This window comes from Gadus morhua, chromosome 8 (genome assembly GCF_902167405.1).
Source record: "Gadus morhua chromosome 8, gadMor3.0, whole genome shotgun sequence".
Taxonomy (NCBI): Eukaryota; Metazoa; Chordata; class Actinopteri; order Gadiformes; family Gadidae; genus Gadus; species Gadus morhua.
Window position 1 is genome coordinate 15,527,775 of NC_044055.1, and position 70,112 is coordinate 15,597,886.

At 45.5% G+C, this 70,112-nt stretch overlaps 6 protein-coding genes across 12 annotated transcripts in view; 1 reads left to right on the forward strand and 5 right to left on the reverse strand.

Moving 5' to 3' along the window:
• Window positions 1-8,495: 8,495 nt before the first annotated feature.
• Window positions 8,496-17,616, reverse strand: pigr (polymeric immunoglobulin receptor). 5 transcript variants are annotated; one of them, XM_030363782.1, is made up of 8 exons: window positions 17,487-17,616; window positions 15,011-15,343; window positions 14,101-14,182; window positions 12,109-12,335; window positions 10,689-10,767; window positions 9,237-9,325; window positions 9,001-9,141; window positions 8,496-8,680 (listed from the first exon to the last, which is right to left on the reverse strand). In XM_030363782.1, the coding sequence occupies exons 1-8, from the start codon at window positions 17,533-17,535 to the stop codon at window positions 8,616-8,618; spliced, it is 1,065 nt and encodes a 354-aa protein (XP_030219642.1). In that variant the 5' UTR covers window positions 17,536-17,616; the 3' UTR covers window positions 8,496-8,615. The 5 variants fall into 5 exon arrangements, with proteins under 5 accessions (XP_030219642.1, XP_030219645.1, XP_030219644.1 ...); XM_030363785.1 differs by having other exon boundaries at window positions 9,001-9,050; window positions 17,487-17,615; XM_030363784.1 differs by having other exon boundaries at window positions 8,496-8,727; window positions 9,001-9,050; window positions 17,487-17,615.
• Window positions 17,617-18,443: 827 nt separating this feature from the next.
• On the reverse strand, window positions 18,444-21,394 carry dad1 (defender against cell death 1). The gene is made up of 3 exons (XM_030363787.1): window positions 21,037-21,394; window positions 20,187-20,356; window positions 18,444-18,645 (listed from the first exon to the last, which is right to left on the reverse strand). Exons 1-2 carry the CDS (start codon window positions 21,245-21,247, stop codon window positions 20,226-20,228), a joined length of 342 nt encoding a protein of 113 aa, XP_030219647.1. The 5' UTR covers window positions 21,248-21,394; the 3' UTR covers window positions 18,444-18,645; window positions 20,187-20,225.
• Window positions 21,395-21,417: 23 nt separating this feature from the next.
• abhd4 (abhydrolase domain containing 4, N-acyl phospholipase B) lies at window positions 21,418-25,244 on the forward strand. The gene is made up of 8 exons (XM_030363781.1): window positions 21,418-21,640; window positions 22,112-22,197; window positions 22,275-22,379; window positions 22,781-23,072; window positions 23,368-23,549; window positions 23,869-23,980; window positions 24,362-24,548; window positions 24,684-25,244. Exons 1-8 carry the CDS (start codon window positions 21,597-21,599, stop codon window positions 24,771-24,773), a joined length of 1,098 nt encoding a protein of 365 aa, XP_030219641.1. The 5' UTR covers window positions 21,418-21,596; the 3' UTR covers window positions 24,774-25,244.
• Window positions 25,245-29,085: 3,841 nt separating this feature from the next.
• tgm1l1 (transglutaminase 1 like 1) lies at window positions 29,086-48,285 on the reverse strand. Of its 2 annotated transcripts, none has more exons than XM_030363870.1 (14): window positions 48,268-48,285; window positions 44,210-44,505; window positions 43,555-43,746; window positions 40,912-41,163; window positions 37,539-37,657; window positions 36,226-36,333; window positions 35,882-36,059; window positions 34,821-34,959; window positions 33,182-33,374; window positions 32,633-32,786; window positions 31,908-32,192; window positions 31,534-31,694; window positions 31,110-31,246; window positions 29,086-30,578 (listed from the first exon to the last, which is right to left on the reverse strand). In XM_030363870.1, the coding sequence occupies exons 2-14, from the start codon at window positions 44,502-44,504 to the stop codon at window positions 30,434-30,436; spliced, it is 2,358 nt and encodes a 785-aa protein (XP_030219730.1). In that variant the 5' UTR covers window position 44,505; window positions 48,268-48,285; the 3' UTR covers window positions 29,086-30,433. The 2 variants fall into 2 exon arrangements, with proteins under 2 accessions (XP_030219730.1, XP_030219729.1); XM_030363869.1 differs by lacking the exon at window positions 48,268-48,285 and adding an exon at window positions 48,051-48,246.
• Window positions 48,286-52,326: 4,041 nt separating this feature from the next.
• nop9 (NOP9 nucleolar protein) lies at window positions 52,327-62,574 on the reverse strand. 2 transcript variants are annotated; one of them, XM_030364408.1, is made up of 12 exons: window positions 62,500-62,574; window positions 61,872-62,131; window positions 61,070-61,315; window positions 60,421-60,597; window positions 59,707-59,814; window positions 59,269-59,410; window positions 58,713-58,905; window positions 58,379-58,519; window positions 58,058-58,177; window positions 55,981-56,193; window positions 53,504-53,609; window positions 52,327-52,560 (listed from the first exon to the last, which is right to left on the reverse strand). In XM_030364408.1, the coding sequence occupies exons 2-12, from the start codon at window positions 62,122-62,124 to the stop codon at window positions 52,406-52,408; spliced, it is 1,854 nt and encodes a 617-aa protein (XP_030220268.1). In that variant the 5' UTR covers window positions 62,125-62,131; window positions 62,500-62,574; the 3' UTR covers window positions 52,327-52,405. The 2 variants fall into 2 exon arrangements, with proteins under 2 accessions (XP_030220268.1, XP_030220269.1); XM_030364409.1 differs by having other exon boundaries at window positions 61,872-62,160; window positions 62,500-62,557.
• Window positions 62,575-68,090: 5,516 nt separating this feature from the next.
• Window positions 68,091-70,112, reverse strand: part of rem2 (RAS (RAD and GEM)-like GTP binding 2) — a 31,702-nt gene continuing 29,680 nt past the window's right edge. The window contains exon 5 of the mRNA XM_030364114.1: window positions 68,091-68,437. Coding sequence (XP_030219974.1) covers window positions 68,115-68,437 — 323 coding nt within the window. The 3' untranslated portion in view covers window positions 68,091-68,114. The remainder of the gene's footprint in view (window positions 68,438-70,112) is intronic.

Below are 70,112 nucleotides of genomic sequence, written 5' to 3' on the forward strand. Positions count from 1 at the left end.
GTTTTTTGGGAATATTGTGTTTGGGTGGGGGCAGAAGAAATGTATTGATAATACACAGGTTAAGGAAAAGTAGCCACTAAAGGACCGCGTGGCGTTCAGGCCCCTCACTCACCGCTAACGCAATAGCATTCTCCAACAGCACCCGACAGAAGAGACATTTGCTTGTTGCAATATAAAACGTAAACGGCTTAATGGGATAACTCCAGTAGCACAATAAAATTTAATTTCCTCTGCTCATTACTTAAACATTTCCGTCATGGCATGTCCGTTCCAATAATCGACAGCAGAATAGACACTTTGTTGTTCCAGTGAACATTACGGTTTAATAGAATAACTTGAGTTACAATTAAATTGCTAATGTAGTCCGCTCATTATTTAAACATTTCAATTAAGAGTTGTCCTTTTCAATCACCGACTGAACAACAGACATTTTGTTGGCGTCATAAACGTCATTAACAGAAGGTTGAACGGGATAGCTTTAGTGAAAGTGAGGCTCCTTAATGCCGCCGTGATTCAATCGGCTCAACCACTAATTGTGCTTTCCAATTCCGTTAATGTCAGGTTACCGTTAAATCATGCGGGTATTACATTGGGGTCCGAGGGGTTACGACTCCCAGACAAAAAGATACGCAGCTTCAAGCCCCAATGTTACACAGCCTTCCTCTAGTCGTCTTTTTGAGCGTCTACCTACTCGTTACATCACCTGTATCTATATTCCCTCCAAATCCCTTTGGACGGAGCGAATTTAGGACGTACTATCCGCGTGAATATAAAAGATTCACAACGGGAATCAATATGGCCTTGTTAAAAATCCTATTGTTTTTATTGCATTGTCTGAATGTGGAACACGCTCGCACGCATGCACGCACGCACACACACATGCACACAAGCATGCACATGTACTGTTCTCATCTGGGGTGTTTGGGTGTAAAGTAAGGAGCCAGTGGGGGCCTGATGATAGTAGAGCGTTGACAGCAGGTATGAACATGTAGACCTGGCTCACGGACTGAGCCGTCTGCACTCCAGAAGGTGTGAGGGCCGTCTCGGTTTATTTAGGCAACATTGACTTTCTTTTGGGGCCGATCCGTTGTCCCCGGCAACTCGCGGGCTCAGGAGCTCGGAGGCCCCAGAGTACATTCCAGTGCAGTGCCAGTTTGCCCTGCTGTTGCCTAGCAATAACATCATAAAGCCTACCTGTTGGCTGGAATTTTAATTGGGGAGTGATGGATACACATGGAACAGATGTGCTAATGAATACTAATGAATAAGCCTTAATTTGAACATCTATATACATATCTATCTTTATATAGATCACACGACTGATTAAAAATGCACTCAATGGCTGCAAGGTTATTCTCCTTTCTTTTTGTCTATTTGTACTGCTTTATTTTTACCGGCTTATTAATAAAGGATGGGATAGAGATTCTCTTCCTCCTTGTGCTCTTGTCGAACTTACAGTGTGCTCTCAATACAGTCGGCTACACTGTTGTTTTGGTTTCAAGTTGTTTTGAGGCTTACGGTTAGGGTTACTGTACTGCTGCCTGCACACATCGTCCTCCTGTTCCTCCATCTGAAGGCGGTGCCCACAGACAAACCCAGCCCAGGGTACGTAAACAAGGTCTGGAGTACTGAGCGAGATAACTTTGTTTCATTTCCACTGTGCGGTAACCACTCTTCCGAAACAAAGATGATTGTTTTTCCATTTCAACCTCTGACCCTCAAAAAGAAAACAAAAAACAAAAAAACATAAAACGTAAAACAATTTTGTCTGGTTTTGCTGCTGTGAATTTGCAATAGGCAGCTCTTTGCTACAATACATCGGCTATCTTCCTGCAGTGCATCGTTCAGAAAGTCTGGATAAGTGGTTTCACACTGGCAGCTTATGCTAATTAGGTGATGAAGACAATCCTATTAATATAAACTTTTTGGTCATGAATTCGTATGAAATGGATAATTCCACAAAAAGTGGCTCTCATGAATCTCCACGAATGGTTTTCTGTCTCAGAAACGGATTCACAGATTTAAAGCCACAGACAGGCCTAACTTGAGTCCTTGAAGCAGAAAAAAGGTTGTTTCACAAGTTTCATTGAATAAAATAACGTGTATTTACAATAACGTAAAAAAACAGGGCAAGGAACCACAAAGGGGCACAAGTCCGACCTTCATGGCAAAATAACTTATTATGCAGGGGCAGACAAAAAATCCATTCAGAAAGCGTGGCACGGTGTAACAAATGGCTACGCCTTACACCAGACCTTGGCTTTCCCCTTCTGTTTACCAAGGTTAACTATAGAGAGAGATGAGTGGGAATACAGCCGGCGTCTCCGCTGCCTTCCCTGCCAAGGCGTTCGCTTGCTTCCAGGACATCTTGAGCACTGGTCGGCCGTCATGCTTCATTCAAACTGTAATGGTCTCCATTCTTCTGCATCGCAGTCCGCGGGAAGTCTTTCTGAGCGGAAGGCTTTGAACTTTTGAAGCACAGAACTGTTTTGCTGATTGGATATATGATGTGGACATACTTCATATCCATGTAATTAGGTTGCCCGCAATGCTATACGACAGAAAGATAACGAAAGAATAACAGAAATAGCAGAATAACAGAAAGATAATAAATTGAATACAAAGAATAAAATTAAAAAAGATGTGAATGGATCTAGCTTTTTAAACACCCCAAGATGAACCATGCTTAATAACATAAACACATGCTTGATACCCCAACATGCTCGGAACCCACAACTTTAATGTCATGTAACCAGAGTTCTCTAGCCAAGTATCCAGAAAGAGTACATGATATCGTGCTTGGATACCGTATATGGAAGTCTGTGGTGGTACAGGAGCAAACCAAGACGCTAGAATGAAACATGGCAAGAACTGTATTTACCCTGCAGAGAAAGGCCCCAGTCAGCAAACCAACAGAACAAATTTCTTCCGTGTAATAGAGTGAACACTGTTGAGTGTAAAACCTACCGGATGGCCCTTTTTCATGAATGAAAAAACAACATTGTGTTGTATATGGGAAACTCAAATTATTCCAGGGTAACTGCTGCTAAAGCTGCAGGACTCCTAGATCACAGCTCAGACGTTGGTATGCATTTCCTGAGAAATATCCGTCAACTATTTTCGTGCAGAGGAAACAACCAAGAAAAGCCATCGCCATGGCAGCATCACCAGGCCCACTGTTTGGCTGGGAGTCCCCAGTGCAGCGTTCGTTAGGTGCACAACGGGTCTTTAGTGAGTCAACCTGCTTCCTGCGCCAGAAATACATTTACATACAAATAGCTAATACCCCGGCCTCATATATAATTTATAAAAGGTTTCTGGGAAATCAAATTTGATTCGTGAAAACCGGGGACAGGATAGCCTGAGACAGAACAAATCAGTCGGACATCTGTTGGTCCTTAGATAAGTTAATAAAGATGCAGAATAGTGTGCTTCCAGGGTATATTACAATCATATCCGTTCTGTTATTTACTGAAGTGGAACTGCGCTCGCTGTCCGTATACACAGTAGAATTGTATACTCTGTACCATGTTCTCGTTGTAGTCCTTCTTGTTCCTATGGACAATGGCTGCCCAAATAACTGTTGAGATTTTAATGGAATTTGGCACTCATAACCAGAGCACGGTCCAGAAATCACTTCTCCAATTCTTGAGGTTAGGGCCTTTATCCTCTGTAGCGAGACCCGCAGAGCAAAGTTGGACTCTTTGTGATTGGATTCTCCTTGCCACTACTTGCTTGGGTCACCCTTGAGTTCAACGCACCCAGTCCAATTTTAACTGTATTGCATTGTTCATTTTTTTTGGGAAACAAAACCAATTGCGCACCAATTTATTCCACCCACATATATCCTCACAGACGGAGCACTAGGGCCCAAATGTCCATGTCCGTTTTTATGAAAATGTTAAAATCCCAATTCCCGGTTCTATGCTTGCCTGAAGACGGCAAACAGGACGTGAGGTCATTAGATCGGCGGTACGTTGTCAGTGTGTATTGACCCCCCTTGTCCCGTACATCCATCATGAATTGGGGTGCTGGCTTCTAGTGGCTTTTTTGTTGATTTAGGTTAACCCGCATCATATTAACCTCTCGGTTTCTCCCTGCCCTATTGAATAATTCTGAAAATATGCCTCTAAATTTTCCATATTGTTCGCCCCTGATTATGCAATGTTTGAAGACCCGAAGACATAAAATCAATGCATACATCTAACAAGAGTTTTGATTTTAGAATGTACAGGTTTGTTAAGGGAAGAATAACCATGTTTCCTGAATTGCGTTAAGAAGCTTTGTTTTATGTGAATGAAACCCCGGCCTGGATACTGATGAATGCCTTGCTCATAGGCGCCATGGGTCGGAGAAGCGCTAAGCACTGCACCCAGCTACATTGTTAGGTGTGAGTCATTCCACTTTTAATTGGTTACTTGTTTCCCTGTCCGTCTGCAACCACATGGCAACGTGGGAGGAAGTCGAAAATGCATCCAACATTTAATTCAAAACGTTTTGCTAGGTCGGCCAGCTGACCCTCCAGAGAGCAACCTCAACCTAACACCAGTAAAGAGAAGTAAAGATATCGTTGCAGCATTTGGCTCAGGATAATAAGCTACACCATGCTCTGTGTGAGGAATAAACCACCGCGGGGTGTCCTGTTACTGGAGGATGTCACCATGGAGGGGTTGAATCCCCTTATTACACTGTGACCAACCCGGGTTGGATATTAGTAACATTGATCTATAAAGTTATGGTGTTTTTATAGACCCAATCGGCTGCAATTGGTAATTTCGTTTTTTTTTGCGTTAGTTAATGACAAACTAACCCTACCCATTAAAATGTTGGATTTGTAGCGCATGAATTCAAGACTGTCGAAAGGCAGAGGGGAAAGATAATGCACACCAATGGACTGTCATTGACCCCAATCAGGGTCAAGTATCAACACAGCGGTGGTATGTATAAATATAAAGAGTTCCAGGTTCAAACCGGGGAGAAACTAACTTCAGCCAATGTAGCTTCATAAGGCTCATCTTTTAATGTGGATGCCGAAGTCGAATCGTCAAAAAAGGTCCTCTGATTGAGACATTTTTTCAAGTAGTTTGTAGTTCGACTCCTCATCCTGTGCCAAACAAGGACCCCACCCGTGCCGCGGCTCCAGCCAATGATTGCCTCCAGATTGAATAAGAGGCCCCTGCTCACCGCCTGCACTCCCTCACCACTCACCGGGGATGTTTGACTGACAGGGAAGTCGGAAGGAGGCGGAGGATGTGCGAAAGAGGAGCAGCAGTTTAATTTGAAAACCATCGGTGGGGACAGAGTTTCACTCCAGGCCCCTTTCAGGCGGACTGACGGAATATACGCCGGCCTCGGCACATGAAAGTTGAATTTAGACCCAGTATAATTGACCTGTTTGAATGCAGAATATATATATATATATATATATATATATATATATATATATATATATATATATATATATATATATATACATGAATTAGATGTAAAGCCATACATGTATGGAATCACATTTCCGAATTAATGAAACGGACTAACCTTTATCCATGACATTAGAATATGAAATGACAACAGCGTAAGCATGGGTAATTTAAAATATTAATTCCAATCCGATGTGGTGGGTGCAAATTATGTTTTATTTAGACGCACTGGAGGGCTCATTCCAGCTCCTTCTCCTTTGTGGTTCTCGCGGATAATCGGGCTTCCTGCATGGTGAGGTGAATCAAGGTTTAAAGGTAATGACGACGGCTGCGAGAAACGGAACAGAAATGGAGCAGGGGAAGAACTACAGAGGGGCAATTTATTTTAAAAAGTGGCTTGCGATAGCTCCTTTTTTTTGTTGGGGGGGGAGGATGTTAACGTTTTCTTTGCGATTAGTGATGAAATTGGCCACACGCCACTATGCTACGACGGAGAGTCAATTAGCCTCACTTATGTATTGTTTTCCTGTGTGCAGTACAGTAGGCCAACGAGGATGAATTGCTGTGGGATCAGGTATACAGTATGAGCAGCAGTGGAGTCCTTGTTGCGTCGCTCTGCAGAAGAACAATTTAAGGTCTGTCGAAAGCCTCGCTCAAAACATCGGCCGCTCTCACAAACAACAATTTGTGACGCAGTTGACCAATGTAGTGATTGTTTCAATTTCGAAAAACCACTCGTGCTCAGGCCCGCACGCCCGCACACAAATACACACGTACACCCTCGCGTGCACGCACACACACACGCGGACAGACACGCACACAGCTTGTCCGATTAATAGCCAGCGGTTGGAATTCTAGGCACGCCGAGTTACCCAGTTATCCGGCTTCAAAAGACCAAAACAAGTAATATATGTGGAGGGAAAAATAAATTCCCCCCAGGAAAACTCCCAGACAACTTTTGCCTCTACCTCTTTTTCTTTTTTCAAAGTGCATCATAAAGACCAATCCGCTCGTAGGGCAGGCTGTTCCAATCCCATCCGCCGTTCAGTGGGCTCTTCTCCAGCGCCTTTTCGATGCATTAAGAGAGACAGCGGTTTGATGGTGTCTGTGTGCGGGTTTAATGAGAGGAGGAAGGCCTCTTTGCAATGCCACCAGGAAGATAATTACCCCCCCACACACACACACACACACACACACACACACACACACACACACACACACACACACACACACACAACCCTGCACCCGCCCGTTCCACGGCCATTGTGACCGCCAACAATTGGTTCCCGCCATTACGCCGCCTTCCAGCTGATGTCACGGTGGATCCTACAGTGGTGGGCGAACATCACAGCGCCATATGGACCCTCGTTTCATCTCACTGTGGAGGAGCCCACTGTACCGCGCACGGACCAAGCTGCCTTCACACCCTCTGAATTAATCTGGCTCCGTCCCCCGCCCTTGACCACTGCATCTGGGCCCGCATGGAGCGGGCGTCTGAGGATGTTTTATTCATGGTGCCAGACACAGTGGCAGCCATGGCGTTACCGAAGTTGTTTCTGTTCCTGATGGTCCCCATCTGGGATCAATAATGTATTATCTTGTCGTCTCTACTGTCGGGGGGTGGGGGGGTTACTTTAGTTTGGATTGGAATGCACATTGTCGCGTCTTGTTTTATGATATCAGTGCTGCTGTGGTTCCAGTAGAAGCATACGCATCGTCATCTCTGGCCCTAATGCACCCATTCTCCTCAGCCTTCACTCGCCCCTCTCAACCTCTTTTCCTCACCTATTGCTTTATCCACCCATTTCTTTGCAGACAACAAGGCCTTCTCATGATTGTGTCGCGGCCATTAGCCGAAGTGGGTCATTTTGCCTTTCTTTGGCTGTCCTTCACTCTCCTCACTGAGGCAGGCATATTTATTTGTATTTACTGACTATCCCCTCATCCAAAATGATTAATGTAGGCTCTATTATTACCCAAAAAAAAGTAGCTGCAGCACGGACAAAATGTAATCAAAATGTGTAATTGCAATCGAATTCAAGCAGCGCAGAGCCTCCGACACAACGGTTTATCCTCCACGGCTTCCGTCTGGAGATTAAGTGACTCGAGAACGTCTGTATCTCACTTCTGCTCATTTTCTCCTTTTAATTAATTTGCCTGCAGTTGGCGACCTGCATAGAAATAGGCCTATGAACTTTATCAATCTGCTTTAATGCGATGCAACACTGCACATGTACATGTGGGCTGAATTGTGAGATTAAAAACAAAGCTTGTTTCGTGTGGTGTACCACACTTGGGTACGTTTACACACTTAAACTTGTACACAACATTGGCGTACAAACGCACACACATGCACGAACACACCAGGATCAGAAGCGGCAGCGTGCCCACTGCAGTCTACAATAATAGACATCAGACTAGTAGACGTCAACAAAAAGTGTTGGTCTCCACCTAGTGGCCACTTTAAATTACTTCTCAAAAGAGACGCAAATAGAAACCCACCTTGCTACCTTTAGGTTAACCCGCATCATATTAACCTATCTGTTTCTCCCTGCCCTATTGTTCCATTAGATGTTGTTGAAATCTCCTTTCTAAGAAATACACACCCGGGTCTCCTTACTGGCAAACGTAAGAGGTATAGAGTTGGAGACCAAAATCAGATATTCTATTTGCGTTCAAATATCTTGTGTAGTTCGACGACGTTACTTTAGTTATTTTTTTTATATGAAGACAATCTACTCAATATTACTGACATCATGGTAAAGCAAACTCGCAAATCAATTCGCAAAAAAATCTTTCATTTTCTATGAAACGTTTGTGTGGCATTGGATTTCCCCTTGTTAATTTGGTTTGTGTGTGGAAACTTGACGTCACACTTTAGTACTCTAGGGTTCCTGCGTCATACATATAATTGCAGAAGAAGAACATAATTGAGGGAAGGCAATTACACTGAGAGGAAGTGAGGCAGCATGGGGGAAGACACCGTGCGGTGTGAATCACCAACGAAGAAGTTTTGGAATTATGAAATTGTACTTCGAAAAGTAAGTATGAGAAGAAAGGCGTGACGGAGATAACTGAATTTAGATGTTTTTAATGAAAGCAAAAAATTACATTGGTATCAAGGAAATTAACACAAATAAACAATACACAATAATATGTTAAATAGATTCCGCTAAAAAAATTATTACTTGAAAATTATGAAAAATAAAGGCCTCTTATTTTATTATTCTGCACCGAAGATATCCATCTTCTGTGAATCCCTGTTGAGGAAGATTATAGAAGCTTCATCTATGTCCTCATGACACAACTAAGGGAAACATAAGGGTAAAGGAATAGCTGTTAGTCAAAAACACAAATGTTAGAATATATAACTATTCAAGGACAACAACTGTTCAGAAAAAATCACCATTGCCAAAGAAAGCTGTACAATATCGCAAAAATCGTATCTAGCAAAACAAATCATTACCATAACTCAAAAAAATTACAAAAATCAAAACTGCAGTGAAACAAATCACTACTGTTGCTCAAAAATCTGAATCGCTACAAAAAATCACTGAGGTTGCAAAATCAAATAACTTACACTGAGTCTTGCTTTCAGCTCCTCGCCCTGTCTCCGTCGTTGCTCTCTCTCTAGAATAGACAGGGAACATTCCTGCGTCAGCGTTTCTACGCGAGCACTGCTGCAACAACACGTGCAACGATGGACACGTTTGGGTCCATTCTGTTGAATGTTGCCAGACTACAATATTAGATTAGGTGTACGGCGGGAGAGAACAGAACAACAGACTTGTGTGTTTAAATTGCATGATGTCTTACTGTGCCGTTGCCAGATCTTTCTGGCCGATAAGACCATGCCAACGATGAGCGTGAAGGACGCAAACACCACTACTGCCCCCAAGACATGCCTGGAACACGCACACAGACACACACACACACACACACACAATAACACACAACCAACATACACACACAGAAACAGATAATAAATCACAACTGACATTACAGTTTTCTATACCACAATCAACATTTATTTATTTATTTACACACAAGCACACCACAAAATGCAACTACTACACACTGCGAAAAGCTGTTGCTCTCTGTAACATTGGAGTGAACTTCGGTGTGTGTGTGTGTACATATGCGTGCGTGTGCTGGCGCGTGCGTGCGCGTGTGGACTCTGTGATTAGAAGTGCTGCATCAGAGGGTCACGGTGCCGCGGCTGGAGGACACCACCTGAGCTCGTTGACATCGGCTTCTGTCTGCCAACAGTTACAACAACAGTCCTGCTCTCCAGTCCCAAGCCCTCAGAATCCCCTAGAGACACGTGTTTCAGCACACCACAGCCTGGCCGGCCGGCGAGAAATTGCTCTCGGCAGTTAAGGGCTCTCAAGAGCGAGAGGTAGGAGATGTGTGAAGGACCTCTGAAATTGCGGGACGAGACACTTAGAAAAAGAAGGGGAAGAGGAAGAACCCACTCATTATGTGGCATGCGAAGTTCAGCGGGCGAAACCACTAGTGCTACTGCTACTGCTAGTGCTAGTGCAGAAGCTCTCGCTGCAAGGCAGAGCGTCAAGACCTTCACAACCCTTACAGAACATTTAAAGCCTCAATGTACAGACAGGCAGACAGGAATGTAGATATTGTAGCACTTGAAGCAGTATGCTTATTTGAATCATGTGATTTATTTGAATTATTCTTGCACTTTTTGGGTTATGGCTTCATTGTGGAACACACTTACTGTAAATCAGCTAAATAAATATAATGTTATTAATTTATATATGTTACCTGCAGTGTTGGTGAGTAACGGAATACATGTACCGGCGTTACGTACCGGTATTCAGAATACAAATTATAGCTAACTGTATTCCGTTAGTTTACAATTTGTAAATAAAAAATAGTTGGTATTTAGAATACGGTTACAGTTACAGTTACTCTCTCTCTCTCTCTCTCGGCAATTTTATAATGCACTTAGCTCAGTGAAAAACATGTTAGATGTAATAGCAAATATCTTTGGCATGAACATAGGCCTACCCTTATAGTCTTTGTTCCACTACAGCAAATTATATAAAATAGTTCACTTTCAGGGAGACTTGGGCCTAACACATTCAGCCAGTCAGAACAGAAGAACACACCAGAATAGGCCTGTTAAGTATTCAGAATACAATGCTCAGATTGAGTGATGAAACGGAATACGTTACATATTACATTTTTGGGCATGTATTCTGTAACTGGATACATTTTAAAAGTAACCTTCCCAACACTGGTTACCTGTGAGCCAGCTGGGACTCCAAGGAGATGTGCTCCGGGGAACGAGCCCCAGCCGGGGTCGAGGTCACCGGAACTGCTGCTGCAGACGGTGAAGTAGTGGCAGAAATCTCAGTCAAGTGGCTAGAAGGGAGGTGTTTCAATCCGCTTTTCTAAAACCGCAGTCATATAAGCACAGTCATGAAAACATTTGTTTCATTCGCCAATTACCTTCCCTTTATTGCGTGTTCTAGGTTTGTTATAGTTTTTACGATGTTTGTTTGGAGATGAGGCAGCATGTGATGTTATTGTTCCACTTGCACTTGATTGTGATGTAAAAAGACCCGAAACCAAAGTCTCAAATAAATAAATGAAAGAAAAACTCCAAAATCAATTGACTTTAAAAAAGGGAATATTAGTGTGAAATGTAATGAAACGAAACACTTATATTCAAACTCCCTGTGTGTTTATGCATGCATTATGTTAGTGTCTGGCAGTGTTTGTAATAATGCCGTTTAAAAGAACGGAGTTTGTTTAGGTAACGCCGTTATTTTTTCAGTAACGGGGTAATCTAACTAATTACTGTTTCCGTCATTACAACGCCGTTACCGTTACTGTACGTTAAATGCGGTGCGTTACTATGAATTGATTGAATAAACTGCGTAATCCGAACGCACCCCTGTCTCCAAACACAAACTGCTAGTGAGGAGACCGGGTGGGTTAACAACAAGATAAGCGACAAGATAAAATAATTATGATTTGCTAAGGCAGACTCATGTTTCATGGTAGCCAATCGGAGCCAGTGTTTTTACACACAAGCCAGGACACGCGTGCCACACACACACACGCACATGCACACACCAAACAGATTCGATGAAGCAGCAGAAATGGCGAGTCTGGAGCAATCCGATGAAAAGTTGGCATTTTCTGTAGTATTCGGCAGATATTCCAGATATTCCTATTTTAATTTGCAACCAAGCAAATTAAAATTCTCTTGGAAATATATCAGGGCCTTGAATGGGCAGTTCAACCATTTAACAAATTAAGGCCAAGTGAAAACTGCACAGAAAAATCCAAATTTTTGACCTATAGCAACTTTCTTTTGTTACAGTAACGAAATAGTTACTTTCCCTGGTAACTAGTTACTTTTATTATAGAGTAATTCAGTTACTTTTTGGAACAAGTAGTTAGTAACTATAACTACTTATTTTTTTAAAGTAACGTTCCCAACACTGGTTGTTGGCACCTGTGCAAGTCCAACTGCCGCCCTAGTGTCCTTTTGATAGTTCAGGTAGCCACCAGGAGGCAGTGTTTTAACTATTAACAGTTTTGCAATGGCTTATTATCATCTCACATGGTGTGAGGTAAAATCCTTTTATCGGAAACTCAATCCCCAGGCGATAAAACAAATGCTTTCCCTTTAAAATATTTTTACAGAACCTACTAGTTGAAGGGCGAGGCGTGACCAGGACCTGGACGGCGGTCTTCTGCGTTCCGACGCCACACCAGTACCAGCCGGCGTCCGCCATCCGCAGTTTGCTGAGGTTGACGGTGAAGGCCCCGACCCGGTCGTCAGCGATGGTAACCGAGGGGCTGTCGAAGATGCCTTCGGTCCCCGTGAACTGACAGGAGCCTGGGTCCCCACTGCGACACCAGCTCTTCTTTATGTCTCTGATGGAGAAAAAGAGGTGGAGAGGCATGAGAAGGGCCGAGGTAACCCTTAAAGGTGAAATATTATACCACCAGGTGTGAGAGTGATTATCCATTACAATCCGTTTTGAAAGTCAGCCTTGGCCCTCTTCTGACATCACGAGTTGGCGCGCTAATGGCTAATCACACTCACACCTGGTAGTATAATATGTCACCTTTAAAACAAAGGAGTCAGTGTTCGATTTTCCATTCTGATCAAGGGAGTTATTTCTTGCCATCTAGGGGCTATGGCTGGGGGGGGGGGCATAAATATATAGCCTGTAAACCCCTTATTGTACCTGTGATTTAGAGCTATACAAATAAAATTGAATTGAATTAAATTAAATTAAGAAGGCTCCTGTAAGCTTTTCCTTTGTTGCATTGTCTCTCTGAAACCCTGATGTGTGGTTTGATGCTAGTTCTTGGCCAAGTCGCTCTTGAAAAACAGTTTTTACTTTCAAGGAGTCTCATCTGATTAAATAATTAGCATTCATAGTAATAGCTATACTAGTAGTGGTAATAAAGGTAGCAAAACAGACCATTCATTAATGTGTTTCTGCATTAATTTATAGGCATGTTCATCTGTCCAGGACGGTAGGGTCCTTTCTCTTCATACTGGAACTGTAATAGATTCATTAATTTAATGTGTCTTTGTTGTTTTGTGTCTCTATTGACGGGAGAGTGGAGAGGTGTAACCTGGATCGCCAACGTGGTTAGGACACTAACTACGCCTAACTACTAACTGCCATTGAGATGCTTTTATCCTAAGAGATGAACCGGTCATTCAGATACATTTCCTTAAGGAGCAGGAGGAGGCTTTGGGTTTTTCCCTAATGTCAAACTGGACGTGTGAGGTCACGTGCACTCATGGATACTTTCCTCTGAGTGAAGACTGATTGAAAGAGAGCGAGGGAAGGATCTATAGCATGGTCCACCAGGGTCAATATGTAACGCATGTTGCAGACATGGTAGCCACACTGCCAAGCCACCACCGCAGAGCTTATTTTAAGACATGAAGAGCACAGATGACCTCTAATTGACCCCTCCCTGATAGCTACTGCCTGGCGTGCCAGCATTTCCCAGCAACCATCTGTGATTTGCTTATTAAAATGAAAACCAGTGAAGCTAATGATAGAAATCTGTTTCCGCGATGCATGAGTGAAGAGGAACCGGTGAAAACCACTGCCAGACTTTTACTTTCCCCGCTGCAACAGACCATTTCGGGCAGAGGTCGACCGTCTGTGGGTAATATTCACATTCACTCATGCATTGAGTAGGCGGATTTACACTCATTACTCTCCAAACTGTTTGCTGAGATTGTGTTTCCTCCATGTTCTGGATGCTACATCATGTCTCTCGCGCATGGAGGGGTGTTTCTATCATAGGGTTCACGAGCCGTCTTCGATAATAATGATTAGTGTTTTGTATAAAAATGTATTAAGAAAATAACTTCTCATAAAAGCTCTTGCGTACCCCAACAAACCTGCCTAATGATTCACAACCACAAACAAACTATTACTAATCACTTGATGTGCTGCAGTGAGCACACATTCCCTGGATATTACCGGCAGATAAACGATGAAAAACGATTTGGTGGAGGCAGACGCAGAAAAATTAAGAGACGTTTGGATCCCAAACATTTTCAGAACAAGAAAAATCAAAGGGTTCACCGTACACGAAAGGTTAAGAACCACAGACACATGGAGTTTGAGAAGGTTCAGTGATTGGACGAGACGAGATGACATACCTGTATCTCTTACTGTAGAGACAGTCCACCGCAACACTTCCCCCCTCCTCTCCATCCAGCCGGTTGTTCACCACAGACATGCCTAATCAAACACGCAAAGGAATAAAACGATCCATAAAGAAAAATCAATACGGTTAAACATTAACAAGCAGCTCAGAGAATAAGTGGATCAGGGATCATGTGGGATCAGCAGGCACAACAGGGTGGAGAGAAAGCTGCCCGCACTAAGTCACTTAGGCAGACTCTTTTACCACAGGTGAGACGTTGAATTATCCAGGCATACAATCGATACTGGAGGCAACTAAAATACTACTAATAGTGCCGCACAACCAAGTAAAAGAAAAAGAAGCTCAAACTAGACACTGGCCACAGCTACAGAATGGGAAACGACAAGTTTATTGGTTCTATGGGTGGGAGCTAGCCAAGTGCATGGTTGGACTAAGTGTGTCTCCACAACAAAAGACAACGACATATCAGAGACGTCCGCCGCTGGACCGAGGGCAGAGTAGCTACAGAAATCAGAAACAAGAAGAGTGTTTTATCCCCTTTAGTTTAGGCTCGTGATATAGCTAGTGTGTGGGGCCCAACGTCATTCAGCTGTCCTCTAAACATTTGACATTTAGATTTAAGGCATTTAGCAGACGCTTTTATCAAAATCAACTTTCAACGGTTAATGCACACATACACACACCGATGGCGGAGTCAACCATGCGATGCACCTCAATGCTCAGCTAGGAGGAGCCAGGGATCTAACTAGCAACCTTCCGGTTACAAGCCAACCTGCCAATGCCAATACCTCCTGAGCTAAGTCGACCCCTAAAAACCAACACCCCTCTCCGCTACGACGGCCAACCACACACCCCCCACGCCCGCCAAGAAGACCCCGCCCTCTCCCCGAGTCCCCACCCACCGTGAACCACGCTGAGGTAGACGGCGGCCGAGGGGTCCTTGCTCCATATCCCCCCCTCCTCGGCACCGCAGTGGTACCACCCGGCCTGGTCCTCTGTCAGGTCCGCCATGGTCACCGTGAACACCTGCTGGGCGGGGTCGTCCACGATGCTCACTCTGGGGTCCGAGGGGGCCGTGTCCGTGCGGGCCACCATGGTGCACGTGTCCTTGAAGATGCCCCAGCACCAGTACTTGACGTGGGCGGCCAGGGCGGGGTCGTAGTGGCAGGGGGCGGCAATGGAGCGGCCCTCCAGTGCGCTGAGCTCAGACACGGTGGTCACCCCGGACCGGGCGGCTGGCGGGCGGGAGAGGGGTCAGGGGTTTAGGTTCAGTGGCTGTAAGTGGATTTAGCAGAGACATGTATCCAAAGCTAGTTAGTGGTTAGACAGTGAATACAGAGACAGGTCGTTAAGGACCAGGTAGGGGTTAGACAGTACAGAGACAGTTCATTAAGGAGCAGGTAGGGGTTAGACAATGAATACAGAAACAGGTCGTTACGGACCAGGTAGGGGTTAGACAGTACAGAGACAGGTCATTAAGGACCAGGTAGGGGTTAGACAGTACAGAGACAGGTCATTAAGGACCAGGTAGGGGTTAGGCAGTGAATACAGAGACAGGTCGTTAAGGACCAGGTAGGGGTTAGACAGTACAGAGACAGGTCATTAAGGAGCAGGTAGGGGTTAGACAGTACAGACACAGGTCATTAGGGACCAGGTAGGGGTTAGACAGTACAGAGACAGGTCATTAAGGACCAGGTAGGGGTTAGACAGTACAGAGACAGGTCATTAAGGACCAGGTAGGGGTTAGACAGTGAATACAGAGACAGGTCGTTAAGGACCAGGTAGGGGTTAGACAGTACAGAGACAGGTCATTAAGGACCAGGTAGGGGTTGGACAGTGACTACGGTGACAGGTCGTTAAGGACCAGGTAGGGGTTAGACAGTAAAGAGACAGGTCATTAAGGAGCAGGTAGGGGTTGGAGAGTGGTTACCGAGAAAGGTAGTTGAGGAGCAGGTAGGGGTTAGACAGTACAGGCCATTAAGGATCAGGTAGGGGTAGACAGTGAATCCAGAGACCGTCATCAAGAAGCCCAGTCAAAACACTAATCAATTACTTATGTCCTGCCACAGCGCATACAAATCCAGGCTTTAAATTAACCTTGTTATTGGATCTTAGAAAGCACATAAATTGGCCTGAGACGCATTTTGACCATATCCAACACAAATGGAAATGCACCCGACTCAGCATCATCAAGAATATAGCCAATAGCGTTGCATTGGGGATGGGAAATGGACGCAGTTTCCTCCACTTTTGACTCATACTCGACAGCATCATTCCTTTGACTTGAATCATCAACATTTGGAAAATCAACTTGGAACAGCGCGACCCTGCTCACCAAAAACGCAATCATAAATAATTAAAGTATCAGCATGCGTTAGGCTACGTTGTTAAAAAAAAGACCAATATGGTAGTGTCCAGTAGTTATCTGCTCCTATTTATGGTTCATGGAGCTCCGCTGTTAGGTTAGGCATTTCATCATTAGGAACATTGTAAACAATACAGCGATTGTGCAAGGGTCTGCAATCATCAGCAGTTCTTAAACTTTTAATAACCTAACTTTTTCTCTAGCTTGGAACTGACGTGCGAAAGACTATCATTGATATCTGGATAACTATCTGGATCTGGATCAATCAGGACACGTTTCTTTCTGACGCCAGGTTTAAATAAAAGGTGTGTGCAGGCCTATACGCGTGTTTGCGATATCCGATTCATATTCGATTGCCCAAAACGCATAATAATACCAGCTATAAAAGGCTCTTAGAGACTATCAGTGAATCAAGTCTCATTCTAAATTATTTCTTGACATGGATATTTTCTTAATGTAATAGGCCTATATGTAATATATGTGAAAAGGAAAACCAGGGCTTTGAGAAGGCGGCTATATGGTGTTTGATTCATCTCAAACGGAACTCGGGCAAAGTTTCACTTCTCCCTCCACACTTCCCTTCCCACTTCGAACATGGATGACCGATAGGTTGAAGAAATGAAACCTAAATTAAAGTAAGACACTAACAATAATAGTGTAGATAAGCATAAATAGCATACAAATCATAATGTAATATGATTTTTATTATGTAATTTAGCCTATGTGTAATGAAATTAATCATGAAACTAAACATGAATTAAGATTCCAGGATAACAAAAATTCATTAAAGTCTGAAAAATATATAGCAGAGTAAGCATGTTATAAAAATATGATCTTATTTTTCTTCTCTCCAAATGCGAACACAATGTTTTCAAACTTACAAAAAGAAAAAAACACAATCCAAGGAGGACATCCAAGGAGGATCTAGAAGAACAGCTAGCTACCATCAGGAACAACATTAACCAAACACGTTACCAATAAGGTTACAATAAATGTAGTCGAACAACGAGTACCTGGGATGCATGCCAATAGGAGGAACACGGCGGTGAGCAGCTGTGGCATGGTGTGATGTGGTGCCCTCTGTTCTGACCGAGGTTCCCAATACTGCTCGGTGGTCACGTGACCACAATTGGGACCCAGTTGTTGCAAAATAAATTAACCGATTAGGTGCTGAATAACTTTGGGGGTTTTGGGATGGAGTCAATTAGTTGACTCCAACTAATTTGGAATTGTTAGCATGAGTTAATGATTATAGATTTAGCATAGATCATTTCCACTATGGAAACGTAAATAATAAACCTGTTAATGGCAAAGACGAAGAGGAAAACAAGTTAAACCTAAGAGTAAAATGTGTGTTGTCTACTTGCCTCAAAGTAATCTAGCTATTCCATGTATTTTAGTCTCAAAAGTTGAAAACAGTAAGGCAGATTTGAACTGTAGAAATATACCAGAACATAACCCTCAAATACCAGAACATCAACTCTATAACATGACCTAAACGTGAGGGTTAAGTCTGTCAAGTCATTTCCACAGTCATCAACATCTGGTTCTTTAGCCATTGAAAAACTTCTCAGGATAAAGTCCTGCCTTACACAATGAGTTGCAAAAGTACAAAAAAAATTGACATATATCGGGTTCTTGTCTTCTACACAGATGGATAGGGTTTAGCGTTTGCTCATGATCTATACTTGGAATCGCACTACACCCCAAAATGTATGTTCAGATCGGAAGACGAAAATAACCAAGAAGTCATGACCATGTTTGTTTCCATCTAGGATTTTAAACATCAAATTTTTGGGTGTGGCACAATAAATGTATCCATCAAGACCTTCCAATTGTCTCAGTGTACCACCTAGTGGGAGACAGGTAGCAATATCCAGTAGTGTGGCTTTAAACTCCTGTTTAGATAATGAACCCACCATTACAACCACCTTTTCTAATTTGACTTTAAAAACACAATACACAAAAGATATGTTTGGTGTTTTTTTATTTCTGTTTGATTAAGTGCAAAACGGAATGATTTACAAATTGAGAAGTAACAAAATAAAAGAAGGGCAAACGTTCAGCAACAGAACAGTGTGTCGGACCATAAACTTTCCAAATTGTGCCGGAATCCTCTGTGGCGGTAGAAATTGAGATTTTGGGCCTCAGTGGGTCATCTTCTCTGTAATTCTAAGAGAAAAACACAAAACAGAAATTGGTCAGAATGAACAAGAACTGTAGTTGATGAACCATAATGAACAAGCCATTTACTGTGGAGTCATTTAGCACAAGTTTTTTTACGGGGGGTAAGACATCATGCTCAGTGACACCTACACACGTTCAGCCAATAGTCAAGTACCCTAAACACTCTTAACCTGCCACAAGCCTAGGTAAAACTCAACTTTGAACATCATTTTCATGAACATTTTCCCACCAGTAAAAGTCTAATAATTAATCTGGGACCTTGAGCTACTGTACCATGAAAATATGGTTAATGCAATTTTTTCTGCTGTAATAAAAGGCAACTATTTTACCATAAGGTATGATTGTGACAAGCCATTTAAAAAACACGCCCTTCCCTGTGACATCACAGCTGGGATTGTTCACCTAGATGACGGATAGATAAAGCTACCAGTTGGTAAAGTCCACTAGGTAGGCAGTTTGACTGATCTATCCATCATACATCTAAGTGGACTTCATTTTGACACAGGATAGGGCATATTTTGAAAGGTCTTGTAATGGCTTACATACACATTTCATATATATCCATTACTTTTTATAAAGCACGTCAATTATCTTTTTAGTCATACCAATTGAAACAGTAAGTCGGCCGCAGAGTGTCTGATAACTCACATTTGATTCCAATACAGACTTTTTATGTTCAACACACTATAGTTCACTCTGCCCTCCGAGTGTACCTAGCCTTACATCGGCAGACTAGTTCCCATATCCGTATCAGTCTGGACCCTCTCATCTTTGATTTTATTTTAGTTTTTGAAAAAGGTTTTATCAACAGCCGCAGACCAAAGACGCCTCTGGCCACAATTGGACCTTCAACCAATCAGAGCAACGAAATGTGGGACACATTAGCGGCAGCCATCTTGGTTGTTTATGAAAATTCCTCAACAGCGCTCCTATGGAGTGACGAAGTCACTCCCCTTCCGGTAGGGCTCATGGGACCTATGAGATCGAAAAATATGAATGGGTGTCTCTGTGCCGAGTTCCAAGCGCGGGTGTGGTGACGTATATCATATGTGTCGAGAGCAGCGAAGAGCTGTAGTTCACAAAGCGGCCTCACATAAAACCTAAGATTATCAAACTTCTTCACGAATTTTTTTAGTTTTCTTTGCATGAAAAATTATCATTTAAATCCACAAACAACATATGTGTAATCCAGGGCATATAAAGACTGGGACCAGAAAATAATTATTTTCTCTCCATTGACTCCCATTCATATTTTTCGATCTCATAGGTCCCATGAGCCCTACCGGAAGAGGCGTGACTTCGCCACTCCATAGGGCGCTCCTCTGCACAGTAATCTTATCAAACAAGCCCCCAATTAGAAATCAGTTCTGATTGGCCCGAGCAGGGTCAGGTCTGCAGGAAACTTGTCTGAACGGTAGGGGGGGCAGACACATACGCCAGACCACATAAAACAAGAGCTTGCAGTTTTGTCTGGTTCTCAGGCTAGGGTCTACCTTTATAGTGTAGAGAACAGGTGCTGGACATACCTGCAATGTTGAGACAGGAGGGTCGGGTTCAGAAGGGTATCAACCGATGAAATTCATCACGACAAGATGGAGGACGGTGTGAGCAAACAAGAAGTCAGCGAAGGCCCTCTCCGGAGAGACCGACTGGAACTCGCCCTTGTTCGTTGGGTTGATCTGGATACGAAGGCACACTGAAACAAACAGAAAGACAAACATTTTCGTTTTGTGCCACATTTGATGAAACGTGTCTATTCACAAAAGCTTTAACACTTTTTCTACACAACAGCAACTCACAGAAAATCATGCTGAAAAGCGTTGTTCAATTTTGTTTCGCCCACTTGATTTGAATTTGCTAAAGCTAGAAATGATTGAGGAAGACCGTCTATGTGTAATCGGGTTGATGATGGTTTGAAAAGTTACCTGCATGTTTGGTTCTTGTTATGATGTGGTTTGGTTGTATGTTATCTGATAATGCATTCTACAGTGTACTATATCACAGACGTGTTATATTAAATTGTTTATGACATTCAATTATGCACAGTATGATTATATACTCGTAGCCAGAACGTGGTCCAGTATCGCAATTAGCAATCGAGATATATGGATCAAGAATTTAATGTTGATGTATGATATATATCATGCATCAACTAATGCTGGAACTATACTTAGGTACAACTAATTCAACGGTTTTGCGCTAAATTATGAATACCATGGAACGCTTCGTGTCAGGTTAGCCAAGGTACTAGGGACGACACGTCCTAGCAAGTCCTCGCATAACAAGAAGCGTAGGTCGACCCTGCACGACTTCCATGTTCGCGTCAATCCTATGCACATACAAAAGAGACAGGTTTACTCCGAATACATTATTTACCTGCGAGAATGAACGAGCCGACACACGAGATGAAGCCCGATAAGAAGCTATTGAAGGGGAAGGTTCCCACAAGCAAGCAATACAGGAACTGTAGAGCCCCCGTGAGCAGAATGTAAAGCAGATAGGCGTCCACTACTTTCAGCTTGTTTGGTGTAGTGGTCTTGTATTCCTCCAGGAACCGGGAGATCACTGATATCACCGAGTTGGACATGTTTTCGAGTGGGCTTTGTGGACTAATTGACAAGAAAGAATGCCACTGCAGGGTTTTTGCAAGGAGTATTCCTTCCGCGAATGAATGACGTGTCCGAGAGAGCGGAAGTTCGGGCAGGTGTCACTGAGAATACGGTCCGACTCCGGATTCGTGCCGTCCGTGTTACAGAGTATACGTTCCGACCTGCGTGCTTACATATTCCACCTCCGCCCCGTCTCAGTCAGCTGACCACTGATTAAACAAGTGACGAAACACAAGGCTGCTGGTTCGGTATTTGGGGGAATGTGTTGACACATTATTTGATAGTATATAGTAGTTTAAGAGAGAGAGATATTGTTCATGTCTTTCGATGGATCCGGCCACCTCCACAGCGACTCTTCAAGACGACTCTGAGTAAGATGAACTTTAAGCAGTGGCTTTCGTATCATCCCAGCTTCCAGATGTACTGCAAGCCCTTCACAATAAGTTAGATACAATCTAAACATATGCGTTTTAGTGTAGGAAACGCTTCTACTGTTAATATTGGACAGTTATCGGTATGTATTAGATATAGATTATATAGATGTATGTGTGTATTTATGAGTTCCGTCCTTCAATGAGTGTGACAAGTATTTGGCGAGTTATATCGGCAGTCTTACACGGCATGGTTGACTTTTAATTGACTCCCCTTGTGGTTTTTAATACCCAGCTGTATGTCCCTTAACACAGCTGTAGGGATACACTTCGACTCCAAAACTTAGCAAGGAAATGCACCTTGCAGTGTGCCGCTGTCCCAACATCCATAGAAGCTTGTATATTGTCCAGAGTTTTTTTTACCTGACATCGGTGTCCTGGAACTGCATTCCGTGTCGATATGCTTCTCAGGCCAAGTTCGATATGGGGCTGGTGGCCGTCGTGGCGCCCAACCTCCGCGGCTATCCTGAAGAGCGCAGAGGCCAAGATCCTCACCCGTAAGCAGTTGAACCAGTTTCTCTCGATCAAATTTAATTAAGTACTCGGTTATTATACAATGTTCTGCTTGTTACAGGTGTTCAAAACGACATGTGGGCGAGGTATGTGACTCTTCCCAACCAGGAGCGAATATGGACCCTCACTGTGACCAACAAATCGGCTCCCAAACCCAAACAGCAAGGTGTGATATTCTTATTATATAAACATTATACACAGATGTCCTCAACTTCTGCCTACCTTCCAGCCTTTATTAGTTATTGAAAAGGTTGGTTTGAGAAATCACTAATCAGTACTGACTTTTTGACCGTGTATGGCTGGTTATATTATTAGTCTTTCTATTGTGAGAGAGCCTGGGACGATTTTTTTCTTATCATTTGCATGCAACGTTTGCTTTGTTGAATGCTAGGGGTTCAACCTGCTCCTTAATGACACATTTCTTTCATCGTTAGTTGCTTTGGATGACAAAAAACGCAATAGCTCATTCGTTTATTTTACATTGACACATTAAAATTTGACTAAGTGACTGTAAATCTGCCAATGACTGAATCGCTCTTTGATCCTCCTTGTCTCGGTCTCCTGCAGCCCCCTCTAAGACCCCCCTGGTGATGGTCCATGGGTTTGGCGCGGGGGTGGGCCTGTGGGTAAAGAACCTGGACCGGCTGAGTCATTCGCGGCCCCTCCACGCCTTCGACCTGCTGGGCTTCGGCCGCAGCACCCGGCCGGCCTTCCCCAGCGACGCGACGCAGGCCGAGGACATCTTCGTCAGCTCCATAGAGCAGTGGAGGCAGAGCCTGGGCCTGGACGACATGATCCTGCTGGGCCACAGCCTGGGGGGGTACCTGGCCACGTCCTACGCCATCCGCTATCCAGCCAGGTAACGACCAGTTTTAAAGGGGTCCTATTTGACCAATCAGGTGTTGTGGTCGAGTCCAGCCAATAACGAGGCTTCTCACGAGTGGGAGTGTCCGCAACAAGATCTTTATGATGGAAGAGTCCCAATATCAGTTGGTACAATCCGACTCCTTTTAGGCTATCCCATGGGACTGTACCAACTGGTACCCCGTACCAGCCATCCCAGCTGTTCTCCTAATTAAGGGTGTTCTAATATCTGTGTTGGACCTGTAAAATGTGTGTTTTTAATAAATAAAGCAACATGTCTGGTGTTTCAGGGTGAAGCACCTGATCCTTGTCGACCCATGGGGCTTCCCCGACCGGAACCAGCCTGTGGCGGCTGAGGCCGAGGGGACGCAGGTGGTGAAGAGGCCCACCCTGCCGCTCTGGGTCAAGGCGGTGGTGTCCGTGCTGGGCTTCTTCAACCCCCTGGCGGTCATACGGGCAGCGGGCCCCTGGGGTGAGAGACACCGTCGGGCTACCACGTGTATGATAGGGCTTGTCGTGGTCCTTTAGCATGTTGTTACATATCATTAGCATCAGCAGCAAGGTGTAGAATGACTCGCCGCACCGTAGCATATCGTAGCATGCTTTAGCTCCTCGTAGGATGCCTTAACATGGAGTAGCACGTCAAGAGTATGTCGCAGAATGTCTTGGCATATATAAGAACTTCAAGGCGTATCGTATTGCGACATAACGCAGGGTTGTATGTTGTAGCCTATGTTAGCATGTAGCAGCTACAACAGGGGTTTCATCGTGTCCCCTGTCTGGTTCTCCAGGGCCGGGGCTGGTGACCAGGTTCCGGCAGGACTTCAAGATTAAGTTTGAGGATCTGTTTGACGACGACACCATGACCAACTACATCTACCACTGCAACGCACAGACGCCCAGGTGACCCCTGCCGCTCACCTTGGTCAAGCTAAGGCAGAATGTAACCATTTCTAAGGGTTACACAATATGTGCGCCTTCTGTTAATAAATCAACACCCTGTAACTAGGTCACAATGCCCCACCTTGTTTGGTTGACAGTGTTTGTCCCTGACCCCTTCCAACGTTGTCGTAAGAAATTGCATCCAATTATATACTTTTTTAAAAATAAAATATATCTATTTTTTAATTAATCTCAGACAGAACATGTTGGAATTTTAATATGGATGTAACCATTCAATATGTAAAACAAATGTACGTTGTATCAATAAATAAGACTCACCTCCATCCACCACCCCCCCCCCTCCTCCTCCTCCTCCTCCTTCCTATCCCTGCGGGGCTGCAGCGGCGAGACGGGGTACTGGGCCATGATGGAGTCCCTGGCCTGGGCCAAGAGGCCCATGCTGCAGCGGGTGGACCAGCTGCCGGCCTCCCTGCCCGTCAGCATGCTGTATGGGGACCGCTCCTGGATGACCAGCTCCTCAGGCCACGAGGCCGCCCGCATCAGGGGCCAGGCCTACACCCGGGTGGAGGTGTGTGTGCGTGTGCGTGTGCGTGTGCGTGTGTGTCTGGTGTCAGAAGATTTGAATAGATAAGACGTCATATTTAATGCAGTGTATGTACTTCTCTAACTGTCTCGCCTTGTCTGTCTCGGTCATTCTCTGTAGCTAATCAAGGATGCCTCTCACCATGTCAACAACGACCAGCCAGAGATCTTCAATAATATGGTTGAAGAAATATGCAACTCTGTCGACTGAGCGTCTGTGTTTGCCTACTGGGTGGGCCAGAAACATAAGCTCTGCGTACATAAAGTGCACGATTGGGTAAGACCTGGTCACATACTAGTGCATACTGGCACTAGATTTCAGCTCTATAGAAGTTTATGAACTGCATTCACTTTTGTTTTTGTTATCAACTGTATCTGTGGATATACAAAATATTGTACTGTTTCTGCTAAATGCCTTTTATTTATGATGAATAAGTCTGTGTCTGTATGTTCCGTGATGTGACTTTATTGTAAACGGGTGTTTTGCCTTTTTCTGAGATATTTGAATACAAATGCCAATGTTTATTTTTAATATACTAAACGCAGTCTGAAGCAGAAGTTCTAGACTTCCATGGCCTCCATTTCACATATACCTCTGCACACTTGCTGTTTTTGTGCATTGTATTTTATATTGTGACATCTTCTTTTTAATCAATAATAAAATTATGTGATTTACTCTTTCTTTAAGTTCTATTCTTTTAGTTCTGGCAATATTTAGTTTCCTCCCCTCGTACTGCTACCTTCATGTGGTGGGGAGAAATTGTGTGCCCCATAGATTCTGGAGGCTATACCGGTGGGGTTTAATGCCCCCGGCAGGTTCAACCAAGCCAGGCAGGTTCCAGAGTTGAGGCCAGAGGATAAACAGCACACTGGCCCTCCAAGTTGGGGGTCGGGCGTGGGGTTAACAACCCCACCCCGGAAAAAACAAGATGTAACACAAGCAACGACAAGGAAACAAAAAGAGAACTCTAACCGACAACCCTTCTTTCAACCAGGAAAAACATTACCAATGGAACCTGGAATATAAGGACTATGTACCAGGCAGGAAAAGTAGCAAAAATAGCAGCAGAGATGAGAAATTACAACGTTGTACTATTGGGAATTAGTGAGGCAGGATGGACACAAGCTGGTAAGAAAAGGCTCATGAGCGGAGAAATGCTCCTATATTCAGGCCATGAGGAGGCCCCACATACTGAAGGCGTTGCTCTCATGCTATCCCAATCAGCACAGAGAGCACTGATAGGGTGGGAAGCCCATGGACCAAGAGTCATTACAGCGACTTTCAGAACAAAAGAGAATATATGCATGAATGTAATCCAATGCTACGCACCACCCAACCATGAAGAAGAAACAAAAGATGAATTATACGACAGACTACAGAACATCTTGGGCAAATACTCAGAAAGATATGACCCTCCTTATGGGAGACTTGAATGCAAAGATAGGAAAAGACAACATCGGATATGAAGAAGTGATGGGAAGACACGGACTGGGAGAAATAAACGACAACGGAGAGAAGCTTCTAGATATCTGTGCATCAAACAAACTCGTCATTGGAGGGTATATTTCCCAACAAGAACATACATAAGGCAACATGGGTATTGCCAGATCATGTTATGGAAAACCAAATAGATCACACTACAGAACGTGAGACTGGAAAGGAGGAGCAGATATTGCATCAGACCTGCTAATGGCCAGACTAAAACTCAAATTAAAGAAGAACAGGACAGCGCACACGGGAAACTGAAATAAATACAACGTGAACTGCTAAGGGAAGAACAAATAAGAGAAAAAGAAAAGCATCAAGTTCGACAAGCTGAAATACAGCAACAAACTAGAGGAAGAGGTGGAAGAAGCAGCAAGAAACGGAAACATGACAGCTGTATGACAGTACCAGAAAGCTGTCAGGCAAATGCATCAAGGCAGAAAGACCAGTAAAAGATAAAGAAAGCAACACCATCAAGCTATAGGACGGGCCAACTCAATCGATGGGCGTAATACTTTGAAGAGCTGCTTAACACACCCCCACCAGCAAACCCTCCGCATATCCAACCAGCAGAAAACGATCTCCCCATCAGCTGTGACACACCTAGCAGAGATGAGATTCGGACAGCAGTACAGAAACTGAAGAGTGGCAAAGCAGCAGGGCAAGATAACATTCCAGCAGAAACATTAAAGGCTGCCTTGAACACTACTGTATAAATGCTATATCCACTCTTCAGAAAGGTATGGGATGAAGAAAAACTGTCACCTGACTGGAAAGAGGGCTTTATTAACAAGATCCCAAATAAAGGTGACCTTGGAAATTGTGCCAACTATAGAGGGATCACACTACTCTCGGTACCGGGGGAAGGTGCTAAATAGAATAATACTGGATAGAATGCAAGACGTAGTGAACCAACAACTAAGAGACCAACAAGCAGGATTTAGGAAAAAACTGTCATGTGTCGACCAGATTGCCACCCTTCGTATAATCATTGAACAAATCTAAGAGTGGAACTCCCCATTGTATATCAACTTTGTTGACTACGAAAAGCTTTCGATAGCGTGCACAGAGAGACTGTCTGGAAACTATTGAGAACTCATGGAGTGCCCACTAAACTAGTGAACATGATTTAAAGCAGCTAAAAGGGAATGACATGTAGAGTTACATGAGGGACAACTCACTAACCAGTTTGCAATCAAGACGGGGGTTAGACAGGGCTGCCTGTTATCCCCATTCCTGTTTCTCCTAGTCATTGACTTGGTAATGAAAACTGCAAATGAAGGAAGCAATGGAATCCAGTGGACATTATGGACACAACTAGAAGACCTGGATTTCGCAGATGACTTGGCACTACTTTCACACAATCACCATCAGATACAAGAGAAGACGACTCTACTCGTAGAAACATGAGCCCAAGTGGGCCTTAGCATAAACAAGGGAAAGACAAAAATAATGAGGATGAACACAAATAGGGGTGAGCCAATAACACTAGAAGTGGAGTATTTTTCCTACTTGGGCAGCATCATCAACAAAGAGGGAGGGACCGATGCAGACATCAGCTCCAGAATAGGAAAGGCATTTGTACAACTGAATATATGGCGCTCAAAGGAGGTACAACAACAAACAAAAGTATGAATCTTCAACTCAAATGTGAAATCAGTCCTGTTCTATGGAGCCGAGACCTGGACAATAAATTCTACAGCAAGCTAAGAACAAACCTTCATAAACGGATGCATGAGAAGAATTCGGCAAGATCACCAATGAAGACGATTGGACGAGGACAAAGCAAACACTAGATACAAAATTGGACAAAGAAGACGTAGATGGATTGGGTATACCCTTCGTAAACCAATGTCGAATACCACCAGACAGGCTCTGACGTGGAACCCCCAGGGGAAGAGAAAGAGAGGTCGGCCTAGAAACACCTCGCAGAGGGAGTTCCAGACAGACATAAAAAAGATGGGATGCCCCTGGTCACAGATAGAAAAGAAAGCCAGCAACCAAGTTCTCTGGAGATCCTTTGTCGACGGCCTATACCCCCCAAGGGGTGTCAAGGCATAAGAAGAAGATGAATATTTATTTTGTTTATCCATTTGAGAACATTGTTTCTCAAACTTTTTATCCCGCGTATTTGTCTCCCCAGGTACCACAATTATGAACGATGTTATAAAATATAACAAAATACAATAGCGTAGGCCTGCAGCCCTATTCAGCTACACACAGCTCACGCAGGAGGCACATTTAACAATTGTATACCCACAAACTTTTTTTAGAAAAGCTTAAAGGGGACATATTATACCACTGACAACACATGTGGGCGTGTCCACCTAGATGTATGACGGATAGATAAGCAACGTTTGCTACAGTCCACTGGGTAGGCTGGTAGACTGATCTATCCAGCACACATAGGTGGACTCGCCCAACTGACCCCGCAATGTCAGAAGCTGCACATTTTCAAAACGGCTTGTAATGGCTAATCACACTCACACCTGGTGGTATAATATGTCCCCTTTAATTATTATTAGGCTAATGAGATGGCTGCGTGTTCGGTCATAAGATGAAGTTTGACATGCGATGGTTTCATGGATTAATTTCTAAGAAAATCACCAAACATACCGCCTGTAATCTGTTCAATGTCACTGTTTTTTACAGTTCTCCACGGTCGAAGTGTTTTTGAACCTTTAATAATTGTTTTGTTGATTCCTCTGCGCAACACTAAAAAGCGCATCGCGTACCACAGTTGAGAGAACCACTGCGTTAGAACGTTAAAACGGCAAACATATCAAATGCTCCCATTTGGCCACTAGAGGCCAGTAAAACATTATCTATCTTATTTCGAGGAGCTACCCCAACCAAGGCATTCTTTTTTTCTCTCAAGACTAGTTAAATATTTGAGGTTGTAATTATGTAACGCTTCCGATTAATGGCTTCTTTCAGTGTGAGGGGAAAAGTTACAGGTAAGTACATGTTTCCCCCTCTGCTCCTACCTCTGAGCTCATCCTGCCTTCCACACCTTCAATAATGACATGGTTGCCCATCGTTTTACTGTATTTGACTTTATTAGCGTCACAATAAGTAAAAAAAACAACAGTAAAACACAATTTAGTTGGATAAATACGGTGATGCATTATTAAAAATATATTTGTTCTTTTCACATTTGTTTTTAGTGGCTGAAAAGCAGGAAGGGGGGGGGGGGGGGGGCTAAGGGAAGTTTTCGTGCCCTTGGTGGGGACAGGGACAGGGGGGGTAAGGGAAGTGTTCATGCCTGTCTTGGTAGATGAACGAGCTGTACAAACAGTAGAAAGTGATTTAAAATGAGCAAACAGATTATTGCGAGTTATAACATAATACTGACGTCAGTGTTCAACATATAAACTGTCACAATCAGGTGAATGGCATAGCACCACGTTAGTCTTGATTTTTTACGGTATCTAAACCGGTCGTTCTTACGCAAACACCACCTCATATTACACTCAATTTGGACGGCAAAAAACAGAAATAAAATGTAATATAATAAAATAATAAAAAAAAACGAGAATAGTCTAATGTATTTGTTATTTGACTAAGGGGTTGTCCTTCAGGTGAGCTGTGTAAGGCACATTGTAGGTAACCATTGTTTCCTCACTCAGCTTAGCTTAAGTAATAGCAAAATCAGTGCATGTGTGTCACCGAAGTGACATAGATAACACACTATATACATAGACACATGTTTCTGTGTGACTTCAAAGTTATAAATGCTACTCTAGCGTTCACTTCCTTATTAGGGTTTATTCCTAGACGCGTATCGTGCACTATATAAACGTATGTGTACAGTTTTTGTCCCACAAATAAAGTGTGGGACAATAGAAAATGAAATACAATGGCCATGTTACACAATGATAATAACACTGACGGTTTCATCATGTCATGCATCCAAAATTGATGCGTGATCAACCCATGTGCACAGCTTAACCCCTTCTTGTTCTCACCTGGCCTGTATCTGAATGACGTCGCATCTCGTTAGATAAAAGCCATCTTCCAGCCCACACACTCAGTGAGGAGGTCAACTGTCAGAAGGTATAGTGGCTGCGCTGTTCACCTCCCAGCCCCACTAAGTAATGGGTTTGATTCCCCTCTCCATGACAGCATCGTAGCCTGTAGGTGTCCCTGGCCTAGGAGGCCTTAACCCAGACCTGTATCTAAATCCACTGTTAGTCACGTCACGAGGGATAAAATCCTCTATGGACGACTAAATTGTACAAATGTTTAAATCGGACCATCCACCATGCCATGGGGTTGACTTGATGACCGTGATCCTTTCAGTGCTTGGCCCACCCAGCGGTGATGGGTGGGCGGGTTGGTGGGCCGGGCTGCATGTGGAGGATGGAGGGTCACCTTCCTGGGCCTCAGGCCTCCAGGACCAGGATGTCTGCCACCCCGTGGACCTGGCTCATCTGCTTACAGTCCAGGGACACCACCAGCTTCTTGAGGCCCGGCTGGGTGGGCACGAAGTGCTCCGTCACCCTCACCGTGGAGTTGGCGCCCACATCCCTGCAGGAGGAGAAGAGAGGAGAGGGGGGGACGCAGGAGAGGGAAGGCGAGAGGTCAGGGGAGATATCACTAAACATTGACAGGGAGGGGAAAGTTAGAGAGGAACCAGAATTTTAATGTGTGTGTGGGTGTGGGTCTGTGTCTGTGTGTCTTTATGTATGCATATATGTATGTATCTAAACGCAAGAACAGCACCATCTATGGAGGGGATGTTGGAAATGCGGTGTGTGTGTGTGTGTGTGTGTACGTAATGTATGTATGTATATATACATGTATGTGTGTGTGTAATATGTATGTGTGTCTCTGTGTGTGTGTATGTAATTTATGTGTGTGTGTGTGTATGTATGTATGTAATTTATGTGTGTGTGTGTGTGTGTGTGTGTGTGTATGTAATTTATGTGTGTGTGTGTGTGTGTGTGTGTGTGTGTGTGTGTGTGTGTGTGTGTGTGTGTGTGTGTGTGTGTGTGTGTGTGTGTGTGTGTGTGTGTGTGTGTGTGTGTGTGTGTGTGTGTTTATAAAGAATCTCCTTACCCCACCACCACCTTGTGGCCCTTCTGCAGCCCCAGGCCCTCCACCCTGATGACCACCCCCTGCAGGGTCCGGGGCAGCGGGTTGGTGAAGCTGATCTTAGCAGACATCTCCTTACCCACCTGCGCGTCTCCCACGGGCTGTAGACACACAACCAGTCAGTCAGACACAGGACCAGTCAGACACACAACCAGTCAGATACAGAACCAGTTAGTCAGTTGGACACACACCTAGTCAGTCAAACCCAGAAGTAGTCAGGACAACACATAACCAGTTAGTCAAACACAACACCAGACTTTGATCTTTCAGTGTCTTACTACATGTTTTACTACACTACAAGAATACGTACATGAAAATCTGTGCTAACAGCTAACATCATGCTACGTCCCACACCATGCTACACTCCATGCTCTTCGGAGGGGCCTACCTTGACTTCCAGATCGGGTGTGCGCAGTCGGAAGGTGGTCTGGTGGGCCAGGACCTGCTGGGTCTCAGAGACCCGGCCGGACAGGGTGAGCATCATGGCGGCCTGGTCCACCAGCTGGTCCTGGTACAGCTGGTAGGGCAGCACCCAGTCGATGGTCTTCTCTGTTGGGTACCACACAGAGCCATTAGTACGTTAGTCCGGTCATTTCCTCTGCGTTTAACACCACCGCCATCTTCATTTTCATCACCACCACCACCATCATCTCCGTCTTTATTAACATCACCATCATCATCATAACCCCCACCAACCCCACCCCCATCATCATCATCACCACCCCCACCATCATCATCATAACCCCCATCACCAGCGCTCACCTTCATCTGCCAGCAGGTGGATGGTCAGCGTCTCCTTCTTCACGGTGCCCTTCAGCACGCCCGTGTAGTACATGACGGACGCCTGGCTGTGCAGCGCGGTGGAGCGCGGCGAGGAGCTCAGGTTCTTCACCTTGATGCTCAGGTGGGCGTCGGCCCCCATGTGGGGCCCCTCCCCGTCCATCGTCACCTCCACCTTCACGTCCTCGGCCAAGGCCACGGAGTACGTGTCGGGCTTGCTGCCGTAGCGACTGGCCGTCTCCACGGAGATGCGCTCCTCTTCCGAATCTGGGGGAGGGAGGGAGGGAGGGAGGGAGGGAGGGAGGGAGGGAGGGAGGGAGGGGAGAGACGGGTCAGACTTTGGTACTTCTTTAAAAAAATTTGAACTAGAGGAAATATGGAGAAGTAATAGAGGAGATTTGGAGGACAAATAGAGCTATGCTGGAGAAATAGACGAGGTATGGAGGAGGAATTTTTGAGATATAAGAGGTTTTGACCCCTTACTGGAAAAAGAAAGGTTGGATACTTGACACCAAATATCTCTAAAGGGCAAGTGAGGACTCCCCAGCACCCCAAGAGGGGCAGAAACCATGAGAAGGAACCCAGGGATCCCTCCTACCAGGAACGGCCAGGGGGGCAAGAGGTCCCACATGGGCAGACTTTTAGTGGCACAAACCCAAGCAGAATCCCCTGAGCTGGCCCTGAGCGGGTGGGGTACTCGGCAGTACCTTCACTGTGCTTGTAGAGCTTAGTGATGTCGGCCCTCTCGTCGGAGCCCACCGCCTTGGTGCTGATGAAGTGGCCCACTGCCTTCTTCTCGCTGTAGATCTGGGCGAAGGTCCCGTCCAGGTTCCTCTGCCAGTAGATCTTATCGCTGTTCACCTGGCGGGGTAGGGGGAGAACGGTGAGAAGACTGGGGGCCGTACGGCCCACACTGCTCTGTCGGCCGGAGCCTTCTACTGTGGTTACAATGCTGGGTGTCTGGTGCTCTGCAGCTCCAGCACCGCATCAGGGGGACACAGGATTAAGGTGGAGGCAGATGTTTGCTCATCACTATGTTTCTATATTTATTTCAGGATTATTCCAGGATTATATAATATGACAATAAAGACTTCAACCATTACCCCTCTAATCTGAATTCCCTGTAAAGTCACTTTTAGATAAAACGTTTTAGATGAAAGCCTCCCCTGCTAAACGACTAAAAAGTCGAACGTAGACATCGAACATAGACGGATGAAAGGGGAAAGCGTTAAGCGTTGCGTGTCCATTGCGCTCACCTCGGCGAAGACGAAGGGCGTGTCGTACTTGAGGAAGACCTGTCCGGCGCGGATGGCGTTGACGGAGGCGGGGCCGCAGCGGAAGGTGCCCTGGCTCGTCTCCTGGGGGGTGGAGTCCACCGCCTGCCAGCCGCCGTGTCCCGGAGGCAGGTCGGGACGCGCCATCCAGCAGTCGTTCCAAACGTGGAAGTTCCTGTGGGGTCACGTCACACCACGTCACGGGGCAATAGTGCTATGGCTACGTCACGACGCTGGGATGACGCGTGACATCCACCGAGTCACGCTGTCATGGAGATGCGTGACACGCACGACAAAAACACGACGCACAACAACGTGTTTTTCATGTCATTCGACACCAGATGTGCACTGACCATGTGTGACTGATGTGGTAATAGTTAAAAAATGCACAAATCCAGGGTTGAACCATAAAACGGCAAATGCATTCCACATGCGCGCCGCCACCCGTCCTCCCCCAGATGAATGAGGTCATTAAGTTCATTCAATTGAAAACATAACGAAACCTCCCCCAGGCAGGGCGGGCCTCCCCCAGCTGGGTCGGATCACAAGCAGCATGTCCCCCTGACGTTGATCAGCCGTGCTGGGCTGTATCAGAACACGTGGCGTGACAGAGTGCCGGCTTTTTAACCCCCGGCTGGGGCAGGTGTGTGTGTGTGTGTGGGGGTGGGGGGGGGGATCTAAATATACAGGACATTCCGAGTGCCCGGGATTCCTCGGGGTCAGACGGAGGCACCCCCACATGACACCTCAGAGAGGGGGTGGGGGGTGGGGGGTCTCTAGGAGTAGCTGTAGGCCAGGGGCCCACAAGCAGGCTCTGGAGGGGGCGTGGGCGGATTACGTTCCGTGTTGGTGTCTGATTATGTCATCCAGTGGATGATACACATCGTGAGTCACGGCTGTTGTTTTTGTACTAAGATTTTGTTAAAGTTGTTATGGGAATGTATTGAATTGAATCATTCTTTACAGCGAATGATATCTATAGATGTCCTGCTTTACAGTCAATGTATTTTTCTTTCATACGTTGTTGTATCAAGGACTCCGCATGGACACATTAAAATGGATCGTACTCAAAACAGGAGAGAACCCGCTCCGATGTTGAATAACACTTGTTCCCCAAGCGGACAACTCTTGCAGCACACCTCTTGCTCTGGGTGTTGGCCGGTGGCGACGCCCAGAGCATTTGCCGTAAGAGAGACACTCACCACAAGAAAGACCGTAAGAGAGGCTCTTACCACAATAGAGACGGTAATAGAGGGTCTTACCACAAGAAAGACGTAATAGAGGCTCTTACCACACAGAGAGATGGTAAGAGACTCTCTTACCACACAGAGACGGTAAAAGATTCTCTTACCACACAGAGACGGTAAGAGATTCTCTTACCACACAGAGACGGTAAGAGATTCTCTTACCACACAGAGACGGTAAGAGATTCTCTTACCACACAGAGAGATGGTAAGAGAGGCTCTTACCACACAGAGAGACCTTAATAGAGGCTCTTCCTACAAGAGAGACGGTAAGAGAGGTTCTTACCACACAGAGAGACGTAAGAGAGGCTCTTACCAAACAGAGAGACGGTAAGAGAGGCTCTAACCACACACAGAGACGTAAGAGAGGCTCTTACCACACAGAGTCTTTGTTGAGGTGGTTGATGGGCTCCATTTCCTCGTCCAGGTAGACGTCGGTGGTGAGGGACACGTCGGTGTCGTGGGCCGACTGGAAGTTGGTCACGCTGCGGGCCGGGATCCCCAGGCACCGGAGCACTATGGGCGGAGAGAGAGAGATGAAGGCATAGGTTCTCAAATGGGTCCGGGTTCTGGGTTTGCACCCAAATGTCCGCAGTCATTGGTCTGCAAGTCTGCAAGCCCCCTCTGTTTAGTGACATGCATCCAAACCTTCACTTCGGCCATAACATGTGCAAAAAACAGCGCCTGGTGTTATGGGGTTCAATTCCTACTGGGGTGGCAATGTATGCACTCTAGTGGGGGATTGAACCAGCGACCCCTTGATTGGAATACTTAAGTTCTCTTATCACAAAGCCAACTGACCACAGCCATCGTGTTCGGCAGTGACAGCGTTCTCAAGGCTTATTGGAAGTGAGGAAGAACCCTGTCACACTTTCTGTTACACACGCACACACTCTCGCACGTTACCAACGCTGCCTTTGACAAGGCTTGCATGGAACTTGCATCGCCCTCGGCTCAGTGAAAGCCGGCCACACGGCGGCCTGCGTCGGTCCATCTGTCCCTAGCAGTGATGGCAGGAATGCAGAGGAGTGGTATTTTGATAAGAGCTATGGCTAGCTTCTATCAGGGGCCACTGCGCTATCTCCTAAGTTGTGAGATTGGCCAGTAAGAGTTCAGGAAATCTTTGGGCACATGTGCACAAAGACATAGGCTAGCATTGGCTTTATAATCTAAAGTTCTACATCTATGCTAGTGACTTGTATGAAATACCCTGGGTTGAAATGCTGGTGTAGCGTGCATGCAATTTTGGCCCTGGGGTTTCTCAGGTTTCAGTCCTAGGAAACCCCCCCCCCCCCCCCCCCCCCCCCACACACACACACACACACACACACATACACACACACACACCCACACACATCCACACCTCCAGACACACACACCCAGCCACACCCACACCCATGCACACACAGTCATGTAGTGGGACAGACGACACACACACCTGTGTTGGTGACCCCAGAGAAGACCCAGCACTGTCCGTAGGCCACGGGCGTCCCATCGGCCTCGTGGTACTGCTTCAGGATGTCCACGCTGCTGCTCCACGCCGCGGGGCTCGTCCCGTCGCTGTAGTCCCCGCTCCAGTTCCCGATCAGAACGCCGTAGTCGTCCTGCGCGTTGATCTGGGGGAGGGGGAGGAGACAGGGAGTGAGGTCACAAAACCAAGTGATGTCACTAAAGGGTGGATGGATGAGGATGGGTGATGAGAGTGTTTGATTGGTAGGCTGTCTATGTGTGATGCACAAAAAGGAATGTGAGGAAGAGTATGTAGAAGAGTAGCAGTCTCACCATGGCGGAGATGACCCGCACCACGTTGATGGGGTCCCAGCGGCCAGCGGGGGCGATCTCACTCTTCTCCAGCAAGAACAGACACGCCTCCAGAATACCCTCCTGGAACTACACCGAACAACACACAGGAACAGCTTAATAACTAGCTCTAGTAGACCACACAGAGGAACAGCTTTGACAGCTCTAGAGGAACAGCATAACTCGCTCTAGGGGAGCATCTTAACTACGAGCTCTAGTGAAACACAGAGGAACAGCTTAATAACTAACTCTAGTGAAACACACAGAGGAACAGCTTAATAACTAACTCTAGTGAAACACACAGAGGAACAGCTTAATAACAAACTCTAGTGGAACACACAGAGGAACAGTTTAGCAAGAAACTATAGTTGAATATACAGATGAACAGCTTGATAACTAGCTCTAGTGAAACACACAGAGGAACAGCTTGATAACTAGCTCTAGTGTAACACACAGATGAACAGCTTGATAACTAGCTCTAGTGAAACACACAGAGGAACAGCTTGATAACTAGCTCTTGTGTAACACACAGAGGAACAGCTTGATAACTAGCTCTAGTGTAACACACAGAGGAACAGCTTGATAACTAGCTCTTGTGTAACACACAGAGGAACAGCTTGATAACTAGCTCTAGTGTAACACACAGAGGAACAGCTTGATAACTAGCTCTAGTGTAACACACAGAGGAACAGCTTGATAACTAGCTCTAGTGTAACACACAGAGGAACAGCTTGATAACTAGCTCTAGTGTAACACACAGAGGAACAGCTTGATAACTAGCTCTAGTGTAACACACAGAGGAACAGCTTGATAACTAGCTCTAGTGTAACACACAGAGGAACAGCTTGATAACTAGCTCTAGTGTAACACACAGAGGAACAGCTTGATAACTAGCTCTAGTGTAACACACAGAGGAACAGCTTGATAACTAGCTCTAGTGTAACACACAGAGGAACAGCTTAACCACTAACTTCAGAGGAAAACACACAGGAACAGCTTAACAACTAACTCTAGTCAATATAGCTTGTTATTAAGCTGTTCCTCTGTGTGTTCCACTAGACTCTAGTGGAAAACACAGAGGAACAGCTTAATAACCTTGTAACAGGAAATAATTATAATATGACTACACCTCAGAAAAATCCTCTCCAGGGAATTCCTTATGATATGAATTCACTCTTCCTGTAAATAAGATTCATTGCAAAAACTCTTAGGATGAGCAGGCAGCGAGTCCACATCCAAGCCAAAAGAGCGGATGTGCACGGGCGACCAAAGCACTTCTTGGACAGCGCTCGCACCTGTCCAAAGTTCCAGGTCCGGGCGCCGATCTGTTTCTCGGTTCCATAGTAGATCCTCCCGGTGTCGTTGAGAACGTACTCGTTCCTCTCGTCATCGTCGTCCAGGAACACTGAGTCATCTGCATAGACCCACAAACAGATATACATTATGGAATTGAACCTGAAGATCAATGTCTCACCTCGGCTGGCTGACAGACACGTGAGCCAAAGTGAGACCAATGACAGCCCAAAGACAGCCCAATGCGGGAGGGACTCTGGGTTAGGGGGCTTCTTGCTCAAGGGCCTACAGGTAAACTGCAGACAATGGGGGATCCAACCCAGAACCTTCCAGCTTGGAGTTGAACACATTAACCACTCAGCTAGTTTCCCTTCATTGTAAGGGCAATTGTTAACAAACTAGCAAAATAATAATTCACCATTAATAACAAAACAAATCATTGACAAATCTTTTCATAAGCATTCTTCATCTTTATCTATCCATAAATCTATCTTCAACCTTCCATTCCAATCTATCTCAACCCATCTTTATCTATCTATAAATAATCTTCTTTACCCATCGTTAGGTATCCATACATCTTTCGTCTAAGTATACCTTTAAGGCCCATAAGGCCCCATACGGCCCCTGATTAAAGTGACAGTGAGCTCATGACCCTGGCCACTGTGATTCAATAGGCTAGGAATGTGGATTTCCTTCTCACAGAAGAACTGAAAGTGGCCCCTGGGGCCAGGAAGCGCTGGAGAAACACAATGACAGCATGGTGCTATAAGAGGTGGCCCCAAACTTTACTAGAGAAACAGGAAATGATGCGTACTCTGGGTGGTCAGCCCCAGCCATGTTGGACTGGTGTCACTGGATTTGAACCGCAAGTTTTGTTTAAAAAAGGGTTTTCCGACTCACTAAAGTGGCGACAACTCTTTGGCTCCTACTTCTCGACAGGAAGGCACACACACACACAGCCTCTTTGCTCTCCTCCACAAAGCAATGTACCTGTTTTAATGTCCCCCAGTTGGCCCCAAAGGAGTCATTCTCTCTCTATCTCTCCCTCTCCCTCTCCCTCTCCCTCTCATAGTTTTGGAGAAGTGAAAAACAGAAAGTGTGTCTTTCGTTATGTGCTGCTGTTGGCTTCAGCCCAAATGTTCATGCTCTCTCTCTCTCTCTCTCTGCGTTTTGTTTGCACGAGGATGTGATTATCAGTGAGAGGCGGCCAAGGGAATTTTGCAGCAGGGGGGGAGAGAAGAGGAGGAGTGGAGAAAAGTGGGGAGACGAGGAGGAAGGAGGGTGAGTGTAAGAGGGAGGTTAGCCGAGGACAAAGACGGGACAGGAGGAAAATTAATAGGAGGGGAGGAGGAGAAAAGCAGAGGAGGGGAGGAGAACAAGGGAAAGTTGGATTAAAGTACAGCCCTGCAGGGTTGGAGGTGTGTGTGTGTGTGTGTGTGTGTGTGTGTGTGTGTGTGTGTGTGTGTGTGTGTGTGTGTGTGTGTGTGTGTGTGTGTGTGTGTGTGTGTGTGTGTGTGTGTGTGTGTGTGTGTGTGTGCTGGGGGTTTCACAGAAGAGTGAGCGAGGGCAAAAAGAAGAAAAGGAAAGCTAAGGAGCATTCGAGATGAACAGGACAGAGGAGAAAGAGACGCCAGGGAGAGAGGAGGAGGAGGAGGAGGAGGAGGAGGAGACACAGGGAGCTGTGGAGCGGGAGAGAGGGGAGGAAGGGAGGCTAGGGGATGAGTGAGGGAGAGGGGAGAGAGGAGGGAGCAAAATGTTGACCAAGAGCGGGGTGGAGGAGGATGGAGGAGACGGAGGAGCTGTCGATAGAGGGGTGGAGGAGGCAGGAGGAGGCATAGAGAGAGGGGCGTGGAGTAGGATATGTTCAGAGACGGCAGAGGAAGGTACAGAGAATCTGAAGTTATTTCACAGTACAGCTCTGGAATTACGTGTGTGCTTGTGTGTTCATGCTTGTGCGTATGTGGGTTTGTGCATGTGTGTTTGTGTGTGCGAGTGTGTACTTCTGTGTATACCGTGTGTGTTTGCGCGCGTGTGTTCCTGTGCGTGTGTGTGTGTTTGTCCATGTGTGTGTGTAGGTCCATGTGGGTGTGTGTGTGCGCTTGTGTATGTGCGTGGGTGTGTGTATGTGCATGTGTGTGCGTGTGTATGTATGGGCGTGGGTGTGTGAGTGAAGCATGTTGTAAAACAGAAGACAGACGTCTGGATAAGGGAGAGACGGAGGGAAGGATGGGTGGAGGTCTCAAACAACAGAGGGGGAGTAAGTAAGAAAGCAAGGAAGAGAGAGAGAGAGAGAATTTCTAGCGCAGAGAGAGTGAAGCAGATCTAGAGAGAAAGATAAGAGAGTCACAGCTGCAAGATGGCCATGTGCAAGACCCATGATGATTCACACAATAAATGTGGTATTCTGTGTTTTTTTTTACTTTTATGAGCATGAAAATAATGATTGAGTGAGGGAGGAAGGAAAGGAGAGAGAGAGAAAGCGATAGAGGAGAAAGGGAAAGAGAGATGGAGAGAGTGCAAGCGAGCGAGAGAGCACATTGGGCACACAGCCAACAACAGCACATAAACCAAGACACACTCTTTGTTTTTCGGTTTCGCAACCCTCTAGCCACCGCTCTGGTTTTTCTTTGTTAACAACCTAAGCGGTTGAATTAATAATTATTTGGAAATAGTTTACATTTTTTACTTTAAACTTTTAACGACTGCATACCAACTGACAAAAGAGCAGAGCTAATAATCAACGGCTGAAGCCCCCTCTGACTCCTATATCGAACGACCAGGACAAAGTTCTAGAGTTGAAGAGGGATGAGAACCAGAGAGCAAACATCTGGATGTTTGTTTAATCGGATCCCAAGGGTAGTGCCAAAGTAACTTTTGACATGAGTGGGAAGAATTCAACTCACTTGCAACTTGTCGCTATCCATCATGTAGCCAAGAGAATCTCCCTCTGTCTGCGTGTGTGTGTGTGTGTGTTTGTGTGTGTGTGATTGTGTGACCTAATGTTTCTGGCGTCACTACAACACATTTGTTTCTGTTCCCGTTGTATAGTTATTCATCTTGTCTATCAGCCCCACCAACAGCTAAACTAATTATACTGAAACAAGGCAAGCCTTGTTTATCTGATTCAGCAAAACGTTTTTCAGACATAAAATAAAAGTCTGAAAACGGTTTTCGGTAAAAAAATTATAATATTTTTGTCAACGCAAAAAAAAAAATAGTAACAAAATAAACAGTCAAAAGAAGAATCTGGTGAAGCAGGAATTGGTTAGAAGAAGTTTGGTCGGAACTGATTTTGAGGACTACTACAAGAATGTTGACGACAGATCCTTTGGCCCGCTCTACACGTTCATGTAATGGGACTGGATGATGCGTTACCTTCACACCAGGGGTTGAACAGCATCACCACCTTCTTGCCGGCCTCGTGGACGGTGACGTCACCGCCCTTGGCTGAGCAAGTGGTGACAGAGAGTGCGTACACACCCACCACCGCCTTGGGGGTGGAGTTGACCGACAGCTTCACCGTGTTGCCGATCTGCTCCACGATCTTGGCTTCCCACCGGTCGTCCTCTAGATCGTCTACCAACGGCACGATGATGTGGGTGCCCTTGGACACGATGGGCAGAGGACCTGAAAGAGAACAGGCGACTTGTTACGCATTTAGTATTACTTTTTTTGATAGTTTGTTTAAATGTATTTTTTTTCATATTTTCTGATTTCCTGCTCCCGTACCATGGATGTGAACCTCCATTGATGAAGAATAGGAGGGAGGATGACTGTGATCTTGTGTACTTTTAGTTGCTGGTTGATTTATATGGTGTACTGTGTTTTGATGGAGTTACATTAGGATCCATTTAGAAAATATGATATGATACGATGCTGAACGCACTGTTGTTGACAGCTGATTGTTGCCAACACATACTCTGCCAAAACAATTACAAAGAAGAACAAAGTTAAGGACTGTAATCATGTGGCAGGGAGCGGGAAATCCATAATTCCACTGGCACTGTCTTTCGTAGATACAGAATTTCATAAGTACTACGTTTGAACAGCAACCCATTTCCAACAGCGTTGATAAACAAGACTCTTCTCTGGGCCGATTCGCTAGATAGACTGCAGAGCTGCGGACCACAGACACATTGAAAGTATTGAGCTGGTAGAACCTTTATCTATTCTGACATACCAGTAAACAGACTTTGGCCAGATGTGGAGCAGGGGGTTGCATGAGAGTAAATGCAGATGTTGTTTGCATACCTCAGCAGGGAGGAGGTTTGTACTCAGCTTCCCAAAAAAATAAGAAGTAAAGGGATCCGGATATTTTTGTGCAGAACTATTTATTTGGGCTGCAGCACCCTGCAGTGGTGCTGGCAGCCGATTGTCGTCAAGGTTACGGGGTTAAAGAGAGACAGCATTGTTCGGTTGAGATCTCCCCCTCCCTTCCTCTCTCACTACTCAATACTTGGAAGGAATAGAAAAAAAAAAGTCTCCTTTGCCAACGACTTGGGAAACTATCATCGACTGTTCTTGGGTCCATGGGTCCTTGTCATCAATGATTGAATTGCAAAAACGTACATTGAGATTCAAAGCCAGAACCTCTCGGGCTTGGAGACAAACACCCTAACCACTAACACATAGCTCCCCACACCGTAAATCCTCCCTATTGGCTGGAATAACAATAACAACTCACAATAACATATGTACGACAATCGGTTTTGCAAGTGATTTCCGCTCACGCTTAAACAGACATTTTTATTTCCCTCTTTGGAATGTTTCGGTTTGCTGATTGTTTTCATTTTTTTCCCGCTTCCTCCCGTTCCCTTCCTGGATTGGGACCTTCCCAACACACTCTCCCAACTCCCTGTTGACACATAGGTGACAGGGAAGAGTGTGTGTGGCCTCCAGCATGGAATGCTCTCCCATGGGTGTAGTGTAATTGTGAGGCCAGTAAAGCCAGGAGAAGAGGAGGAGGGGGTAGAGGAAGAGGGCTGGGTGAAGGCGGTGGAGGAGGGGGAGGAGGAGCAGGGGACGGAGGTGAAGGAGGAGAAGGAGGATGGAAAGGAGCAGGTGAAGGAGGTCAAGGAGGAGCAGAGGAAGGAGGAGCAGGAGGAGACGGTGAAAGAGGTGGAGGAGGAAGATCAGGTTGAGAGGCAGGAGGGGATAGTAGGTAAGGTCTGCTGTCAAATGATTTGCATTAACACTGGGGTGGAGTGTCGCTGAAATGTGCGTTTCGGTTTAATGTGTGTGTGTGTGTGTGTGTGTGTGTGTGAGATTAAGATCCAATAAATAAAAAGCTTTCCTGTTTTGTTTCACTGTGCCTTCATGATCGCCTTCTTTGTTGTCTTTAACTCCTTATCAAAACACTATAGCGTCAGACATTGCGCGTGAGTCACCTCCTTATTACACCCATAAACACGCCTTGGCCTCTTCATCTGTCTCTCTTACGCACACGGCCGTCTCAATGCAATATGATCTGGCACAGCACACCCCGAATGTAGCAGGGGAATGGGGCTGGGTCACTTGTAACTCGTTGCATTTTGGTGATTTTTGGTCATTGTGTGTTATATCTTATTGGTATTTTCATTTAGCAGGCGACCTGGTATTTGATTGGATACAGGTCATCAAGGATGATACAGGGCTGAGCGAGGCTCCTGAGGCTCCTTAATGTCTCTGTCATTACAGGGAGGCATTGCGGATCGAAATCCAGAGCCAGTCAGAACAAAAATTACGTGACTGCAGAGAAAACAAACACACGCAAACCTCGCCATCTTCTGCGGCATTTCCTGCGCCTCAGATATTTTGCAAGTTGCAAAATATATCGGAGCAGATGATGAAATCTCAGCAGATGACGGCATTGGAAACATTGTGTGTGATGATTCAGAAAAGGCGTGATTTGTTTTGATCGTATTTCCCCGTCTCCAAGGTGACCCCACTGGTCCTAACCAACGGAAGCTGCAGTGACAAACAAGTTGGTCCACAAAGGACTTCTTCGGTCACGCCCGGTCTAAATCAATTCGATCCTACCTGTCTTGAGGTCCAGGTGCATGCTGTCCGTGTCCTGGTTGTAGGGCCGGCTCAGCTCCAGCTGGATCTGGAAGGCCTGGCCTCGCCGCAGGACCAGCTCGTCCCCGTGGTAGGCGTCGGTGTGGTGCTCCGTGCGGTTCTGACCCGACTGAGAGCTCAGCAGGTCCACCGCCCGCACACACAGCTTCACCTCTGGTGGAGCCAGGGGAGGGGAGGGGGGGAGAGGGAGAGAGAGGGGGGTTGTTATTACAACCTATCACAACCTGGAGGTCCTTTGAATGAATGGGATTAAATGACAATATTCACTATCATAATCATACTTTTCCGAGTTGTGCAAGGAAAGTTTATTCCTTCAGTTAAAGTACTTTCATAGTGCTATACAAAGGAAGAACTCGCGTGTAAAAAATCCTTAAAAGATAAATAAAATGACATGGAAATGACATGAAAAAAATCAGACGCATGACATTTCTGCTGCATTAACACCCACATGCTCGCCCAAACGATTGATGATATGGTTATTTTTATAAATATAAGTCTCGTAATGATTATAAATGGCTGGCTCCATTTTGGCCAATAAAGGTTACAGAGAATTATAGAACAAAGAAGGATTGCTCCACCAAAGGGAAAGTCATCATGAACGGCTGGGCTATCTCACCCTCCATCTCGTTTCCATTGGTCAGGGGCAGGAACTTGGGCGGGTCCTTGTCGGCAACGGGCGTAAAGGGGACCACCTCGACCTTATTGGTGATATCATAAGAGTTGCTGGCTTGGGGCTCGCAGCAGCACGGGCACATCTTCCGGAACCAGCTGCGACACCCCCCCTCTTCCACCTCTTCCTTCTTGCTGCCGTCATTGGGATTGATTGACACCTGCACCCGGGTGGGCGGAGCCGCACCGGCGTACCGGCCCACTCCAGACACGCCCCTCACTGACGGACGTTCGCTGGGCATTCTGGGAAAAAGGAGGAAGAGGTGATGATTTAGGAGATCAAGAGGCTGCGATAAATGGAATCACAGGAGGAGAGAAGAGGAAAGGAAAGGAGAGAAGGGGAGAATATAAGGGAGGAGAGGAGAGGAGCGGAGAGGAGAGGAGGAGAAGTGAACAGCAGTGGAGCGTTCAGGAGACGAGAAGTCAGGAAGGACAAAGAGGAGAGAGGAAAAGGGGAGGAGAGTGAAGGATATGTCTCGGCTGGTGGTTCTCATGAGCTTTGAGTGCGTACACAACACGGTTCAAACACAGTGTGTCACATGTCCACGCAACCCCCACTGCACCAAACGTGCATTACATGACTCATGTATGCATTCATTTATTTACCAGTAACTATCCAACTTTTGATGGCGTCTCTCCACTTTTGTTTTCCAACGCCCACAACCCTTCTTATTTTCGTTTTACAATTTCCCACAATTACTGCATTCCTGCCTCTCTATCAACTTTCCCAAAACTCTGGGCATTTGTCAGCTACATTTTTCCAAAGCAAAGCCAACGCACTCGGTGTGAGTGATACACTAACAGCTGCAAACAATCTGCCCCACCCCAGCTGTTACAGAGAGAGAGAGAGACAGAAAGAAAAGGAAAGGGGCCGACAGAGAGGGAGAGAGGGGGGGAGAAATGAGAGAGGGGAGAGTGCACATGGAGATTTGCATGCAGGCAAGAATTTATGTGCAGATATGCATGACTACCTGTGTGTGTGTGTGTATATGCTTTCCTGTGTGTGTGTGTGTGTGTGTGTGTGTGTGTGTGTGTGTGTGTGTGTGTGTGTGTGTGTGTGTGTGTGTGTGTGTGTGTGTGTGTGTGTGTGTGTGTGTGTGTGTCCCTCCACACCTCAAACACTCTGCAGATCAACCAAACATGACTAGGCTAGTATGTATTTTCCTCAAATCAAACAAATTGGAAGAAAGATCACAGAAGACGAAATGAAGCGAAGGAACCAACAAACGCCTCCCTTTCACTCGTCCGTATAACTCCCACCATGGGACTCAGGGTCAAGGTCAAATGCCCAACTGCTGTTTACAAGCAGAGAAATTCCCCCTCCCTCGCCTCCCCCACCTCCTCTCATCCTCTGTCTCTTCTCTCTCCCCTCCGTACAGATATAAAAAACCCTGCTAATGGAGTATGTACACAAATGCATCTCATACATAAACACCCTCGAGATACACACACTGCCTCTCCCTTTCTCACACACACACACACACACACACACACACACACACACACACACACACACACACACACACACACACACACACACACACACACACACACACACACACACACACACACACACACACCAGGGACCTCATTTCGTTTATTGGTTTCTAGTAAAACACGACTTAATCTAATACTCTAATTACCCACAGCTGGTCAATAAAATAGAACCAGAGGCTACGTAAAAGTACGTACGTGCGTCCGTGCGTGCGTGTTGAGAGGTTGAAAGGGCAAGGGATCTACATTCTGCTGTAGCATGTGTGTTTGCCACACATGCAGAAACACACACACACACACACACACACACACACACACACACACACACACACACACACACACACACACACACACACACACACACACGAAGAGACAGAAACTCCAGCACAGACACACAGACATAGACTCAAACAAATGCATAAAGACACACATACACACAAAAACACACACTATGCAGCGAATGACGCAGATACACTATGCTTGGACACACGGACACACACACGCACACACACATTCCTCAAACGGTTAAGATAATTGCGTTCCCCTCTCTATAATAACAAATATCTTGTTATATTTAATGAACACATCTATTTTATGTAATGAGTAAGAGTGGTTAGAAACAGCTCTGATGAAGATGATTGAGGAGAAGGATTTGGATCGTGGATGTGAACATTTACGACATCGATTGGATAGAGGAGAGAGCGATCAAATGGAGTTATCTGACCTGATCACAAAACAGGACAGATGACAGCTGAATTGGTGTGTGTGCATGTGTCAAAAAAAACTACTTCATACCTTTAGGAAAAGGCATATATAGACAAAGAGAGAAATAAAGGGAGAGATAAAGAGAGATATGACGAAAGAAAGACAGAGACAGAGAGAAAGACGGACATAGAGAGAAAGAAAGAGATAGAGAGAAAGACAGATTTAGGGAGAAAGAGAGATAGAGAGAAAAACATAGGCTATATTAAGAAAGACAGATGTAGAGAGAAAGACAGATCAAGAGAGAAGAAAAAACAACGACCAAGAGATATAGAGTGAAGACAGAGGTGAAAATAGATGAATCTCGCCGAATTAATTCAATGAATCGGTTTGTCAGATAAGATCGCTCTCCTACATCTCGACATCTCTCAAATATTTGGCCAAACTCTAGTTCTGTTGATTGCGTCACGCCCAGCACACCAATTATTTTTAATAAATAAACATCTTCCTCATAAGTGGGAATTATTCCAAGAAAAACTAAAATGAAAAGACGCCGAATAACGTCTCAACATCGCGTAAACTAAATCTCTACATCCCGTCCTTTGAGACGTCAATAAACCTGGCTTTGAATGATCTCTATGGCAACAGTTCAGAACGGACCAGACAGACGGCAAGAGGCCTACAAGACATAGCATGTGTCACCCAGAGACAGAATCAAGTTCATTCCTCATACACTTGCGGTTCCGTTTCTCGCAATGTGATCACAACATGTTTTCATTATAAGCTAACTAGAGCGCATTGTTCCACTCTAACTTCGTGTTGGCATGGCGACAGCAAGGACGGAATGTCTGCTGAGACGACGTGATAAGAATGTTACCTTAACGGGCCCTGGTGGCTCCTAAACTCACTATTAGAAATATGATGATTAAAGTAATTAGAATTAACGTTTATTATGAGAAGATGTAAGCGTCAAGAATTATAGTCCTACTTTTTAACACGTATATAAATAATTTGCCCTTAATCGGATCAGATAAGTAAAAAAAATATAGGCCTATAATAGTGTCCCATATTAGGGGTATTATTATTAATTAATACGATACTGCTATAATATATCGGTTTTAATTTAAAGGGCTATGATTTTATTCGTGCAGGTCTAAGTTCAAGTTTATGAGCAACCTATAAACTTTAGAATAACGGTCTGTCATTGCATGTCAAGTCCCCGCGGGCGAGGATCAAATCTGTTCTAAAAAAAAAGTTTACGGGTGTCTGGAACACGCGCAAACATTCTCAAACCAGAGCGCGTTTTATGGACGACAATTCCAACACTAAAGATGAGACAGCGTTATGAAAAACAAAGTAGACCTACACTTTATGAGCCCGTTGTTGTTCTCCAAGTCAAGTTTCACGTTCCTAATAAGATTTGGCCATATCGTTAATATCAAGTTAAGACTCAGTCAGCACAAACTCGCGTCAAAGTTCTGCAAACTCTCAACCAACTATGCATAAAGACTGAGGCCATTAAGAAAACGTTATACATTGGTTTTGGAAAAATGTGTTTCGTTATGAAGTGGTGGAAAAGATTGAAACCTTACTTATAGAGAATGTTCTTGAGTAGGTTTCTTGTTGCTCGGCGGACCGGTGACAGCGACTGGAATAACGGGAGGCGTTAAAATGCACGCTTGCTGTTCAGATCGTATATATACCCGTGCCAACCCTGGAATGTACGCGAGGTCCTTCTATAAAAGCGACACACCCCTGTCTCTCTCTTTTCCCCTCGCTCGACCAACCCCGGTGGCCGTGGTTACTCACGCCTTGTATTGATATCCTCCAGTGCGAACTCAAGGTTTGGGTGCGGCATGCATAAGTCAGTGTACACCCGGGAATGACTAAAAAACTAGATTGTAAGGGGGCAGCAGCAACACCCATGCAAAACAAGAGGAAGAGAGAGAGGAGTGAGAGAATGACATATCACAATGTTTCAGCTCCGTTTTCCATGACGGGAAGGCAGTGGAAACAGATGGAGTCAGGACGACAGTTACCTTTCATCACTAGAGCGGTATACTCGACAAAAGTGGGCCCCAATGCCCACCTTGAGGGCAAAGTCTGCCTTTCTGGTCCTGTGCCATATAATTAACTTGTAGTGACTAATGCAAAAGCACAACTAGACTAATAAATAAAGGCCTCTTTTTGGTGAGTTTGCCAATCAAGGACAAGTATGCTATAGAAAATAGTCTACAAAAAAGGTTAAATGTGAAAGTTATTCAAATGTGTCCTTTTCAACTCACCGTGAACTTCCACTTCTCTTAATTTGATGCGGATATGGGACATTTTTAGTTTACAGTTGGTCACAAGGCTGAAATATTTTTTTTCTGAAGATATTGGCTTTAAATTCGTTTTAAGCAAGTGAGGGGACAAAACAATATTCTGAATCACAATATGGTAATCCTTTCCATGAATGTTTTTCCTCATTCTTAATCATTTCCTTCAATTGTGATAATCCTCTAATAATCTAGGTCGCAAGTCACTCAAACAGCTTCAGCACAGCTATGATGAAATGAGTTTTGAGGTCATCTGCTGGCAACAATGGGCCGTACCTCTGAGTGAATTTACAAGGAATCCTAGATGATGTCACAACATCCATCCGGTGGAAACGGATTCTTGCCCAACACGCACATTGGCACCAGGGCGGAGTGGGGCCCTGTCGTTTGTCCATGCTGGGCTACTGTAGAAACATGGAGGTGCATCCTAGCATCTGTGGGAGAGGACCCGCTCCCTATGTATATATAAATGCCTCAATCTAAGGTAATTTCTTATTTTCATGGGATTATAGACAAATTGAAAAGTACTTGATGAGTATAATATTCAATTTCTGCCAAGTCTGTTCCACTAGATTCCTCCAAATTGTACACCTTTAAAAGCACTGTTATTTTCAACAAAATAACCACTTTCATCCAAAGTGATTTGCAGTGAATTCAGATACACGTCATCAAAGAGCAGGTAGGGGTTTGAGAGTAGAAAGACAGGTCCTGTGGGAGGGTTAGACAGCACAGACACAGGTCATTAATGAGTAGGGCCGGATAAGACGGTGAATACAGAGGCTGGTCATTAAGGAGCAGGTAGGGGTTAGACTGTACAGAGACAGGTCATTGAGGAGCAGGTAGGGGTCAGACAGTGTGTGCAGAGACGGGTCATTAAAGGTTGGATAGGTGATTTGCTTTTTTGGCCATTTTTGCAAAATTACTTGAAATCCTTATCATAACCCGCTTACAGCCACTGAGTTAGAAGTACTGACATGAAAATTAAACAAGTCAATCATCTGTGGAACGGGCAGGGCTCGAAAAACTCCAGCCAATCATTTCCATTGCCACCGAGTTGCATTGGACAGTAAGTACGTCAATCAAACGGTCGTACTGCACTCCCCCTCCCCCGCGCCCCGCGCGCGACCCCTTCGTGCAGTACTCGTGACCCAGAGCTCGTGACCCAGAGCAAGCTCCTGTTTGTTGTTATCCTGCGGTAGCTACTGGAACTAGTTAATCCACATTTGGACCTAGCAGTAGAAGACAATTTCCATGGCAGACAAGACGCCACCATCCCCACCACCACCACCACCACCAGCAAAGAGAAGGAAAACTCTTTTTCAGAGAGTAATTGATAATAAAAACGCTGAAAGAGAAAAACTGAAATCAAGAATAATCCTAAAAAACCGATGCTTGTGTGGCGGTTGACCTAGTTTCAAAGTTTATACCGTTTATACTCGGTAATACCGGTGTGGAGACGAGTGTATTACTCGGTGTGAAAATGTCCACACCGCGGCAACCCTAGTGAAAACCAGGACTTCCAATACAATTATATGAAACAAACATACATTTTCTAAAAATAGTAATGATTTATGTGACCGTTTAATGTTTATAACATCTGGTCCAACCATAGCAGCGAGAACGTATTCTCAGCAGGGGGTGCTGGGAAAAAAAACAACTCAGCCTGCACTAGACTCGCAACTCGTTACATTGATAAAAAAAGATGTATAGCAGCGCAGCTCAATTACACCAGTGCATGCATGCGCGCACAGTTGAAAATCGATCGTTCACATCCAGCTGCTCACAGAACAAGTTTAGCGCACCACCGCTACCCTCACACTTTTTCATATAACCTTTTTTCAGCACTAGGTCATATGAGCATTAAATAAATGCTGCGTCTCAAAATGCCTTGGACAGCAGCGAGGATGACTCGCTTTGCCACGGGCCGAAACAGTTCGGAGCGACCACAGCCAGAGCGAACACAGCGGGGCAGAGGAGTGTCAGGAATAGTCTTTGGTGTACACATCAGTAGGCTACGGCCTATTTGCACTACTGTTTAGTGGCAATGCAGTGTTTTATTCGATGCCTTTTTATTTTCGTATATTATTTCAATGAATACAATTTATTTATTCATAAAAAACGGATCTGGTCTTCAAATCTTTTTTCCAAATATAGGTCGTCTTACAATGGGGTTTGTGTTTATATTCGGACCAATACGGTACAGCGGGCGCTCACATGACGTTAAGCATTTCCTGGTGCATAATGTGACGCTTCAGAACCTAAAATCCCGTTTCTCCCCGTTGACACGACAACACATAACCGGCGTTTTCAGAAATCTCCACTTTGGCCGGAGTTTTTAGAAATGATCGTTTTCTGTGATAAGACAGGGCCTCGGACAGGGGTGTTGCATCACCCCCAGCACTCCTACTTCCCGTGGTACTGGGTGCAACTTACAGCTGAATGTAGTGCCATGTTGTTAAACGAAAACCTACGCTAGCCTGGCTCGCTCTCGCGCATCTCTGTTCGCGCTCGTGCATGATTGCGCGTCCAGGTACTTGGAATGGGTGGAGTCAGAGTCAGCGTTGAAGGAGAGGGGGTAGGACCATTTGAGTTGTGTATTTTCAAAATCTGCTGGCGTTTCGCAAACCACCTACCCAAACTTTAAGGAGCAGGTTAGGGGTCAGACAGTGTGTGCAGAGACGGGTCATTAAGGAGCAGGTTAGGGCGAGGGCATCTTGCTGACGGGCGCCCACTGACTGTTGATATTGGGGCATCAAACCCTGAACCTTCCATCTGGGAAACGAAGACCCTTACCACCAACGCAGCTTGCCCACTGCATCCATCCGTCAACGGACGACAGAAGGCGTGCCTGACGGATGGGGCAGTGGTATTTGCCGACGGAGCCACGATATGATTGGCTGACGGATCTGTTGCAGCCTGAAAAGTTACAATTTTCTCAACTTCTGAACGCAAGAGACGGAGCCGACGGAACAGACGGACCCACAATGCATTTCAGGATCGCCCCATACAAAGTCAATGAGATCCGTCAACGGACGGATGCAGGGGGCAAGGGGTGTAACCTGCAGTGTTATTAACCTCTTTTGCCCCCTCTCATCTGCCTACAATATCATCCCCCAGGGACGTTGTCAGTAGTACTCTGCTCATGGAGATTACTCATTAGGCCGTCTGGTTATATACAAGGGACATTTACGCTTCAAAAGATTCAAATTAAACAATGATTGCCTAATATCCCTAAATAGCTTGAGTCAGGAATGTGACGTAACCCCAAACACATTTCAGGGGAGCAAGGTTGGGCAACACTGCGCTTACAGGAAATCCGACTTGAAATTACCACTTTGAGATGGACCACTTTGTTCAATTCATGTTCCATGAATTGAATGACTAAGTTTTACTGAACCACTAAGTTCCTGATCATTTTAATTATCAGGAACTACTGTCAATCAGAACAGCGATTATACAAGCGATTAACAAAATACACTGGAAGACCAGGAGAGTCAAATGTCCCTTGGCTAAATGACTACACATTCAATAATAATACCAGAGAAAGTTATACATTTATGCAATTCCAATTTATTGGGAAAAATAAACATCCATACATCCATACACACGATCTCCATGAATTGACCACTTTAAGCAATAATATCGTTAAAAAGTTTGCGTTTCTTGGACTCCCCTGTCTGGATCTCCTTCCAGCGTGGACGGCGGCTCACAAAGTGGGACAGGGCGAAATTGGACCACACGTGACGTGCAAACTGGTCCGAACGCAGCCGGGTCTCGCTCGGAGCTGGGACGAGACGGAGTGGGAGAGGGCACAAACCAGGTTCATAATATAATAATATTAACTACTATTTAGAGTCGCTTACACACCAAAGTGTTAACTTGAATGTTAAGAGATATATGCACTCCTAAGACACTATGATACTTCGAATAATATTTTCTCCCAAATGGAATATTTATACATGATGTAGATATCTACATCATAGTTCTGAAACGATAGCTAGGTTTGTAAAAATAACTAGCCTAATTAATACCTAGCGAATGAACCACTTCTCACTCATGTCAGACAGAATAGCTAGCAATGTATCTACTTCTAACTATGGTAGAAAATGAAACTTCTATGTAAAAAAAGCAGCCCAAGGAAGTCGTCAAGTCAGACGGCCCACACTGTTTTTCCAGTTTGCGGTTCGGTAATGTTAGATCACTTGAGGGGGTTTGAAATTACTATGTGTTCATTTGAACAACATCTTCACTTTATAAAAATCACAGAATGGCACCAAATCTGTGACTTAATGCAGACCATACTCCGGGTCAAAATTTCAGAACCAAAAATGCAATGAACAGTGTAGAAACCGACCACGATACATATAGCGGCAACTAAACGCAGAATTACAATTCTAGCCAAGAGGTAAACAAAACGTCGGACCCAAATCACCATTTATGGGTTACCAGGTAAAGTCAACCTTGCATTCTGACTACACCCCCCCGATCTGAATGAAGCGAATGGAGACAGCGGAAAGCTGAACAGCAATATAGCCCCACCCAAAAAAAAAAAGTGTCTACCAGAAGTCTGCCATAAAACTTCTTTTTTTTTTTGTGGGTGGGAACTAACTCAAACAGGATTTTTTATTTTCCTTCCACATGAAATGGTACCGCGAGAACCTATAATATCTGTTGATCAATGTAATTGGGCGTGGCGTGTTCAATAAGGGGAGGGGAGTGCGCATTACCTAGCTCGGCGGCGATGCCTTCCCGCTGGCTGACCGAGGCGCTGTTCCAGGCTGCCTCCAGCAGGCGGCTGCCCGTCCTGGAGCAGGCGATCTGGACAAACTGGCCCTGGATCAGCAGGACCAGGTGGGGAAATTAACACATCGCCGTCAGGAATGGGTTGTGGTGCAGAAGATGCATCAAATACAAACACAAATGTAGTAACAATGGGAGACATTGGATATTTATATTATTTTTTCTCACAATTGATTAAGTCGCAGTGTGTGGCCCCTCCCAGTGAAGAGGTGGGCCTTTTAGAATGAAAGAACCATAGCTCGTCAGGCTTGGAGGGGTTTTCTGAAGGTCGATAGTAAGATTGTAAACACAGAGGTACAGCATTTCTTATTTGTAGAATATATCAGTTATAGGATGTGATTTTATAAGATTATAGTCAACATTATTGAAATCACAATCATTCAGAATTGATCATATATATATATATACAGGTTATATTAAGCCACAAGCTATTACTTGCTATTGCTACCCAATCCAACCCTGACCCAACCGGATTGGGCAGCGGCGTCACTGAGAGTCCCTCGAGTTTTCTGAACAATGCAAGGCTACGCCCATATGTGGAAATGTGTCCTGCCCAGCCATGGCTATACAGTTCATTCATTGCGAAACGTGAACTTAATATGTGGAAGGTCATAGGAGCCAGACGCTGATGAAGTCCATATAACCGTAGGTGTGCGTGTTTGATGATCAAGGACATGACAACGTAGGTAGGTGTGGCTGGAGATGAAATGTAACTGTGTGGTGGTGTTGGTGGCTAGTGCTAATGTGCAGGTAACCCTGAGTGGGCGTGGCTAGTGCTAATGGACAGGTAACCCTGAGTGGGCGTGGCTAGTGCTAATGGACAGGTAACCCTGAGTGGGCGTGGCTAGTGCTAATGGGCAGGTAACCCTGAGTGGGCGTGGCCAGTGCTAATGGACAGGTAGCCCTGAGTGGGTGTGGCTAGTAGGGATGGGGATCATTAATATTTATTGATATCGATACCATTTTCGATACTCCTTAACTATCCCGAGTCTTTATCGATACCACTACCGATACTTTTCGGTGGAAATACGACGCGTTTTTAGTGATGAGGAAAATATTTAGGAAATAAATAATTGCATTTTATATTAAATATGTAATTGAAAATGCAATTATACGCAGCACATCTTATACGCAGCACATATTTACTTTTTAAGATAACTAGCTTGTATGCTACCGAATACAACACCGATTTCACAATTGGATTACTATTTTTAACTGACGGGAGTAGCGACAATGTCTGTCTGTGCGATTACCGTTCGTACTTTGAGTGGATGATTAAGATGGCCCGTCTGTGGTGCGACAGGAGACGGAGGAGACAGTCGAAGGTACTGCATTTGGCCTTTATTGGATGCACAATGCTAATGTGCTTGGCCATTGAGGTTGTGCTCCCCCCTTTACAATAAATGATTTTCACCCTTTTCAGCCATCCTCGCGAGCAGTTAACCGCCAGACTTCACTTGTTTTACTTGAAATAGGCCTACATGTTTGCCATGACGCGACTTGAGGGACACAACATTACGTTACAGGACAAAAAAATAAAGAATGAGCTACGGGACTCGATAGTGGTATCGATTAGCCCAAACATTAACGATTTTCGAGTTTTGAAAAAAGTGGAACCGGGTCCTTCATAGAACCGGGTTTCGATCCCCATCCCTAGTGGCTAGTGCTAATGGACAGATAACCCTGAGTGGGCGTGGCTAGTGCTAATGGACAGGTTACCCTGAGTGGGCGTGGCTAGTGCTAATGGACAGATAACCCTGAGTGGGCGTGGCTAGTGCTAATGGACAGATAACCCTGAGTGGGCGTGGCTAGTGCTAATGGACAGGTAACCCTGAGTGGGCGTGGCTAGTGCTAATGGACAGGTAGTCCTGAGTGGGCGTGGCTAGTGCTAATGGACAGGTAACCCTGAGTGGGTGTGGCTAGTGCTAATGGACAGGTAGCCCTGAGTGGGCGTGGCTAGTGCTAATGGACAGGTAGCCCTGAGTGGGCGTGGCTAGTGCTAATGGACAGGTAGCCCTGAGTGGGCGTGGCTAGTGCTAATGGACAGGTAACCCTGAATGGGCGTGGCTAGTGCTAATGGACAGGTGACCCTGAGTGGGCATGGCTAGTGCTAATGGACAGGTGACCCTGAGTGGGCGTGGCTAGTGCTAATGGACAGGTGACCCTGGGTTGGCCTGGCTAGTGCTAATGGGGTGACCCTGAGTGGACGTGGCTGATGATAAAGGACATGTAACCCTAGGTGGGTGTGGCCGACGATAAAGGACATGTTACACTGTGTGGGCGTGGCTGATGTTCAGGACATGTGACCCCGAATGGGCGTGGCTGATGGTAAAGGACATGTGACCCGAGGTGGAATGGCTTGCGAAAAAGACGTGACCATAGATGGACGTGGCTGGTCTCGTACCTCCATCCTGCGTAGGATCTTGCCCCGCCCCTTGTCGCTGGACAGGGTGATCAGCGCCTGCATCACGTGGCTGCCGGCCGGGTCGGAGCTGAGGGTGGCGAGGTCGGCGGGGGCCAGGGCCCGAAGGCTGCCCATCAGCAGGGAGCGGTCCTGGAACCGGGCCAGCGCCTGCACCAGCCGGGACCCGTGGTAGCAGATGGAGGATAGGGGGACCTAGTTAGGACACACACACACACACACACACACACACACACACACACACACACACACACACACACACACACACACACACACACACACACACACACACACACACACACACACACACACACATTAACCAAGAGGGCAGGGCAGGCACCAGCAGGAAAGAGATAGGGGTAAAGAAGAAAGCAAGCTAGAAAGAATGAGAGAAAGATAAGGATCAAATCAAAACAAAAAAATAAATAAGGGATTTAAGGGGACAAATAAATATAAGGCCTGAATTAAAGACGTTTAAAGTTATCAAGTCGTCCCATTCCAATGTCAACGACAAGCAAACTAAAAAGGCTGATGCATAAAGATATGAATGAACTGATGAGTCATCGTCCGTTTTGGCGGTTGCATTGGGATAACAAATACACTTGAGTAAAGAGTAGTAGGCTATCTGCCTGTGTTAAGTAGGGAGGGATGGTTATGCAACGAAATGTAATGCATGCCCCTACATTTCTTTTCTTCTAATAGCAGCTATCATGAAACGAGGAAAGAACCTAGCATCCCTTTTTGCCCAAGTATACAAAAAAGTGAGTGGAACAAGGTATTGAGAGAGCTGAGGAGCAGGAAGAGCCAGGAGGCATGTGATGAAAGTGAGGGCCCTGACACAGAGGGAAATTCCAGAGTGAGAAGGAAGAAGAGGGTGAGGAGGAAGAAAACATACAGAGGCAGAGAGAGGACCAGCCGGAGGTACAGCAAGTTGATCCATGTGGATCAAGTACTGCAATCAGGTTTGTGATGAAGGTTATTTCTGTTTGCAAAGCAGTGCAATTATAATTTCATTGTAGGCCTACTGTGTATCCTTAAAATTTTGCTTTCTGTGTGTAAACTCAATTTTTGTGCCATTATTGCTCTAACCTTTCTCTTTTTAAGCATATACTAAGTTGGCCTACATCTTGCATTACATGCAGATATACATGCAGAAGCAAATACATGTTGTAGTTGTGCGCTAGGTTTACTGTACATCTTTCTACAGATATCAGCAAGTCCAAGAATGATGTACCAGTACAGGGGGACAGAAAACAGAGCTTCAGGCCAAACTGATATAATCTTCGTCCATGGCTTGAGTATTCTTTCGTAATGGACTCTACATATCGCTATGCGCGTAGACATTTTAGCACACTAGATGCCCAGACACTGTTTCGATTCAACACCAGGGTTTAGAATCTGAGATAAAGAAGCAACTAAGAGAGATGCAGGGTTTTCAGTTCATGCAAAGTCTGAACAACACAAGTGTGCAATGATAGCATGGAGGGATTACCAAAGAGCTGTAAAAACTAAAAAAAAAAAAAAAAAAAGCCGGGCGTACATTAAAACAGGTGGGGAAGTGCTGTTACTTACAGCTACACAAAACATGCAGAGTGGTTAAGTAAAACAGCCATACAGTACAGTTGAGTAGTTTGTTTTAATGAGGGATGTTTTCTTTGAGCTATTTAGACTGTGCAAGATTGCTGTAACCCTTCCTGTAAGCTCAGCCTATTTTTTTCACATTGTTGGCACACTGTATTTATACCATGTACTGTATTTTTAATTTTTTTCTCTTGCACTCTTGTACAAAACAAATGTTTATATGATTTTGATGATTTAGGGCATAAGCTCCATCTAATTTAAGATAGTTTGACAGAAAAATACAGACTGGTAAAGTTATAAACTCTTTTACTAATTAATGTTTGATGATTTTGAATTAAAAGCCTTATTTTGTGCCCCTCTGTTTAAACACTGGCCCCTCCTTGGGCCCCCTAGGATTATTTCTCTAGAGCCGTCACTGCTGATGAATTATTTCACTGATGACTGAGGGGAATGAGAAAGACAGCTACAGCGGTGATACCTCTTTCTTTAGATCGCCCTCTGCTGTCTCAGAGGCGTAGTACACCTCGTGGGTGAGGAGCGAGAGGAAGAGGGGGAGGCAGCAGGCCTGTCTGGTGGCGGGTTCCTCACAGTGAAACGCCTGTTGGGAGGAAAATGCAACACAACCACACACCATTCAATTCACTTTCAATTCAATTTGATTGAGTGGAATAGCAAACTAACCTCCAAACTAAGGTCAGAAATCAAAGAGGTCGTAAGGTCATTTGGTCGCCTCGTCCCGAGAATGCGCAGACAAAAGCTTTGTCCAAACAAATGCTTAACTTTAGTACTAGACACTTACACTGAGGAGGTGCTGCATCAGCTCGCCTTGCTTCTGCCCACTCTCTGCACAGCTGTCGGCCAATTGGACGATTACGCCCATGTGACCCGTAGCCAAGATGGGCTCCAGGCCCTCGTTGAGCTCGTCAAACACCTTTGAGAACTGTAGAAGAAGAAAAATAGATTGAGATAAAGGCAGGACCTACAATGGTCGTCCTCTGTGCTCAATCAGTGCAAGAAAGGCATTAACAACGCCACGGTGAGGGGTTTGATTCCCACCTGGGACCACCCATGCAAAGAATGTAACCACTGGACTTGTCATGCCGCATGGCACCCTATGGCGTCATCATGCCTACCACTTTGAGATTGGCCGAGGCCGCCACCAGCCTCTGGACGGGGAAGTTGGCGATCTTGTGGAGGGCCAGGTCCACCAGGTGGCCCCGCAGGTGGTCCCTGTAGAGCTGCCGCAGCAGGGCCTTGGAGGAGAGCTTGAAGACCACCTCCAGGAGGCGGCTGGATGCCTGGTCCTTCAGGAACACCAGCAGAGGGCTGCGGGGGGAGGGTGAGAAGAGGAGATAAGGTTCATCACATACAAGGTTGGTTGTGTGTCATTGTTGGCAGTTCAGGATTCAAATGAGTCACCTAGAAAAAGATCTTTCCTTGAACCCCGGGGGAGAGGGTTTATGTCCATCGTAAAATAAAATGACGTTTAAGTTTTAGAAGCTTAAATCATTAGTATGCCAGTGCAGTGATAGATTTTAATTAAGTCGAAGCTGTTGGATAAAAAAAGTATTATAGAAACCAGATCTATGAAAAAGAACCATGTCCCTAGGAGGATTATCGTATGCTCTGACACCCGTTACCAGTGTAAAACAAGCCGTATGAACCAGTTCCAATGGGCCCGGGGCTCACCTGGTTCCCGGCGCGGCACTGCGGGTGCCTAGGTACTCTGCGATGCCTGCCAGGAGCTTCCTGCAGAGCTTGGGTCGCTTCCTGTGGGCCACGGTCAGCATGATCTGGAACACCACACTGGCCACCGTGTCCGCCACACTCACTGCAGACAGACAGACAGACAGACAGACTCAGGACACGTCTGTAGCCTCAATCAGACCCATCAGGTCATGATGACAACAGCAGCCCTCCCATTTATATACGAACAGCCACAGGGGTCGACGATATTATGTTATAAGATGTGCATTAAAAAGAAAAGCCTGAAAAATGTATCAGGCTACGTGTCTTCCATTTTTGGGCATCTACCGATTCTACAAACTACACCGCTGATGTTTTCTTCGTCATAATTATTATTCTCCTTCTGTCTCCCTAGAAGGAACATGGCCAATCAGGACTCACCGTTGACGTTGGTCATCAGCTCCTCCGTCAGACTTTTGAACTCGTACCAGAACGACACGGGAGCCTCGAAGTCCATGAGCAGCGGGGGGCCGGGCTTCCCCTTCGCTCCTGCCGTGAGGGAGGAATCCAGACAAGACTAAACGTATTAAAAAATAACCAGGCAAGTGGCTGTTCTGTGCTATGAGTTATGAGTTATTAATCCTCTTGCCCTGCAATCCTCCCCTGGCGCCATCTCCTCCCACCTCACTACAAACTCCCTGACAGTATCTATAAATATTTTATTGCCTTTTTTTAAACGTTCTTGTCCCGGGGCTCTGAAGACAGACCGGTGGGCCGAAGGAGAGGGACGACCTCCCATGAGGCAGAGCACCGCAGGTCAGAAGGAAAATACACAACACCAAGTGGGTCCCGTGTTGCGGCCTTCCATTCTGATTGATATTTCCCATTTGTCAGTTACTGTTGAACATTTGTAACGCCAATTCACCTGGCACCACACCATAAACCTAGAGGGGTGTCCATCCCGTCAGATCCTTGGCACCCCACAGCTTTATAGTGGGGGCCCGAACCGATGACGCAAGGATTGGAATATGAACGCTCTGGATGGTACGCGTGATGACCGCAGAGACTCTGGTCGGCCGTCATACGTTTAAGCATACGTACGACGGTCAAGGTAAAACAGTCCTACACAGGACGGTCCACTTCTACGCTGTGTACCTGGGCGCGTGTCGATGCGGGGTGGGGGCACGCAGCCCGCCAGCACGTGCAGCAGCGTGCGGACGGCGTGCGAGCCGTACAGGTGCTTTATGAACTCCACGGGGTCCTGCCTGACCGCAGCGCTCAGCAGTAACACTTGGCTCTCCAGGGCGCCGGCCTCAACCTCTTCTGGTGAGTCTGGAGCGAAAGCGAGGGAGGATGTCAACCGGACATGCATTTTTTTTGTGTTGAATTAAAAAAGACAATTACATTGAGTACACGTTGTTAAAAATGAATGAGCAGGTATGGGAAACTTCCTCTAGGATGCAGGCAGGTTGACTGCGGGCACTGGCAATCAAACCAAGAACTTCTGGGAGTCTAACAACTTAGTAGTAGCTAAGAAACTATCCATCTCAAATAGTACCCAAGCTAGAAGAGTTGCAGCTTTCTCCAAAAAAAACGCTACAGAGAAAGGGGTCCGCTTTAACATCTCAGCCTCGATCAGAACTCTAGCGCCTAGGGACTCTGCCTCCCTGCCAAAGGGTTATGGGTTCGAACCCCTACCTGCTCATGAGGGAGACACATCTTACTTGATTGTCAGTCACTTTGGATAAAAGCTTCTAAAAATTCAAATATCCAGCATGACCTCACAGAAGGGACATAACCTCACCTGTCCAGCGACACATCTGTCTGAGCGCACTCTCCACCACATGACCCGCACAGCGGTCACACGACATTGCCTTGTAAGCTGCCGACTCCTCCTCCTTCCCTGTCCACAGCTCAGCTAGCACCGCCCCCACTTGGTCCAGGCTGGCCAATGGCATGAGCTGCTGCAGCGTGACACTCCCCGTCTTGTCCATGGCCACCACCTTAGCCTTGCCCTTCACCTCTGCCAGCACGTTCTCCACAAACATCCCTGTGGGTGAGATACAGCGAGGGTATGATGTATAACCTGTGTTCAACAGTTGGTACATTTTTTATATGAAACACATTAGATGTAGTTTAAGGCACAAATGTGGGAGTAACGCTTTAATACAAGTTACTACAAAGACTACAACAAATACATATTTTAAAAGGATTTTTAATTCGTTATTTTCTCGTTTGATTTACACTGCTATTCTGATGCTGTCACATTTGAATGTCCTCTACTGTGGTTAATAAGGATATTGTATCATTAATTTGTTGAACATCTCACTGAAAAAACGTATTTTGAAAGAAAGTTACACATACTTGGACTAAGTGCAATTATCAAGTTTCCAGACAGGTTCAAATTTAGCTGATTAATTGATCCTGTTTGTTTTGTGACTTGTCGCCTCTGATATCAGTCTCGGTACATCGCATTTATCAAGAGATCAAAACAATTGACTTGACAACCGATGATTGATCAAGGGAAGCTCAATATATATGTAGATAGAGTACTCATCCACAATCTTTCCGCTCAAACTTTATACAAATTTCAGCTACCATCTCACCTCTTTCTTCGTCGTCCTCAAAGGCCTGCCCGAGTCTATCTCCAACCCGTCGGAAGTAGCCCACACTCAGGGCGTCTAGGCCCTTCCACTCTCCACTGCGCTGCTTAGTCTCCTTCTCCCCGGCTCCACCTTGCTCCGCCGCACCCTGGAGCCTGCTCTTCTTCTGGTCGTCTTCTCCAACTCCATCTTCAGAGGGATGTTGTCTCCGGTTGCCTCCCTTCTCCCACGGCTTCTTGTCCTCTTTCTGCAGCATCTTGAAACTTTCCCCAAACCGTTGTCATGAGAACCTCTTTGTGATTAAGTTTAAAACAGAATCATTCAAGTCAAAAACATAGTAGGCGGCGGTCCGCTGCAAACTGAGCGATATGTGTACGTTTGATTGTAATGAACTATTGACTAATTTACTGATTATCACCGATCTTTAGATTACTTTGAGCATGTGTTGAGAAGAGTGGTGCAACGATACAGTACAAGATCACATAGCTAGAATATGGTCAATTCCACTGCAATGTATGACATGCAACAATACGGAGACGAACTTTTATTTAACATCCAAAAGTGACCCCTATTCGTAATAGAAATCCAATAGGTCAACACAATTTGAAGAAAATGAACCAGCGTAACTCACCAAAACAAGCCCAACTCACGTGTGAAATCAAAGCACAGCGTTCTGCCGACGCAGAGTGATGACGTAGGCAACGAAACGTCGTGTCAAAGCGATCTTCGAAAGTATGGCTTTTTTAACAAGATTAATAATAATAATAATAATAATAATAATAATAATAATAATAATCATAAATTCTTAAACGTATGAATATTATGTAAGAAATATTATTATTTATAATACTATACATTTGATAAGGGGTAGTCCTGCTTGTATTTTTATTTTTGGAAATGCCAAACGGATTTTAAAATATTTGAGAAATATTATTCCCCACAGGATTGTTTCTTCATTTGAGGGCACCAAAAAACACCCACTCGAGCATCCCAGCAACCACGCAGGCACCCTAGCAACGCTTCATCAACCAGCCACAGCACCCTAGTAACCATTGAATGTTGTTGAATAAGAGGCTAGAGATGCAGTGTGGCGAAATTATACAAACAGTGAATGTCACGACAGTTGTTATTTTAGAGCATGTTGTTAAAAATATATATAATCCTTTGTGGTTAAATAACCTTTACAATTTTTATTTGTGCTTAACCTAATGCTTTAGCCTAAAAAAAATAATATATGTATATTATAAAATACAAAGACGGCATTTTGCGGCAGTTTAATTCGACTGAAAGGGTGTCTTGTTTTAATTATAAGTGGGTATCTCAACACAAGTCTATGCGTCACCTTTGCAAACCCAACCCGGCCTCTAGAGGGCAGTCTTGCGTAAAGACTCTTAACAGCGAGTTTTTAACAGGGTCATATAATTCAGAACTTTACTTACCTGTACTTATTGAATGTTTGCTAAAAATGTTTTTTAAGTTTTGAATTCTAATCATGATTTTAAATCTATGTGAAATCCTACCCCGAACCAGCACACGTCCAACTTTCCCAGACATTCATACTTACTTTGCATTTGCATTGTGAAAAAACTTTTTTTCTCAGCTCATTGCATTCCCCTTTGGAAGGAAAGTCAATGATACTCTTCGTGAAGAATAGCCTATTGAATGTGATTATTATATTCAACCTTTAAAAATCAAAACACTGGCATATAAATAGTAATACGTGACGCACACGCACGCACGCAGGCAGGCAGGCAGGCAGGCGCACACACACACACACACACACACACACACACACACACACACACACACACACACACACACACACACACACACACACACACACACACACACACACACACACACACACACACGGAACACCTGGCATAGCTGTCGTCCTTTGATCCGCTATTAATCCACATTAGCAAAATTTCATGGAAACGACTCCGGGGGTGTTCACACAGTAATCGCTTTGACCTGCTCCTCTTACCTCTCTGGTCGACAGGGCAACCAATCAACCAATCAAAAGCGAAGCCGGGTTTGAGTGAGTCTGGCTTCGGATTCTTTATGGATTGGTTGTTATCATTTCTCTCAGAATATATGAATATGTGTGTCTGCTGTTCCCCGCAGATACGGAGCGGGAGATGGCGGTGACCTTTTTGGGGAGGTAACAACGAAAACAAATCACCCAGACTCAGGGGGAATCGAACGGAAGTCTAGCTTTAACGTCGACGAATCGTCGCAGCATGCTCTAGGGCCTGGCCATCCACATCAGTACACACACACACACACACACACACACACACACACACACACACACACACACACACACACACACACACACACACACACACACACACACACACACACACACACACACACACACACGGAGTGTGTCCACCTGGGGTGGTTCACCCTGCAGACTATTTAGAGTATTAAAGTATTAGCTTGAACACACATACACAAGCACACACATTCAAACACCTGCTGGGGAAATATAGAGTTAATTAGTTATGCACAGTGATCACTGAAAATGGAAACATGGTTATAGCCAACACCTTTTTCGGGCGTATTGTGTCGTTTTTTTCTTCCATCCCTTTCATCACTTGTGTATCTCATTGGTATTCAGAAACTATTAATTGGCTCGGTCTTATTCCTACTTTATTCCTAATTCATTTAAGGTTTCACATAATGTCACACACATCCCGAGCTGCCATGTTGGTGGGCTTCACCATTAAAACAGGAATGATAACAAATGGTAATTCTAGAATGTCTGGTACCGCACTGGTGGTTTTGAACTTATTTTATGGAACTTCAGATCACATGATTGAAACTATCCTACAGCTTGCCCAAGGCCATTAGATCAGAGTGCTGCTTGATGTTTTCAGTAAATGAATGAACTGATCCAAGGAGGTTGGGAATTTGAAGCTGTAAAAGGGTGTAACCAAACAATGTTATTTTGGGTTGTGTAGTGGGAGAAACAAAGCCCCCTGAGTCATAGAAGGTATTTGCCCTATTTGCACATATCCAAATATATATTTTATACTTATATGTGTGTGTGTGTGTGTGTGTGTGTGTGTGTGTGTGTGTGTGTGTGTGCGTGTTTATTTATTCCTGATAGAATTGTCTGATATCTCATGGAGCCTCCTCCTGACTAATTCTTGAGCATCAGGAGAGCGTTTGCTGTGTTCAACGCAATGGTCAAATATTCCCACCAAAAGTCAGAACCATCGTTTGACTGACAATAAATCCCCCCATAACTGCCTGTGTGTCACCTTTCGTTGCGAGTCATTTTTGGAAATATTTCCATCTCTCCCCCGCCTGCACTCTATCAGGGTCGACTCCTGTGGACCTCCGGAGAAAGGAAGAAATGTACAGGAAGAGCGGAAAAACACTTCAACAGCCTGCAATCTCGGAAATATCCAAACAAATATAGGACAATGGGGAAGCCAAAGAACACTGGGACTCCCGGTCTCCGTGACAACCGTCTCCAGGCAACCGGCGTTCCTCAAAGCGTTTATCTAACCCCATCTCTCGCTAACCCCATCTCTCTCTCTCCTCCCCTCGCTCTGTCTCTTTTTATGGCGTCAGTCTTTGCGTTCTCCGTCTCAAATGTGCGGTGGTGTATTTCCACCTGTAATGATTAACCTCTTTGTCTGCTGGTCTTAAGAGGCTGACCCCTAGGAGCTAGCTCAAGGGCAGGTCAGTATCACAAAAAAGCCGGACAAGCCCTGCTAAGTACTACATTTAAGCATGTCGACTTTGTCGAGTGATTCAAACTAAGGTAATTTAGCAGAGGCTTTTATCCAAACTGACCTATGGATTCAGATACAAGTCACCAAGGAGCACGTAAGTTGGGAAACCCTGTTCCCTTCAGCTGGGAATCTAACACCCTAGCGACTACTAGACCATGGAGCAGCCTAGCGATTAAGCTACCCAGCCTCCTATGTTAAGAGGTAAGGATTATTCATGGTAACCTTTATAGAAGCCTTTATCACACATCTGCCTGAAACGGCTTCACACACCCTGACTTGAGCACACATACCCTCCCCCTTAAGTCCTTGTAAGGGCATGGTTAAAACCTAGTTGGAAGGGGAAAAACACCTTGAGAAAGAAAACAGAGGGATCCCTCCTTCCAGGAATGGTTAGGAACGCAGAATGTGCCACACAAAGCAGCAGTAGAATCCTACAAGCATACACGTTGTAGCATTAAAACGAGAATAAGAGAGGCATAAACATGAATTCTGTTTATTTCTCCATGGGGATTGTCTGTTGATGTATATGTTAATTAGTTATTGGTACAGACAGTAAACCATTTCAAACAAAGTAAAAAAAAATCGAATGAAAATGCAAATAACACTTATGCTTCATCGCATTCCAGTGACAACTCGTCATCGCGTAATAACCCTCTTAACAAGATAAAATAACTAGTTTATTCATGAATTCATTAATTCATGACCACAGAGGAAAAACAAGGACGAGACACCCGTTAACCACGTCAAAATACAAATTGATTTCCCCTCGGAAAGAGAGAGTGCTCAGTCAACGGCGACAGACGCAGATGTGTGTCAGACATGAGCCTCCGAAGCGTTCTCAAGCCTACTTTAACGGTATTCGTGTCGTTCAGTTGGGCCTCACAAAGCAACGCTACTAACACGGTATTGTCAGCCAAGAAAATAAAAGCGAAGAAAATCAAATGAACCAATGGGAATAAGACAAACAAGAAACAGCCACAGGTAGTTAAGGTTTTGTTTTGTAAATATTATTGTCCAACTTTTTGTCCAGTTTTCAGTCGGCGAAGACAGTTTGAACCGGTCGTAACCGGTTGATATAATCATTACCTAATGGCGTTTCATTTATTTCGTTATTTTCTTTTTTAAAACCTCGCTCTAAAATCCATATTTTCTCACTTAAAGGGATCTTCTTGTGATTGCAGGCTCACAAAGCAGCGCTACACGGCATCGATCCGGCACCTCGCGTTTCAAGTCCCAGGTGAAGGTGCTCAGGGGAGGGGGGAGAGTTCGGTGGTGGTGTGGGGGGGGTGGGGGCAGTGTTCGATGTCCGAAACCATCAGCCGTGACATGCTAGCCTCATTTTTGGGGTGAATCTCCTGAAAAACAGTCTGTGCAATGTCGGGTCTGATCGCATTGAGCGTGAAATGAGAATTGATCACGGATTGCGTCGTGAATTGCGAAAACTGTTCGGGTTCGCTGTGGTAGTTAGCCGCTGCCAGCACTGCCGGTCCGCCTTTAGTGCCTCTCAAAAAGCATCTCTGTTTGGGTCGATAGGGTCGTCTCTTCACTCTCTAAAGTTGTGTACTAGCGGGGGGATAGCATGCTATCACCGAGAGACACCTAGCGTAGAACTACGTTAGATGGCTATCAGCTCTCTACACAATCCGAGTCACAGGGGTGCGTGTGCACGTGTGAATTGGTTTCTCCAGATTCTCTCTCCCCGTCGCTGCCATTTTGTCCCCATAATCTGTCCATTCAGCTGCTTGATGAGACTCACCTCCTGCTCCCTTTCTCCTGCTATTTAACATCATCAGGGCTAACAGCAGACTGCAGTTCATCGAAAATGGCATCAGGGCTTATTCTACCGATCCCCTGGCTCCTACTGGGCTTCTCTTTGTCCCTCTATTAATGAACCTCTCTGTCCTTCTGCTGTTATCTAATTGCTGGACTTGGACTTGACTTTTTTTAGCACAGCTCAGACCAATTTCTTCTGTTTCTCTCTCTCTCTTTCTCTTTCCCCTTGCAGCTCTTGAATCTCTTCTCGTCTCCCTCCTCCTTCCCCCCCTACTCCCCCTCAAACTGTCCTCCCTTTCTCCCTCTGATTCATCCATTTTTCCTCCCTCCCTCCCTCCCTGTCCTCCCCTCCTCTCATGGTCTTAGTCCAGTGTGTGTGATGTATATGACTCGCCGTGTTCAAAAATAGGCCTACGTACGTATGTGGGTCCCCTGTATGCGTGTTTGTGTGAGTGTACTATGCATACAAAGCCATGGATGCATGTACGTACGTATGCACATACGTAAGTATGCATTGATGCATGTATGTGTTAATGTATGTACATATACATGCATGCCTGTGAGTATATGCATGAATTGTGTGCGTGTGTGTGCGTGTGTGTGTGTGTGTGTGTGTGTGTGTGTGTGTGGGTCTGTGTTCCTGTGGGTCATTTGTTCCTGCACGCCGCACGGTGAGGAGGGTGGGGTGGGGGGGGGGGGGGGGGGGGGGGGGGGGGGGGTGTCACAGGGCGCTCAGGTCATGGCAGGACCGTGACTTCTGCCGCAGGATCTTACTGCCGCGCTGGCGGCTCATCTCGCGGTAGCGGCCGCGGTCGCGGTCGCGGCCGTACGAGCGCGGCACCAGGCCCGCCAGGAAGCGCTTGGCCTTGCTGGTCAGGCTCTCCCTGCGGCCCGAGCCGGGGTCCCCGTCGGTCCAGCCGGGCCCCACGCAGTCGCCCCGGGCGGCCCGCACCACGCTCTCCAGCAGCTCCCCGGTGCCGTGGTCCAGGGAGGCGGACAGCTCCAGGTAGAGGCAGTCGAACATCATGGCGCTGGAGTGGGCCTCTGGGGAGACAAAGGAGGAGGGGGTTTCAATGCTGCCATGGTGGTCCGTTGAACACGTTCTTCTGATGCAAGAGAAGGAGGAGGAGAAGGGAGAGGTGGGGGAGGAGAGACGGAGACGAGGACAGGCACGAGAGGAGGATGGGGGGAGGAGGAGGAGAGGGAGGAGGAAGAGACAAGGGAAGATGGGTATAGGGGGGAGGAGGTAGAGAGGAAGCAGGAGGAGATGGAGAGAAAATAAGAATATGACATTTTTTAAAAGAGAGAGAGAAGGAAGAGGTGAAAGGAGCAGGAGAAAATGGTAGAAGAAAACCAAGAAAAAGAGGAGGAGAGGGAGCAGGAGGCTGAGAAGCACATGTTGTATCAGGATCTTCTTAACTGATACAGGAAGAAGACAATAATATGCAGAGGAGGAGGAGGAGAAGAGGAGTAGGGCGAGGAGGAGTAGGAGTAGAATGTAGAATGTCATGAGAGGTTCTGCAAATAGCCATTAGTCTCTGGACTCCCTCACAATACACCAGAGATTAACATATTGGGTGACCTCACCCATCTAAAAATAGATGCAGAGATAGGGAGAGACAGACAGAGAGATAGAGACAGAGACAGAGTGAGCGAGAGTTAGAGAGAGAGAGAGAGAGAGAGAGACACCGAAAACAGTGGGAGAGACAGAGAGACACAGACAGACAGAGAGAAGGGGGACAGAGAGAGAGAGAGAGAAAAACTAAAGGTGAGCGTCCACACTGGGTGAGGTATAATCTATAATCTTGTCAGATGGTCCAAATGGCAAAAGCTCTTTTCCCCTAACTGTGATTTCACCGGATAAGGGAAAATAATAACTGCCACTGTGGGGCGGACATTTTGTCCTGAACAGACTGTCCACCCAGCTGGTCAGAAGGGTGGAGGCCAAACCAACACACAACACATGATACTACAGTATGTTGAGAGCATGTCAGGCCAAGCTCGACATTTTTTATATATTTTTTTCATTCTCTCTAGTAGCGACGGAAAGACCAAAAACACTGTTATTACAATTGTCCAGTGTATAAAAAGAGTCCCTGAATCCAGCGTGGACATGGGGTCACAACCAGAAAGGAAGCAGCTGCTGGGAGCAACTAACGAGGCAAGACCGGCAAAACTAAACCAGAAGCACTTTCACCATGTCCCATCAGCATCACCCATCACTCCGCATTCAAGCATCCATCCATCACCTCATCCATCCATCCATCACCTCATTCATCCATCCATCACCTCATTCATCCATCCATCACCTCATTCATCCATCCATCACCTCATTCATCCATCCATCACCTCATTCATCCATCCATCACCTCATTCATCCATCCATCACCTCATTCATTCATCCATCACCTCATTCATCCATCCATCACCTCATTCATCCATCCATCACCTCATTCATTCATCCATCACCTCATTCATCCATCCATCACCTCATCCATCCATCCATCACCTCATCCATCCATCCATCACCTCATTCATTCATCCATCACCTCATTCATCCATCCATCACCTCATTCATTCATCCATCACCTCATTCATCCATCCATCACCTCATTCATTCATCCATCACCTCATTCCTCCATCCATCACCTCATTCATTCATCCATCACCTCATTCATTCATCCGTTGGATTGTACAGGCTGTGGAAGAATAGAATAGA

What these genes read in the sequence shown, in the direction of transcription:
- abhd4 (XM_030363781.1), top strand. Translation starts at nt 21,597, where the DNA reads ATGGATCCGGCCACCTCCACAGCGACTCTTCAAGACGACTCTGA. An exon ending in ACTCTTCAAGACGACTCTGA is followed by an intron (nt 21,641 to 22,111) that starts GTAAGATGAACT and finishes TATGCTTCTCAG; the next exon opens with GCCAAGTTCGATATGGGGCT. An exon ending in GCCATCCGCTATCCAGCCAG is followed by an intron (nt 23,073 to 23,367) that starts GTAACGACCAGT and finishes CTGGTGTTTCAG; the next exon opens with GGTGAAGCACCTGATCCTTG.
- pigr (XM_030363782.1), bottom strand. Translation starts at nt 17,535, where the DNA reads ATGCCACAGCTGCTCACCGCCGTGTTCCTCCTATTGGCATGCATCCCA. An exon ending in CACGCCTCGCCCTTCAACTA is followed by an intron (nt 10,768 to 12,108) that starts GTAGGTTCTGTA and finishes CACCGTCTGCAG; the next exon opens with CAGCAGTTCCGGTGACCTCG. An exon ending in AGCTGAAAGCAAGACTCAGT is followed by an intron (nt 8,681 to 9,000) that starts GTAAGTTATTTG and finishes CTTCCTCAACAG; the next exon opens with GGATTCACAGAAGATGGATA.
- dad1 (XM_030363787.1), bottom strand. Translation starts at nt 21,247, where the DNA reads ATGTCCAACTCGGTGATATCAGTGATCTCCCGGTTCCTGGAGGAATAC. An exon ending in CGGCTCGTTCATTCTCGCAG is followed by an intron (nt 20,357 to 21,036) that starts GTAAATAATGTA and finishes TGTTTGTTTCAG; the next exon opens with TGTGCCTTCGTATCCAGATC.
- nop9 (XM_030364408.1), bottom strand. Translation starts at nt 62,124, where the DNA reads ATGCTGCAGAAAGAGGACAAGAAGCCGTGGGAGAAGGGAGGCAACCGG. An exon ending in AGTGCCGCGCCGGGAACCAG is followed by an intron (nt 58,906 to 59,268) that starts GTGAGCCCCGGG and finishes CTCCCCCCGCAG; the next exon opens with CCCTCTGCTGGTGTTCCTGA. An exon ending in CCTCGGCCAATCTCAAAGTG is followed by an intron (nt 58,520 to 58,712) that starts GTAGGCATGATG and finishes CTTCTTCTACAG; the next exon opens with TTCTCAAAGGTGTTTGACGA.
- tgm1l1 (XM_030363870.1), bottom strand. Translation starts at nt 44,504, where the DNA reads ATGCCCAGCGAACGTCCGTCAGTGAGGGGCGTGTCTGGAGTGGGCCGG. An exon ending in GGACCTGGAACTTTGGACAG is followed by an intron (nt 36,334 to 37,538) that starts GTGCGAGCGCTG and finishes TGTTCGGTGTAG; the next exon opens with TTCCAGGAGGGTATTCTGGA. An exon ending in GGCCACAAGGTGGTGGTGGG is followed by an intron (nt 30,579 to 31,109) that starts GTAAGGAGATTC and finishes CTCCTCCTGCAG; the next exon opens with GGATGTGGGCGCCAACTCCA.